General features: G+C 47.9%; 2 protein-coding genes across 2 annotated transcripts; both read left to right on the top strand.

Annotated features, from left to right (window-relative positions):
• Nucleotides 1-30719: 30719 nt before the first annotated feature.
• Nucleotides 30720-35768, top strand: LOC132085161 (uncharacterized). Its single transcript, XM_059490534.1, has 5 exons — nt 30720-30890; nt 31318-31570; nt 33310-33376; nt 34061-34109; nt 35651-35768. The coding sequence occupies exons 1-5, from the start codon at nt 30726-30728 to the stop codon at nt 35738-35740; spliced, it is 624 nt and encodes a 207-aa protein (XP_059346517.1). The 5' UTR covers nt 30720-30725; the 3' UTR covers nt 35741-35768.
• Nucleotides 35769-36425: 657 nt separating this feature from the next.
• LOC132085166 (serine/threonine-protein kinase PAK 1-like) lies at nt 36426-40419 on the top strand. The gene is made up of 4 exons (XM_059490539.1): nt 36426-36569; nt 36970-37166; nt 38499-38636; nt 40008-40419. Exons 2-4 carry the CDS (start codon nt 37044-37046, stop codon nt 40098-40100), a joined length of 354 nt encoding a protein of 117 aa, XP_059346522.1. The 5' UTR covers nt 36426-36569; nt 36970-37043; the 3' UTR covers nt 40101-40419.
• The last annotated feature ends 30043 nt before the right edge of the window (nt 40420-70462 follow it).

Consider the following 70462-nt stretch of genomic DNA (forward strand, 5'->3'; position numbering starts at 1 on the left):
CTAAATCAACTAGGGTTAATTGCAAACAAAAGATAGGTTCACAGGCCTTTTTCCGTGCTTTATTTTCCTCAGTTATTATTAGAATTCACAGCTCTCCCATTGTCGGGGTCCACACATTTCACATTCACAAATACACACATCGCCTGTTTGTGCCTGACACGAAACACAGCTTTGCATCTCACAGCCAAGAAAATGCACTCCTTGCTCTTCTGACACAGCTCTCTCTGTTCATGATGTGGGACAGCGAGTGCTGATGATGTGCAGGAGCTGATGCAAGGGAGAGAGACGAGGATGCAGCAGGCACAGTGCCAAGCTAAGAGAGGGATGATCTCTGGCAGTGGCACTGAAGGAGAAGAGTTTAAATGCAGCACAGAAAATGGCTCTTTGTTTCACCTCTTCTTTCAGTGCTGCTAAGAACGTAGCCTGGAGCAAGCTGGGAACACCAGAGCCTGGAGCCCTTTTCAGGCAGGGCTGCATCAGACACAAACCAGCAGGGGACTGAGGAGTCCCTGGGGTGGCAGTGAGCAACCTCAGGCTATGCTCACTGCTGCTGGCATTTTCTATTGAACCATCTCCAAGGACTTCTGTTGTGCTCTGTATTTCTAAGGGTTTCCTCCTTTGGTTTTTTTTGGTTGTCTCCAGCACCTTTTTTTCTCCAAATTTTCCTACCCTGTCAGCAGCAGCCCCTGTCCAGAACTGGCTCTAAAATATCAGCAAAGCAGGTAGGAACAACAATGGGTAGAATCCTGCAGCTCAGGAATTCCTATGCCAGAGCCCTGCCTGTGCCTTTTGTCAGGACCTCCTTCTCTGTGCAAAAACTAGGGACTAGTGGAGTTTTTTACCAAAGAGCTCCTGAGAAGCAAATGTTGTGCTAGGTTTCTCATGAGTATATCCGTTAAGTTCATTGCTGGCAAACAGAAAGTAAGGCCAGGGTAGCAGAGCAGCTGGGAGCTGGTCACTCCCTGCAAAGGGCTGGTGTAGGATGTGAGAACACCACGCTCCAGGAGGGGCGAGCAGGGTCAATGTGCTCAAGGTGCTGCCAATGAGGTTTGGGTTCACTTAGAGAGTAGTCAGGAGTGGTGAGCACTGCAAGATCCAGCTGCAATCCCCATCCATGTCCCTTTCAGTGCTGGCTTTAGGGTGTCTGCAGCCTGGATCCAGAGTGTCCTGGGAGGCTCCTGAGGCTGCCTTTGCACTCAGGGTGTGAGGATGCCCAGGAGCCCCTGAGGCCGCAGTGGGGACCAGGGCTGGGGCTTGTGGCCTGGCAGGTGTGGCTCTGGGGGCTGTGACATGCCAGGGCATGGGTCACTGTCACTGCCCTCCGCAGCCCTGGCTAGCTCTGTGATGCTCCAGGGACAATGGCAAGAGTGGGAACTGGCTAGGTTAGGGTTTTGCCTGAGCCAGAACCTCTAGGCCAAATGCCCAGCAGGAGAAACCCCTGGAGGACTGAGTGAAGCAAGTAGGGGAGGCTCTTCTGCGGTGTAAAGGGCAGCAAATTCATCAGGAGAGACGTGGGAAGGTTCTGTGCGGAAAAATTCCCAAAAGGAACAGATGTTGAAAGAGCCCCCAGCACCCCTGTGCACGGGTTTTTAAAACCTTTCAAAACAGGGGGTGGACACCATATAGTAACCAATAAGTGACTCTTGGGGTGTGGTTTTGAGGGCTGCAACAAATCAGAACAAGGGGAGGAGAGAGCGTTGGGATAGGGATTGGATCTTAGGGTGACGGACAGGGAACTTTCTGGAACAAAGGGTAGGGTTTGGGCTGATGGATGGGGCAAAGGGGCCGGGTTGTCTTGACAGGCAGGGAAAAATCTGGTGAGGAGGGAAGGGATTCCTTGAGGGACACTTGGGTAAGAGGGCATAACACAGGGGAGAAGCTCCCTGTAATAACTCGGGTAACACTTGAACCTACCACTATATAACAGAACATTTGACTCAATAAACTAACACACTGCAACACAGAAATTCAGGCTTTCGGCAGCTGAGAGGTGGCAGTGTTAGAACCCGCAGCAGCTGGTGAAAGCCATCTCTGTCCTTCAGGTTCTTGCTGTGTGGGAAGGTGCTGAGAGTTGTGGTGGCTGCACTCCCCCTTTGCTGGGAGGCTGATCTGTACGGGGGCAGAGCAGAAAGCTGCCATGGTGAGCAGAACATGCTCAGAGCATTGCAGTTCAGAGAATGGCACTGCCCCTGAAGGGCAAAAAGCTCGAAAGCATAGAATTCTGTGCAGAACCGTTGCACAAATTTTCTCTTCTAGAACCTGCCCATTTTTGTATACTGTAGATGAATACTCTGGGTTTTAGTGAATACATGGGGTTTTTTTTCTTAAGGGTTTTGAGGAGAACTCTCAAGTTTATTTCTGTTTGTATTTTACATCCAGATTTACATGCATACAGGGTTTTATAATATTATTGTTTTTCTTTAGTAAATACTTAGAGAAAAAATACCTAAGGATTTTTTAATCCTTGGGGATGTTGTGATTAATATTCTAAGAAAGAAAACCTTGTTGAACAAGTGTGAAAACACAGAGAGAGGGAAAATAGCATAAAAGTCTTTTAGAACAGGGTGTGTAATAAGGACTGCAGAACTGAGTAATTCCTCCAAGGGCAGAATTAGCAAGATATATCACCAAGAATACCTGCCAAGATACTTGCTTAAATCAAGGGAAATGTGACCTGCAGCCATACGAGGTACAGCCAAAGCTAATGAAAACCTTTGGAAAAGAGCTAATGAACCTTTGGAAAAGCTAATGAAAACCTTTGGAAAAGAGGGAATTTTGCCAGTGACATCAGTCTCTCTGGATAACTGAGGGATGCCCATCAATATTGCACTACATTCCTCAATATTTGCAATGTCTTTTCTCCCAATTTTGTGCTTATTCATTTTGTGAAATGAATAAGCTGCAGTTGTTTACCATTAACTTAAGCTCTTATGGGAATTACCAAGCACCATGTATGTTTTTCTGTAGCTGAGCAGGACTTGAGTTTCCCAAATCTTCTACAAATCAGAAGGGAATCACACAGTTACTTGTGCTAATGTTAATGAAGGGTTTCATGAAAGCAGGTGAATGAGAGCATTGCATTGTAAAACTTCCACATGCAAGAAAACAGGAGTCCACTTAGACTAAAACATATAAGACTAGCATAACATCAGAACAGGATAAAATGAAATTGCTAGACAGGAACTGATGCATCAGAAATTAGATGTATAATTTCTGATACATCTGCATGCATTTGCAAGCTAAAACAGAAAAGGAAGGGCAGAGATAATAAGGAACGAAGATTTTAAAATTGCGCTGTGCAGAAGAGACACACGAACCACCAATGGGAACACAGCTGGGAGATTCAGCTTGGAGATGGATTAGAGTGGAATCCATTCACTGAAGGTCTCTGGTGCACATGAGTGCAAAGACTGAGGCAAAAAGGAGAAAAGTTTAATTTCTGAAAGCTATTTAGATTCCTGGAAGCATTGTCTAGAGATCTAAAAATCTAAAGCCTCAGAGAATCTGTACCTAAACCATCCCCAAATGGATTGATCAGGTATGATGGGCACATCTCTGCTGTTTTCAGAGTCAGTGAAATTGACAATGAGTGGCTGGAAATTAGGAATGCCCACCCAGATTTTATCTCCATTACTTTAAGAATGCCTTAATAAGGCACTTCAGGAACTGAACACTGACATTCTCACCCTGCTCTATTTACTTTAGATTTAAATACAGGCTGGTAAAAGAAGAAATTGGGCTTTAATTTCTCCCCAAATGACCTGTTGCACTTTGAGGTTAGGAGTAAATGTAAAATTCAGCTAATCACTCTCTCTATCCATGGATATTCCACTAGTGAACTGACCTACAGAACATCCTTTTTGTCCTTTGTACCTGCCTAAATGGTGCCCAATGAACAGGACACTTGCATAAATCTCACAGAAAATCACCAAAATTGCTGAAATTAACACTCAATGAAATTAACACTCAATTCCATGATAAAAGCTTCTGAGAAATGGCTTGACAGGATCACTGAACAATCTGAAACTTGGAAGAGAAACACGAATTTTAGAACTGATCAAGGGGAAAGAAAAAGAAATGCTGTATCAATTCCAAGTGGAAGGTAAGGAGAAACACAGGAAGCACAGAAAGAACAAGGCCCTGTCAGATGACCTGTGCAAGGTAACTTTGTGCCCCAGCACTGTTAGAGGACATTCTCTGTCATTGGAGCAAGCAGCTGGAGACATAAATGCTGATTGATTTGGGGGCCACAGTCTTGGTAAGTGCAGAGGGGGTTCAATAACCTGACATGAGGGAGTTCCCTCAGAGCAACTGGGATGCCAGAAAGAAGTGAGCAGCTCACCACAGCCTGGCCCGCTCGGCTGCTTTTCCTTCTGACCCTCCTGGGGAGGCTCTGACGTTTCCTCTTCCCTGATGGAAGCGCAGCTGCGGCCGAGGGAAACGTCCCCACACTCACTCAGTGTTCCCTGTGCTTGCCAGATGTCCCATCTGCTGTCCCTGTCCAGGAGAGCTGCTCTGCTCGGGAGGAGGAGACCGAGCGAGAGCCTGGGAACATCGGCGGCTGCAACCCCTCCTGATCTGGCGCTGTTTATGGATGTGTAGTTAGATTTGGATAGTTACAAGTATAGGGATATTTACATACACTGACTGATATTTGTATAGGGATATTATGTAGGTATATTGTTATATTGATGCGTGTATATTCATCTGATTACATACTTGTACAGCTCTGTAGCTGTGCATTTCTATTGCTGGGGTTGTATGGATTTTTTTATTGGTCCATTGATATTTGTGTACTTATAGACAGGTTTGTTATATTTGTATTATATTGTCATGTTATATGTCATGAAATATGTAATGCATGTTTACATCTCTATATTGTTATGCCTATATATGTATTTACTTCTATTTATTATGTATGGAGTTGTATAGTTCTAAAATTCTATTTATTTAGTTCTGGATCTGAGATTCTTTAGAGAGGGATATTGATGTTTCTGTATTTGTATATGGGCTGTATGGTTGTAGTAATATGTAATAAATTTAATTGTTAAACTTCAATTCAGTAACTTCAATATTTGTGTACAGTGAGTTGTTGCAGAGGGTTGCAATAAAGTAATTTTTTTTTCACTGAAGTTGATATTTGTATATATTTACATAGCACAATTCTCAGAATAAATTAGATTTTAATCATAAATAGATATTTCTGTGTTTCTATATTGGTAGCACAGGTGTTGTAATTTAAAATAAATTTAATTTGTAAACATAAGTTAATGTTTGTGTATTTGTACATTAGTAGTGTGGGTGTAACTATCTGCAATAAATGCAGTTTTTCAACTGATGTAAGTGTAGATTTGTGCTACCAAAAGCCATGAGCAGGTGTAAATGCTGGAGGATTCTGGCCATGCCAATCTCCGGCCATGCCCAGCACCTGCCCCACCTGCACTCGGGCTGGGCAGGGGAAGCGCAGATTTGGGCTGGCAGCAGAGCCCCACGTTGGCTCAGAACTCGCTGCAGAGGCTGCTGAGAAAACTCTGGGGCTCCATGAGCACAGAATCCAAGCAGGAGCCACCCGGGGAGGACAAATCCCTCATCCCACAGGCAGCTCTTTAGGAAAGGGCTCCAAGTGTCCCCCTGAAGCTCATCCCAGTGAGCAGAAGCCAGCAGGGATCCTGAGCCAGCTCTGCTGCCTTTGGCAGCACTTTGGCAAATGAGCTGCAGCAAGGGGGAGGCAGCAGTGACTGTGACTGCTGCAGGCTGGGGATGAAGGAAGGGCCATGGACACAAGTGCTGAGATGATCCAAAATCCAGGGGGAGGCTGGAGAGCTGGGAACCAACTTGGCATTTCATTGCCAAGCTCTCACAGGCACTGAAATGATGGAATCCCTTTGTGTGAAGTTACCTGGAGGAACTGACAGGGAGTTGCTGCTAGGATCAGCAGTAGCAGAAAGGAAAAATGTACAAACATTAGGAGATCATCTAATATCCACCACAAGCAATGGCTTCAAAAGTGATCACATATATTAATAATTTATATTATATTATATTATATATGATATTATATTATATATCATATAATATAATATCATATCATATATCATATCATATCATATCATGTGCATGAAATTTAATGCACATGTATTTTTGGACAATTTTAATTTTTGGTATATATTTTCATTTAAGATATATATTTTAGTCTTTCAGCTCGAGAGAGTGAAGATTTACAACAGTGCAAAACCATCTGCCCACACAGCAGTCAGCCCCTGGGTGTGTGCATGCACGCTCACTCACTGTGCCTGCTCTTCTCAGCATCTCGGGGCTGCTGTTTGCACAGAATTGGGATGAATTTAACTCAACAGAGCCATGAGTGGGGTGTCCAGCTTGTCATGAACACTCATGTGGCAATGAACAACACAGAGCACTCAAATCCCATTATCACAGGTCATTTCATTCCTGCTGGGTACTGCAGAACTCTTAAAAGACACAGAAAAGGGGTGGAAAACATTGGCATCATGCTACTGCTGGTGTCCTCCTGGAAAATCTGTTGGGTTTCTTAAGGTGGTAGCTTTCCAAAACCTAGGAAAACTGCTCAGCACTTGGTCGCAGACATCTTTTCATAAAAATCCTTTCTTTAGGATTTTCCCTTCTGGGAAGCTGAGGCCCCAGAAAAAGAACGTAAACAATGGTTATCTACTGCTGTGGAATGCAACAGGTGCACCTGTGATTGGCCCATGTTGGATGTGTGTAATTAATGGATAATCAAGGACCGAGCTCTCTCTGGGACAGAGTTGGAGAGAGCTCCTTTGTTATTCATTCTTTTCTATTCTTAGCTTAGCTAGCCTTCTGAGAACTTTTCCTTCTATTTCTTTTAGTATTGTCATAATGTAATATATATATCATAAAATAATAAATCAAGCTTTCTGATCATGGAATCAACATTCTCGTCTCTCTCTTCACCTGCAAACCCTTATGACCATGGTTAAAGCACTGGTAGCCCTATTGTGAATGGTTTTCTTGACTTGGCAAATATGGGGTATTAACAATGGACTCCATCCTTGGTTCAAATCACCTGCCCTCACCTGCACACAAAAGCACCACCACCACCAGCAGCTATATCAGTCAATTTTCTCAAAAAGCTGTGTTAAATTTGGGAGAGGAAAGGAAAACACATCAGACACTGTGGATTAATGACAAGACTCTGAGGAACAGTTCCAAAGCAAAGGGCAGCAGCTTCTCTATGGGCCACTCCTTGTGCTCCAAGGCAGCCGGGCTGCCCTGGCTGCCCAGGACCCTGCGCCCCGCAGGCTCTGCAGAGCTGCACAGCGGGGAGGCAGCTTCGGGCACCTCAGCCCCTGGGCAGGAGGGGCTGCTTGCTCTGCAGGGCTGCCTGTGGGCAAAGCAGGGTGCTGGCCTTCTGCTCTTGGCCCCAGCCTGGCCTTGCAGGGCTGATGCTGTTCCTGTCTTAAATGTGCTAAGGACAGACTTGTTTGTTTCCAGCTCTGCACAGGTGTGATTTGCACCACAAAATACTGAAGGACTAAGGCCTGAACAACAGACCCTGACTGAAGCCTCAACAACAGGACCTGAGCCAAAGCTGCCCTCTAGATCACCTTCCCAACCCAATGTTCCATGTATCTGCTCCTTAACCAAGTGTTATTATCAAAACGATTGTTGCATCCATTCACTGGTGAAACACATCTTCACCTTTCTGCATGAGGAAAATGGACAAGGCCACACCTGGCCTTGGTTCCTCCTTGAGCCCTGGGCAGGCTCGGGCAGAAAACCAAGAGGAGAATGACACCAGCTGTGCCCCCAGCAGAAGCTCTGGCACATTGCTCGTCCAGCACGATCAGAGCCGGGCTACTCTCACAGCGCACTCGGGAGCCTCGTGTCCACCAAAGGAGGAGGCACCGCAGGATTTCCCGGTTCCCGGCCGTGGCTCTGCAGGGCTTGGCTGGGACAGCTTCCCCCAGCTGATGTGCAGCTCTGGATGAAGAGGAAACCATTGGGGTACCTGGTGATGGATCTTCCTTAATCACCAGAGGCACCCTTTTGTAATAATGCTGAGGTGCATTGCTTAGCTTATCCTTTCCTGACTCTTTTTTGCACTTCTGCATTACAGTAAATCACACTGTTCCTTCAGCTGGTGTCTGTCTCTGCATCTCTGACCCTCTCCACCATCAAAACAAACACACAGCCAGTTTAGCATGAGACCTGCCTCTCTGCCAGCCCATCTCTTGGCAAACACCCCTGATGGCCATCTCCACAAATGAAATTCCCACTTTGCAACTTCCTTTTCTGCAGGCAGGTGAGAAAAGGAGCCACTCCCAGTTCTGGACACCTCCAGAAACCAGCTGCTTTTCAGCAGTCACAACCCTGAAGTATCAACCTCCTTCCTTGACCTGCCACAGGGAGCTCACACGAAGAGGCCTTTTGTCCAATGATACCCACAGAAGAGCTGGAGAAGGGAGCAGTTTGAAACACAGCTGCTTCAGAGTTTAAACCTGCCTTTACCAAATAAGCACACACAACCTGTCCCAGAGGGAAAAGCAGGCAGGAAAGAGAAGCTCCTCTCCCACAACAGCAAACTCTGTGCTTCCTTCTGTTCCAGCTGGAGAGTGGAGGCGATGGGCTGCACCTCACTTTGGGAAGGAGCCCTGGAAATTAGGCTGATCTGGGAGGGCAGCAAAAGGAATTCCCCAAAAAGTAGGAAAAGATTGTCTGGAAGGAATAGATGATGACAGTATTTCTGCAGAAAAGTAAAAAAAGAATAATTGTGACAAACAAACATTCCCAGACCTGAGATGGAGATCTTCGGGGCATCTTCAATTCCCCCACTGCCGGTGTGCCTTGGTGATTTTGGGGAAAAGAAGCGTTTGGCCCATTCAGCCTTTGTACTGGCAGCAGGGTGCAGGCCTGTGGCAAGGCCGAGCCTGCCTCGTGGGTTGGGCCTGGGCTGTTGGGCTCGGGTCCCTTGGCCAGGGCCATCTCCCGGCCTCCTGATGGGGTTGGGGGTTTTGCTTCCCCCTTCTGATCCTGGGCCACCGCTTTGTGGGCCAGATCTGGGGTTCCTTGTCCGTCCACATGGGCCAGGGTCCCCCAAGGCCTCTCTGGCTGCTCTGCTGCTGCTGCTCTTTCAGACAAAGACAAAAAGACAAAAAAAAAAAAAAAAAAAAAAAAAAAAAGAAAAGGTTTGAAAGAGCTGGCAGCAGCTCAAAAGCATTTTGTTTGATGACTGCCAATGGACTTTTGATAACTATTGATGGATTTTTCTGTAGCAAGCCTGTTTCAGGACCAAAAGGGACTTTCAGAGATGGCAAAGAGGAATATCTTCAGTCCATGGACTTTTCCTGAAACTCAGCTCCTTGAACTTGAATTTTCTTTGCATTGTTTTTGCTTTATCTTATATTGTAAAATTGTTTTAGTGATATGATAGAATTTTATGTTCTACAGGTGAAGAAATTCCCTGTTCATTCCACAGGAGCACTTGAGTGATGTTTGATTGGCAACAGATAACCTGTCAAGTGTTGGCCCTTTTCTCTGCATGAGCCCAGCAGAGAAAATGACAAGCATTTTTCTTTTTAATTTAACTAAATAAAAAAAGGTGACATGTTGCAGACATCTTTTATGAAAAATCCTTTCTTAGGATTTTTCCTTCTGAGAAGCTGCAGTTTCAGCAACAAAATGTAAACAATTATTATCTGCTGCTGTGGAATGCAACAGGTCCACCTGTGATTGGCCCATCTTGGATCTTTATAATGAATGGCCAATCAAGGACCGAGCTATCTTGGACAAAGCCCAAGAGAGCTGCCTTTTGTTATCATTCTTTTCTATTCTTAGCTTAGCTTATGAGAGGAAACCTTACCTTCTTTTCCATTTTAGTATAGTTATAATGTAATATATATATCATAAAATAATAAATCAAGCCTTCTGAACATGGAGTCAACATTCTCATCTCTCCCTTCACCTGAAAACCCCTGTGACCATGGTCACAGGAGGGTCTCTCTTGCCTTGGTGAGCCCTCAGCCCTCTGGGATACACCTCACCTCAATGCACACTTCAGGTGCTTTGTTGTTTTCTTTTCCTTCCTCCAAAACACCAAGAGATCAAAATTCTTGGTAAAAACAGGACTTCTACTTTCAGTAAAAGTCACAAAGAAGCTCTGCAAGGCTTCTTCCTAGATACAGATAAAATACTCTGGTGATCTTATCACACCCTGTTCTCAAACTTTTGGCTCCAGCTTCTACTCTGGAACACCATGACTTCCTTGTAATCTGAAAGAGGGAACAAATCAAACCTCAAGAACAGGTCCTACCTTTAAAACCAGTGTCCCTCGCACCAGAAACTTCTTTTCCTGTTGTGATAGATGAGTCATGTGATGATTGACTCTCACAATTATTAGACAAATATAATGTATGTGAAAAGAGCACATTATATGGCTCTATGCAGATATTTACCATATGTATTTTGATGTATTGATTAGTAGTGCTGTATTAACATTTTAATAATATGATAAATGTAGTCTTGTAATTGAAAGGTAGCTTTTGTAATTAAAATAAGAACTATGTCAGTGGGATTTTTTTAAGAAAGGAATGAGGCACTCGCACCTGATAGCAGCCACAGGAAACCTAAATCTTTCAGAGAAAAGAATTTATTGCCCTCTTATCAGAAGAAACTAACTTCTTCTGCCTCGAAAGCACTGTTAGGATTAGAAGGAAGAAGTTGATGATGACCAGACAGAATCCTGTATTTGAATGGAATTTATGCATCATGTATGAAGTGTATGAATATGCAACGGGCCATTCCTTTTAAGGGTTAATCCTTTGTTAGTGTGTGTCCTTTTTCGGGCTCCTGCTGCCCAGAAAAAGGTACCCGGACATCCATAACTCTTTGTCTCTATTGTCTCATATTGTCCTAATTCAGCTTGTCCAAATTATTCTAATTGCATTACTATTTTTAGAACAATTTTATTACTAATGAACTTTTAAAAATTTTAAAAACAATTGATGGGCATTTTTCACAATGTATACAGGTTAAGAAAAGTTTATAGATTTATAGTTGTGCTGTACCCCTCACGTGGTTATCAAGGGAAAACTGGGGTTGGGACATCTGCGAGGGCTGGCGTGTCGCTATGGCCACACCTGACCCCCAGTCAGGATTTGAGGAAGAGATCTCCACCAGTGGACAGCGAAGAAGGTGTTGATAGACAGACCTTCAGGAGAGGTTAAAGGGTTAAAAAGGGAAAACCTCCATTGTGAGGGGCCTGAGAACATGGTGGGGAAAATCTTTTGCTCCAGGTGCTGTAACCTTTTTTCTTCATTCAATCTTCTGTTGTATTTTTGATAAGGTTTAATAAACCTTCCTAAACTATGAAAAGTGAGTAGCTATTTCTCACACTGTGGTCTGCAACTCTCACTCTTTATTAAAATAGAATGCTTCTTTTTATTAGGTTTACATCAGTTCCATATGCTTTTATGAGCTTTTATGCCTTTTTATCTATATATGTTTATTACCACTATCTGCTTTTTGCAACATTCCAGGAATCGCTTTTGACTCTTCTCTCCATATTCCTGCAGAAGGTCAGATCACTGTGGATTTTACACCAAAAAAAATCCAGGTTGATCAGATCCTAGGTGTGACAGGCAGACTGTTGAAGTGAGGGGAGAACGACCAATCCTTTGATGCATCGAACTCCAATTTATTGATTGATCAGTCACTTTAAATAACAGTGTTAATTAACTTCATGCATATTCCAAAATCCAGGTTTATGATAGGCTAACAGAGAAAACTCTAACCACTCCTTTTGTTTTACAATACCGATAATTGTTTACACAAAACAAAACCAGTGTTCCCACTGTGATATGAGAGGTTCCCAAAACTTCCACATCTGTTCCCAGGGTGCCATCTTTTCCCAGAGAGGGTGTTTTGCTTATTATGGGAAGACTGTCTGAGAACCTTATTGTTTATAAAGTGATGCCTGAGAAAGTCTAATTGTTTATAGTAATCAGGCTGGGAACTGCTTTTGGAACTGCTTCACAACTACCTTTTACTTTTCTCTCAATTGCATGGCTTCATGGCCTTTTTACTTTAAGCCATGCTTGAACTAACTCCCGACATTTCCCCCGTCTTTTTCTTTTTGAGAAAGGAGGTTAGTTTGCCACATTTTCTCTATCATCCTACTAACCATCTTTTGGATACAGCTACAGAAACAAGGTAAGATAAGTAAAAGCAATAAGAGTACACCTAATATCCCTATAGCATATGTTATAAGGTTTCTTAGCCATGGTCCCAATCCAAAACTTTTAAGCCACTCATCAATACCCAATCCTTCTTCTTCCTTAAGCTTATTAAGCCCTAGCCGTAGGTCTTTCAACTTAGCATGAATAGATACAGAATGATCAGACAGGTTCATGCAACACATCCCTTTAAACTCCTCACATCCATGGCCTTGAGCCAATAACAAGAAATCTATAGCAGCTCTATTTTGTAAAACGGTGTGGTTAACACTTTGTACATCTGAAGATAACATATCTAATATCTGTGAAGTTCTATTTAATTCACCCTTAGCCCAACACCCTATTTGTTTTGCTAAAGTCAATGCTTTGCTTGCAGCACCCCATGGTAGGAAAGCTGAAACCATCACTTGTTTAAATTTACTCCAGAACCATGGATCTCCTATTTGACTACAGTCTAAATTATGTAAGCTACGCTTTTGCCTGCTTATCTGATGACTTAATTGCATTAACACAGATATATTAGGGTGGAATAGTGATAACTTGCCTAAATAACAAGGTTCACCCTGAGGTTGGGCAGGTATACCAATCCAGGCTCTATCTCCACAAATTAGAAATATTCCTGTAGGTAATTTCTTAGGTGTCATGATACTAGAGCCTTTACAATGGTTGTAGAGTTGTTTAGACACTATGTCTGGCCTTAGAGATGAATCCAGAGTAGCCCATGTTTGTTTATGCTGACTCATCTTTTGAGGATTAGATTAATCAAAGCTGAACCATCCACCGTTGGAAGTGCTGGTCATGCTAGCATTTGCACTTCCAAAAAGCTCCAACTTCTCAGGTGGAGAATGCAAAGGAGTATTAAGTGATTGAATTAACAGACATTGGCGGTAGCCGTCACTCTGACTGGCAGTATACCCTTTCTGTGCAGGCAATTTAATATTTACCATATTGTGCATACATAAGGCACGATTATTAATAAGACTGCAGAATTCTTGAGGAGACCATACTGGCAATGCTGAGACAAAGCGACGACTAATTAATCTGTCTAGCAAGTGTTATTCATACATTATCTCTAGGTTGATTAAACTGTATTACCCTTAATTCTTCAGCTATTACTACACCTAGCAATATAACAAAAGTAAACCTCATTTTTCTGTTTTTACTTTGACCTTCTTTTTCTTATCAGTTTTTAACCTTACTGTTCCCGAGACCTGAAGACCACACCTTTGTAACCTTCTAATGCAATTGTCTAATGCCTGATTGGGATCTCCTTTTATAGGCCCTACAACAGAATGTTGTGTTAAAGGCACCAGTTTTCTACACCTTACAGAGGTTATATATGATGCACTTTGAACTTTAACCCTTTTCAAAATACACTGTACCTCCCACCGATAATAAACCAAGATTTTCTGCTCATGTGATTCATAAAGATCTAAAGCTGAGGCAGTGTTTAGTCCTGTTTCATTCCATAATGCCCACTCCCAATTATGTTCCAAAGTATGTCTATAATTACAGGTATTACACCATAAATGAAAAAGTGACAACTGATCCACCCAAAAGGTCCTGTCACAACCCCCACAACACAGCGCAACCCAAGCAGCACAATTTGGGCTGTGACATTCAAGACAGCTCTCTTTTGCCGGTCCTTTTATATGGAAAGATGATAATGATTCAGTAATGTCAATCAGTTCCCTGGTCATCCGGCAACGGCGTTTTATCCCAAAGGGTTAAAACCACCCCCAGCTGAGCCACAATGTCCGGCCTTATCAGGCATTGCACGGTAGGTGGTAATTGGACTAAGAAAAGAAAGCTGTTAGCTGCTTTCATTCATGCGAACCTGGAGAGAAGGTGAATGGCAAGTCTGAAAACGATCCTTTCTGTCCTTGAGATTTTCACATCCACCCCTTCCCTGGGCCTCCCAGAAAAGTTCAAAATCAGTTTTACAGTCTGTAATCCCTTAGTCATTTGGCCGAAATGGCATCAGCTGGGTGATTCTCAGTCCTTTGTTGATTTGGAGTGGTGAGAAAGTAGTATGCACTTGAAGCACTTAAAATACTTAACTTAGCAGACTTATTTTCAAATTAACAGAACTTAACTGGCTTCAAAATTCTATGGGCTAACTGTGCTACACTCTTTGCAACATAAGAATAGGCAATTCTAATAACTAAATAGTATTTTCAGCTAGCAAGGTTTCTCTGATGTTCACAACAACACTTTGAACACAAGTCATAAAACAAACGCCTATCGTAAAAGCATAAATCTATCTAACATCACTTAAACTTAATAGCACTTATACTTAAAATACTTAAACTTAAAATATTTAAACTTAATAGAACTTAACATTACTTAAACTTATCTTTACTTAAACTTAATAGAATTTTAAATCAACAGAACTTACATGTAAAATCTCTTAATTCTAACAAAACTATAACAAAACTTAACTGATTTTAAATAACAGCCTTATTTGTAAATAATGTAAGATCAAACTTAACAGAATCTAACTTATCTTAAACCTAATATGATTTAACCTTAACAGACCTCAAACTTAACAGAAAATAAACTTAACAAACTTAACCTTAATAGTATTTAGCTTTTAATTTACTTAAACTACTTAATAACAGATAAAACTTACTATAGACATAAAATATAGCATTTACTATAACTTACTTACAGGCCTGATTCTAAAATATTAAGCTAAAATAACTTTGTTCACGTGTTTGCTATAGCATTTCTATATCAAAAAGCACACTCACAACATCTCACTCATACAATCAGTCTAACATATCTTAACATTTTTAAACTTTTCAAAATATAATTCTAGAGTCTGATGTTCCACTGACTGAGCCATCTGGGCTTCTGATGTTAAAGTCTATGTCAATACAGGTGATTTCAAGACAGCACAACCAATGCCGAGCCAAACCGGCCGAAATTTGACCCATGCATACAGTACGCTGATTCCTGTTTCAGTCTCTGCCAGGAAGAACAAAAGTGCCTTTAACTTTCCTTGTTTACCATCACTTGTTTCTTAATTTCAACAGGGAACTTTTCCTTTTGTTGACAAAAGTTACATCCATTAGGCTGTTAGGTCCTAAACTGAAGCTTTTGCCGGCTGTGGGGGGAGGGAGAAACACTCCTGCTGCAAAAAGTGCTCCAGTCCCGTGGCGCCTGTGTCGGAGCGGGCAAAAACCCTCTCCCGCGCTGGATTCTTTGTTTACTCGCCGGCAGGCTGACTCCGCTGCAGGCACCGCTGCACCCGTGGCGGCTCCCCCCGCGGCGGCTTCACTCTCTCCCAGGGCGGCGCGGCTCAGCTTCCGCGGCGGCGGCTCCGCTCTCCCCGCCGCTGCCTCCGCTCCCGCCACTACAGCGCAGCATTTCAGGCGGTCGCTCGCCGCGGCTGCTCGCCATGGCGGAGCGCCTGTGCCGAGTTCGGAGTAGCACAGCGCTGCAGGCTCCACGAGCTGCGGCCACTGTCTTGCACTCAGATAGTAAAACAGTGCATCATACATCACTTGCCATGGCTTGCTTAGCTTCTTGGCAGTTTTACCACTCTCTAAAACAGCCTCTGACAATAAATCACCAAATTCACGCAATTCCGTTAACTCGTAAACTGTGTGGGGATTCACAAAGATTCCCCGTTCCAAACCATAAGCCAAAAGACCTTGCAATTCCTTCCGTAAGTCTATACCCTTAATTTGCCTTTTTTGCAAAAACGTAATAAAAAGTTCATATGCGGCTTGCCTTTCCATACCTCTTTTAAGTGCGCACTTTCACCTAGCAGCGTTTTCCAGGCTTCGGCCACACGTATCGCTGGTCCCATCTATATGGGTGCCAGGGCACGGCTCGTATTGGCGGCTTTTTTCCTCCGCTTTGGTTTCGCGCTTATTTGCCGCTCCGGCTGCTTCGGAGCCTGAACCAGTCCTCACTTCTCGTGGTGTTCGCAATCCCCATGGTGTTCACAATCGTCGTGGTGTCCGCTATCACGTCCGGGTGTCACCATTTGTTGAAGTGAGGGGAGAACGACCATTCTATAATGCATCGAACTCAAGTTTATTGATCGATCAGCCAGTTTAAATAATACTGTTAACGAACTTCATGCATATTCCAAAATTCAGGTTTATGATAGGCTAACAGAGAAAACTCTAACCACTCCTTTTGTTTTACAATACCGTTGATTGTTTACACAAAATAAAACCAGTGTTCCCACTGTCATATGAAAGGTTCCCAAAACTTCCATATCTGTTCCTAGGGTGCCATCTTTTCCCAGAGAGGGCATTTTGCTTGTTATGGGAAGACTGCCTGAGAACCTTATTGTTTATAAAGTGATGCCTGAGAAAGTCTAATTGTTTATAGTAATCAGGCTGGGAACTGCTTTTGGAACTGCTTCACAACTACCTTTTACTTTTCTCTCAATTGCATGGCTTCATGGCCTTTTTCTTTAAGCCATGCTTGAACTAAACTCCTGACAATCAGACAAAGAACTGAATGTTAAAACTTACTTTATAAGTTTTTTTTTAAGACCATTAAATTTTTTTTATAAGACCAATCGCACAAAGCAAAAGCATATTGACAGTAGTTCTATCCAATCACTATAAGCACAGGTACTTTTGGTTAAAACAGTGCTGGTTTATTTCGAAGACAATACCTACTAGTAAGCCTTAAAACACAATGCACTGAGCTCCATTATTAAGCTTCAACCTTCCCAATATCTTGCTAGATAAACTTTTCTGTAGCTTGGAGATTTATTCTAGACCAGCGTTAATACACAGACCATTGTTCTATTTGTCCTTGTTTTTCTGCAGTTTAAATAATTTTTCTGCTGACCTATCTCACGGCTGCTGCTTGGCTCTAATCACAGTTCTGCTGTATCTGAGACCTGCCTTTTGCAGCTTTCCCAAAACTCTCTAATTTTGTGGATTCCCTCAGAGGACTCAGTGTTAGAGCCTCTGGAGAAGCGTGGAGGGCAGGGCTCAGGCAGGTTGTGCCAATGCAGGATTTGAACTCAAGGCACCAGGAAGCACCAAGGTTGCAGACAGGAACTCAACCCTTCTCATCTCCCTCGCTGCCAGAGGCAGGCTCAGAGCAGCCATCTGACACCTGTCTAAACCAGTGGGGGCTCTGTCCTTACCAGGCCCCTCGGGCTCCTGGGGATTGTTCCCACAGCTCTCAGTGCCAGGCAAAGCTCCCTCTGCTGCAGCTCTGTCTACAGGCTCCCCTCCTGAGGACTCAGGGGCAACATTAATATTCCCCTTGAAAGAGAAACAGAAAGGAAGAAACCCTTCTCACCACTTACACAAAACATCTGGTCCAACAACTCCATGGCTCACACGCTTAATCCCTTGTTACTGACAAGAACTCTGGGCCCCAACGCCCTTCAACAGTCAGAAAAAATTGACTTCTCAAACACAGTCCAAAAGCTGTCAAAGCTGACAGTGACAGTGTTGAACATGGGGGTGACACTGAACACATGGAATGGCTGCTAAGGAAATCAGTTGCTGCTCTGTTCTGTAAGGTTGCATGTCTGACAGCACTAACATCAGTCCTCATGTCACTAATTGCAATGGAAGTAGCACTGTCTTCTTTCTTCAGCCAACACCCCAATCGGTGTAATGGTTTCAATGCCTTACCCAAAGCAAGTTGATGTAGAAATAAATTCAATGTACCTCATTTTGCAGGGCCCTAGGGTCTGAAATTGCTGTTACAGTTTTCTTTATAATGATGGGCAAATATTTTTTCTCTGTGTTTTCTCTTGATGGCTTTTTTAACGATAGGTGCTATCACAGTGAGTTGTCTGATGCTACATGGGCCACCTTTAATTTTTGAGGGAATGTCCTGCCAGGCTCTATCTCCACAAATGAGCCAATATTCTGTTGCTAATTGGCTTGAGGACTCATCTAGGTCATCTACCCGTCAGCAGTTTCACCCTTAGGGGGCCCTGGGGTAGTACAATTGCACCACAAACTGGAGTATCTGTCCTCAGGATGATGGGGAGTAACATTCAACTGTGGATCTCCCTGGTACTGAAACTCAGCACAAAATTCCATCACCAATGAACCAAGATTCCAATTCTTGAGGTTCAGAAGGTGCTTTAAGAAGATCAGGGGCCCAGTGATGTCAGCTGGTTATGGGATTGGTCTCGTTGGCAGCCTCACACCAATATTTGTCACGACTGGGTATTGGCTGCTCCTTGGCTGGCACAGACACACCGACCAGACGGGTTGCAAAGGATTTGTCTGGGCTGAAATGGGTCAAACACATGGTGTCTGAGCCTGCTGACTTGGCTAAAGCAAGGCAAGGTTGATCTACAGGCACGTATGCATGCCAAAGCAAGCAAGCAAAACCAACAAGTGCCAGTATATCATTTGATCAAGCTCCATGTTCCTGTTCAGCTGTTTTTTGGCAAAAGCTTCCCCATCTATTTCAGTTCTCAAGCAAATCTTTTAGCGCTTGTTCAGGGACTGGCTAACTACAGGGCACTAAACTGTCCCTCTAACCTTCAATTTTTACAAATTTGGATATCTTAGAATTCTTTGGAACACAATGGACACCACGCTTTTGCTGAAAGAGCTCTATGATACAAACCATTTTCCCAGTCCAAAAATCAACATCAAACTCCAGAATTGTAGCTTTCACAGGTTGAACGGGGAACGTCTGGCATGCACTGTAGCTTCTCCGTGCGGCTCATGTCTGTGTGCTCATTTCCCTGCTGGTGGAATTGTCGGTGTGCTCTTGTGTATGAGACAGTTTCACATCCTTCACCAGGATCCACTTAGGTCCAGCCTCTGTGCAAATACAAGCATACCCTTTGCCCCAAGTGATTAGTGAAAATGGTCCTTCAGTTTGTCCTAACTCAAGGTTTCTGATCAAAACTGAAGGATTTTCTTTCAATTTTTCCTGTGTGCTGTTTGAAAAGTGCCTAATAATTGGAGGATTAGTTCCTGCAAATGAGCTATTAAAAACATAAAGACATATAAAGCTTTGCTCAACCTCATCTGGGGTGTTGCTTGGGCCACTCCCCGTTTTCTTGATGTAGAATGGTTTTAGAGTGTGGTGCGTCCTTTCAACAATTGCCTGACCTGTGTGGGAATAGGGAATTCCAAAATGTGGCGAACACCCCAGTCCGTCAAAAATGTGGCCAATTTTTGAGCTGTGTATATGGGACCATTTGTCAGTTTTCATCTTGTGGGGGATCAGTTTGGCGAGCTCTGGGCCCAGTGACACTGACAAGGACAAAAGCAAAAGACGAGAGGCGCTCTCTCTTCCCGGGACCAAAGTCCCACAGCTTTAATGGAGAACAGCGCCAGGAGAGAAAGGGAGTGTCCAGGAAAGGAAAGAGGATGTCCAGGGGAGGCAAGAGAGTGTCCTCCTCGTGGCAGGAGACTGTAAATGCTCAGAGAGGGGGGCAGTAGAAAGGAACTGCCATAGTTCAGCATAATAAATCACCACACTGTAGTTTTCTGCATAAATTGCTGCACTTGTTGCAAACAAAATCCTGAAATCTCCCCAAACACAACCATGCAGTCCCAAATGACCACAATGTGGGAGAAAAACCACTCAACCCCCCTGTATACCCAAGCACCAGGTGTCACAGGGAGCACCAACCCCTGCAACTAGAAAGTCCACACACACAGGCTCACCGGGAAGGGAATATCTCTTTATGAGGGGACAGAGAGCTCACTCTTCTCAACACAACACACACCATACACCACATCGGCATCCACCCACATCATTTTCCTCAAACATTCACACACTGAAAATACAACCACAATTACAACCCACAGGAAAAACAGCAGCAACAAAACAGGCTTTGCTCAATTCACCCCCAGAATTCCTAGCAGGTCCTTATTGACACAGCAAATCCTTTCTGCCATCAGCCAGACCCAAGCCCAAACTGCACAGGCGTACGTTGTGCACAGGACATCTCTGTGTGACTTGTGAACAGCCCTTCCCCTGCATACGCCTTACGGGTTACTTTATACAGAGTTAAACGTTCCTTTCTCCACAGTGCCAGCAGTCTTGTCTGTCCCCCACGAGGAGCAGCCGAGAGCGGAGGTGCCTCCAGGAAAGGAATGTCCTGGCAGCGCCCAGAGACGTCCAGAGCCCAGAGACGTCGAGAGCCCGGATGTTCTCACTGGAGTGTCGCAGACATTTCTTCACAGAAATCCTTTCTTTCAGATTTCTGCGTCTTCGGGAGCCAGAGGCCCCCAAAGAGAAGGTAAACAATTATTATCAGCTGCTGTGGAATGCAATAGGATTCACCTTGATTGGCTCATTTTCTATGTTTATAATTAAGAGCCAATCATCAGTTCAAGCCAGGGCACTGAGTCCTTGGCCACAACTTTGTTGTGGGTTCTTTTCTATCTATTCTTAGCTTAGCTAGCAGCTCTGCAAACCTCTCTCTATATTCTTTTTAGTATAACTATAATGTATTATATCATATATTAATAAATCAAGCCTTCTGATTCAAGAAACAAGATTCACCGTCTCTCTCTCACCACCAGCGACCCACTCAGGTCGCTGTAATACTGGAGCAGGGAAGCGTTCCTGCTGCGGTCACCAAATGAGGTGTGGAATAGAACTCCCCACAGTTAAAGGTAGGAGGTGGTGTGTTTATTACAGCCAGGCACACGAGGAGTTGTCTCCTAAAGACATGTGTGAAGAATCACTGGCTCTCTCTCTCATCTCTACTTATCTAAAATATCTTACACATTCATATAAATCTCAAAAAACCTAACACATATTCATTAGATAACACTGCCTACCCTCCTTTGAATTAAAATGTATTATAATTGAGTCCAAAGTTCCTTCACATTTCTGCAGTCTTTCACTTCAAATGGGTTGGTGGGTTTTAAAGTGGGGAATGGTCTCCTTCTGATGAAGGCCAAGATGTCTTCCTCAATTTGACCTCTTTCCTTATGATCTGTAGGCAGGCTTTCACACCCCTTGGCTATAGTTGTAGTTTCGGGGCCCAGGTGCAGGCTACAGTCCTCTTCTTTGTCCCAAAGAAATCCGCATCCCATCCCGCTTCTTTAAACATAGTAAAGACAGGCAAGTGATATATTACCCTAGCCTTAACTACCTTATCTGATAAAAATTAATTATCCCTTATTATTTCTACTCTTCTTGCTATACTCTTTCCCCCTAACTAAATCTTGCTAAAATTTTAACTCTTCCAGTTCTTTTAAATCCCGGATTCATGGCCTCATCTCACACACCAGCCATGTTTGAGCTGATGCTGTAACTGGGAAATTCCACTCCTGAGCAGGAGATCCCAGGCCTGGTTCTGAGCTGGCAGGGTGAGAAGGATGAGATGCACGTGATTTTGCTCTGGGGGATGTCCTGAAAGTGCACTGCCTACCTGCCCCTGCTGCCGAGCACCATGCTCCACCTCCTTCTCCTGCTCAGCAGATTTTTAGGAATCCAGGGCTTGGTATGTATTATTTGCTACTGCAACAAATAGAATGAATTTGCTTTGCAAGCCCAGTTTTGTCCTGGGTTATTTTCTGCATGGGTCTCCTCCTGAACCTGGGACAATGACCAGTAGGGACCTACAGGACACTCCTATTCTCTTGTCAGTAAATTCGGAGAAGTGATTTAAGTATCAAGAAGTCAATAGGTATCAATCAGTAAATCAAATAATTTGGGGGAATATTTAGCCTGTGAGTTTCAGCAAAGTATTGAATATGTCTTAGATCCATGGATACAAACTAGTAAGTGAGATTGCTGGGTGTGCACGTGTTAGGGAAGTGATTCCCCACACACCCAATGCTGAGATCAAGGATTGCCTCTCTTCTAACCCTGAGCTGGCAGCAGGGATTGGGCCCTGCTTGGTAACGTTCATTTTGAAGACTTCTGTTGAGCAGGTAAGAATGGTGAAAATGAAATCTTTTCCAGCTGTTTCCCTTTTGTTTACCAGTTTGAGGGTTAAAATTGTGTGCTGCAGGTGTCCTGGGTGTGTGCAGAGCAGTGCAGCCCCAGAAACCCCTTGGCTTGCCCACAGGTTGTCATGCCTTGTTGCCAGGTGTGCCCAGCTGTGGCAGGAGAAGGAGCCCGCAGCGCAGTGGGCACCGTGCCCTGCCCAGCCGGGGCTCTCTGGCACAGAGCAGCAGCAGCGCCAGCGCCGTTCAACCCGCTCCTGCCTTGGCTTCCCCTGGCACACAGAAGCCTCTGGAAATCAGCACCGCCAGTGGCGTTCCCAGCTGGGAGCAGCTGCTGCTGGCGGGCAGATGCTGCCAGTTCGACTGCTGCCAAAGGGGAAGAGAGGCAGAGATGTACACGCACCGGAGCCCTGGGCATGTCCAATAAAGGTGCAAATATGTGGGGAGATTTGTTAGGAAACATTTCAGCTGTGATGCCAACAGTGGCTTCTCTCCTGGTTTTGTGTGTTCTGGACGAGTAAGGCAATGGTTGGGTCTGACAATTAAGAAGCAGATGTTATGTGGATGTTCAAATGAGTAGTGATTATATTGTAATATATCCTCCCATAGTCCTCTTTCCCGTCCCCTTGTAACAGCCTTGGTAATCAGGGCATTTGGGGAGGGCTGGCTTGTGACCAGCAGGCAGGGTGTAACAACACCTGACCTCCAGTCGGGATGCAGGAAAGTAATCTCCACCAATGGACAGCAGAGAAAGAGTTGACTGACAAAACTTTTGGAGGGGCTGAGGGTATAAAAGGCAGAGCATCCTTTTTGTAGATGAGCACGTGGCTGCTAGTCACAGAGACTCCCAATGCTGCAACTTGTCCTTATTCAGTCCTTTGTTAAGGTTTACTAAACCTTTAAAATTTTAAAAGTGAAAGTCATTTCTCACACGTGCAATGCTGTGGGCCATTTTCTTGGTCTGGTTTCCTTTGCTTGTATCCCATGTGAGTGCTCAGTTGGGGTACAGGCTGTAGGTTCTTGGGGCACTCCTGGAGTTCCTCTTGGATCCCCTGAACAACAGGGTTTGGCCCATGAGGGGAATTTTTGCTGCTTTTTGACAGATGAGAATTTCCCAGGCTCTTTTGTATTTTCTGTAGGGAAGGTTGGTTATTGCTTTGCATAAACTCACAGACCAACACAGAGCTGTCCCTTTGTGATGTCAGGGCATGGTTGCCCCGTTGTCATAGTGGCATCAGAAGGTTGCCTTGGTGCACGGAAGGCCTGAGTGTCAGAGCAGCCCTAGGCCTTGCTCAGATCAGGAGAACCTTCCTGGTCAAAGCATCTGTCAGTAGGCAGCTGCCCACTGACAAAAGGCTTGTATTTTTAGCTTTTAGAATTATTGCAGAAATGCCAATAATTAACCATCTGGCCACTGCAGCTTTTGCTGCATATAGCATTACTTATTCCATTTATTATTTCACGAATTTCGCACGTAAGTAGAGGCTTCCCTTCTGCTTAGGGTAGGGTGTATCCTAACCTGGCTTTTGTATGTCTTCCTGCTCTTTCTTGGGGGCTGAGTTTCTGATTTTGAAAGAGAAAGAGCATTAGGATGCCTCTGCTTTGGTAAAGCTCCTGTCAAGAGGTTCAGCCAAAAGGGGGTGTCTGTAGCCACAGGGGCAGCATTTGCAGGGGAACCTGCAGGGCTTCCGTTCCCTGCACGGGAGAGTCTGTGGCAGCAGAGTCTGTCATTTCCTCAGGTTGCTGGGAGAAGCAAGACACCTTTGAAAATGTAGACTGGCAGACCTTCTTTAAGGCCTTCCAAAAACTCTGCAGTTGTTCCCAGAATTCAGAGAAAGCTTCTTTCTTTTTCAATTTTGTCATGAAAGGATTTGACTAACTTGACCTTTTACTGAGTGCTAAAATAGTTGTTCCCTTTGAAAGGAAGTGCTGCTGTGTTTTTCCACAATAGAACTGGGGGGATTTTGGGGAAGCTTTTCTGGGCAACGGTTTCCTGCAAGTTAATCAGAATTAGTGCATGACACTGAGTGAAAAAAAAAGAGTACCTGAAGGAGAAGATTTCAGAAGCTGTTTTATGTGTTTGGTAGAACAGGAGCATTGAGTGTTAAAAACACTTTGCATTTGCTTGATCATATTTGTATTCATTTCCTGGCTAAACAGGCCAAAGTGTAGGCACAACCAAGAATATTGTCCTGATCTCTTGCTGGCTGTGTGAATGAGATGTGTCTCTTGGAGGGATGTTGTGAAATGGGAAATCATCTCTGGGATGACTTGTTCTGTGGGATTCAGCAGCCCAGGCAGTTTTCTCACAGCGTCTGGTTCATTTTCCCTTCCCACTACAGGTCACCTGAAGCGTGTATTCAGCAGTGCTGAAGATCCTGAGGTGAGTGAGAAAGGAACATTTCATGTTCCTGGTGTTTAAGAATTGTAGAGGAAGATGTGAGCTTGGCCAGTAGCAATAGACTGTAGAGGGCCGCCGAAAGAAATACCATATTCATGCCTGTAACAAAAATAATAACGGCAGAGATAGATATTTTTAAATTTCCTTCTCAGAGTTTGAAGAACTAAAAACCTAGTTTTGAAAAGAGAACAATGCTTGCAGACAGCAGATAGGGAAAATTTAATTAAGAGAAATTTCCTGTACAGTTGAATTGGATCATTGTAATTTAAAGAGAGGGACTTAGAATCCTATTCCTATCAAACTTTATGATATCTACTTGGAACATGAGGTGGTAGAACAGGAAGGCCATCTTGCAATGGTGCCTGCTGTATCTGAAGTGCAATGGGCACCTTTGTGGCTGGGGAGCTGCGTGGGCCCAAAGGACGCAGGGCTGGCGGCCGTGAGCAGCTGGAGATGAGGCAGCGTGGGGCCAGGGGGCCAAGAAGGCCAAGGGCACGGTGGCTGTGCCAGCAGCAGTGGGGCAGCAGGAGCAGGGCAGGGAGCGTGGCCCTGTGCTGGGCAGCGCTGCAGCCACAGCTGGAGTGCTGTGTGCAGCTGTGGGCCCTGGGAAGCCGAAAGTCATGGAGGGGCTGCAGCGTGGGCACAGAGGGACAGGGGAGCTGGGCAAGGGGTGCAGCACAAGGCCAGGGAGGAGGTGCTGAGGGAGCTTCAGCCTGGACAATGGGGGCTCATGAGGGACCTTCAGGCAGACTTCCATAGATCCCTGCCTTGGATCCATAGAGCCAATGCTCAGCACGAGGGCTGTTTCCCTGCCAAACATCCCTTCACTGCATCCAAGTGCTTTAGACAATGGTGTGGATAACACTTTCATATTTTGTTTATTTGTTTGTTTGTTTGTTTGCTAGAAGGAGAAGCCTTGTGTAATTTCTCCTTCTCCAGGGAGCTTTTTCTCAATCTTTCCTGGCCTTTTTCCAGCACTGGCAGAAACTTTCAGGTTAACGTCTCCCATGTCTTTTGGCTGCCCAGGGAATCAGTGTGTGTTGTGTTTGGGAACTGAGTAGGAAATCAATGCCCTTGCATTCCAGCTGGTGCTCAGAGATTAGAGGAGCTGGGAGGGGCTGGGCTGCATTTCTGATTCCAGCCACTTCAGCACCATGAGTGTGGGCGAGTCCAAGCAAAGAACTTGCCCGAGCACAGATGCACAAAGAGAGCCGTTCCCAGTGCAATGCTCTGGGTCTGATTGCATTCCATAAGGACCTACATGCTCCAGATTCCCCAAGAGTGTGGGTTACTGAAGCAACAGGAGAGCAAGTTCAGGATGGCTGCTAATTGGGGCACTGCTGCCGAGTGCTGATGTGTGTAGCGACAGAAAGGACAGTAAAGGGAGATTTCAGTACTAAGATCTGTCTATCTATCTATCTATCTATCTATCTATCTATCTAGCTAGCTAGCTAACTAACTAACTAACTACCTAACTAACTAACTAACTAACTGACTAACTAACTAACCAACTATGTAGCATTTACATAATTGAATCTTCCTGGCTCTGGTCCAAGGCAATTGGAGGTGCAAAGGTGACCTAAACCATCCCTTTCTGGAGAGGATTACAGACATGATCCCTTGACCGATTCTGAGTAGGCAGAGATGTTTCCCCCTCCAGAGATGGTGATTTTTTCCTTCAGTGCGGTTTTCCTCATCCAGCCTCTTGTGCCCTGGAGTCTCCAGTTAATTCTTTAAACTTCTGCCTCTCCTAGAGAGGTGGAACAATTCCATGTTTAGGTGGTCTTTGGTGACTCTGGTCATACATGCCATGCCATACATGACACATGGTTTCCTTCACTGGCATCCCCAGGGCTGTGTAAGTGCATTCGTTAATGGGGTCTTATGAGAAACTCTGTTACTGCTGGTCAGAATTCTCCGCTGACAAAAGAGGGAGAAGAAACACCTTGGTCCTCCTCCATATACTGAGATGGCCATAGAGGTTCTCTGACTTCCATCAGAGATCTTTGCATGCATCCTTATCTCCTGAATGACCCGGTTTTCTAACAAGAGTGTGGATGTCAGGAAGGAGGAATGCTGGTGCAGGCCTGAAGAGAACATGAACTCCAGAAGTGTCTCTCACAAGGAGTGAGCTCACCCAGGAAGCCCCTGCAGAGCCAGGATGGAGCTGTGGGACAGGGCGGGGTGTCAGTCACTACTGAAAGACAAACAGGACACGACAGAAGCAGAGGGAGGCCCTCACCAGACCCTTGAGAAATGCCACCCCTTCCCTGTCAGCTGCCTGAGAGGCTGCTGGAGCTTCAGTCCCAGATGGCCCCTGATTGTAGGGCCAGGGTCACTTTGGAATCTGTGCCTCCCCTCGGGCAGAGAACGACCCAGGAGAGCAGCAGCACAGTGCTTTGGGAACATGTGAGCCAGGCAGTCTGTGAGTCTGGGCCCACAAAGGGCGTATGGGAAGTTGAAACCCATCTTCTCTTGCTTTCTGTGCAGGTGCTTCTAGAGAAAGAGCAGGAGCACACTGCCTCATCTGAGCTGCCATGCCAGACTCAGGGAGAGCTGTTCCCTGCCCGAGGGCAGGAAGAGCAGCTCAGGCAGCAGGTGGAAGAGCCACAGGAGAATGGCCAGGTAAGCCTGACTGGCCAGGGCACAGAGGGAAGGGCAGGAAGAGGGGCATAAACCAGAGCTCTTGGGACTGAGGAGGCCAGGAGTGCCACAGGCAATGGAAGCACAGATGTCGCAGACATTTCTCCACAGAAATCCTTTATTTCACATTTCTGTGTCTTCGGGAGCCAGAGGCCCCCGAAGAGAAGGTAAACAATTATTATCAGCTGCTGTGGAATGCAATAGGATTCACCTTGATTGGCTCATTTTCTATGTTTATAATTAAGAGCCAATCATCAGTTCAAGCCAGGGGACTGAGTCCTTGGCCACAACTTTGTTGTGGGTTTCTTTTCTATCTCTTCTTAGCTTAGCTAGCAGCTCTGCAAACCTCTCTTTATATTCTTTTTAGTATAACTATAATGTATTATATCGTATATTAATAAATTCAGCCTTCTGATTCAAGATACAAGATTCACCGTCTCTCTCTCACCAACTGCGACCCACGCAGGTCGCAGTAATATCTGGTGACCCCTCGTGTCAGAGCAAAAATTAATCTGATAAGACCAGAGGAGCAAAATTGCTGCACTGGGTAAAAATCCTGTATGTGTAGCATTTGATGGTTGCTCTGAAGTGATCAGGAAGTGGATTCAAGCCAGGAGCCAAAGAACTGAAGATTTGGACAGAGTTCACAGCCAAGGCTGACCACAACAGAATCTTCTTCTGGAAAACCATCAGGAAAGATGATGGAAAAGAGCAGCAGACCTGTGGAGCTGGCCAGAGCAAGCTGGACTCTTTCAGAAGGTACTGTTCACTTTTCTATCCCTGATGAACCAGCCCTTCGTAGCTTGTGGCTGTTCGTATGGCAAACATATGCCTTGCCAGAAGAGATTCAATTCTCCCCTTCAGAGGAAAATCTCATAGCCCTCTGGAAATAGTGGTGCAGAGAAGATGGTTGCTTTTTGTCAAAAACAGATATCTATGGGTTCTTTAGATGGGCAAAGCTTTTTGGGTTCTTTGCTGATATTCTGTATGCTTTGGATGTTTTTGTCTGGGAGTGCATGGACTCGATTATCCAGTGCGTCTACCTGGAGGGACGTGTCTTGCCTTCCATCTACCCAGCATTTATAAAGCTTTTCCCAGTCCTGAAGCGCAGAGCAGCTTGTTTTCAATGGATTTCTAACTGTTATGGCCAGGCTCCGTTTCCACCGCCTTTGGCAGAAGACCCGGTGGGTGACGACTTTGGGTTTTTTTCCCCCCCCTGCTTCGCGGCGGGGGGGGCCGAAACTTCGCGGCGCGAAGAAGTTTTTTTTACTCTTGCTCCGGAGCATGCTCAGATGGAGTGTTCTCCTTCCCCCCGTTCTCTCTCTCCGGGGGGATGGGAGCGGCCGCTCAAGCCAGCGCCGGCCTCTCAGACTCCGCCTTCAGACATAGGGGCGGCATCGGTCTCCGAGGTCTCCTCCATGGCCCTGCTAGAGCCGTCACTCCAGGAGATCCCGTCTCCGCCTCTCCAGGAGGTCCCGCCCGCGGTTGCACCGGCCTCCCTGCCCCCGCCAGAGCCTGTGTCGGAGAAGGCCGAAGAGACAGCGCCTTCAGCAATTGACCTGTTGCTAAGCAACAGCGACGCTCCAGCGCTCCTCCCAGCTCCGCTGGTGCCCGTGCCGTGCCTGCCGCTGCTTTCAGAGCCCAGGGACGCAGCAACAGCGTGTTCCCGCGTGTCCCCGCCGCCTCCGCAGCGGACCCCAGAGTCAGCAGCAGAAAACGGAGTTGAGCCCGCGGGACTCTCGGAGCAGCCCGCAGCTGATCCCACGATCAGCGCAGTTCCCTCCCCGGTTCCGGCTCCGTCCCCGCTGCTTCCACCGGATGTCCCAGCAGCCGCCCTGGAGGCTGGTCTCTCCTTCAGTGGAGCAGGGGCTGCCCGCCAGCTCACTCTTGTGGCAGTCCGGCTGCCGGCTTTCAAGCTCGGTGGTTTGGGGGGTGGTTTTTCGGGGATTGTCCCATGGAGGCCGCCGCCTCTCTTGTGCCCTAGCGGCGAGGGGGAGGGGGCTCCCGAAGGTTTTGCCTTTGGTCCCCAGCCCAGTGGGGGTGGTGCCGTGATGCTGTGGGAAACAAACATTCCCAGACCCGAGATGAAGATTCTCGGGGCAGCTTCTATTTCCCTGCTGCTGGCATGCCTCAGTGGTTTAGGGGAAAGGAAGCGTCTCACTACCCGTGCTGCCATTGTGCTAGCAGCAAGGTTCAGGCCCGCGGGAATGCAGAACCTGCCTTATGGGTTTGGCCTGGGATGCTGGGCTCAGGAGGTTCCTGGGCCAGGGCCATCATTTGGCCTCCTTGTGTTTCTAGGGGTTCTGGTTTGTCCTACCGGTCCGGGTCCCCCTGTGTGAGCCAGTTTTGGGGTTCCTGGTCCAGTATGGGCCAGGGCCCCCAGGGCCTTTCCTTCTCTGGCATTGCTCTGCTCGGATGCTGCTCTTTTGCTTTTTGATCAAAAAAAAAAAAAAAAAAAAAAAAAAAAAATTAAATAAAAAAGATTGAAAATAGGTGGGCAGAAGCTCTGAAGTGCTGAAGCACTGAAGGGCCAGAAAAGGACATTCTAAAAATTGTTCAAATTGTTTCAAATTGTTTAAAATTGTGTTATGCTGTTTCAGGACAAAAAGGACTCTAAGGACTCTCAGATGTCCAAAAGAAACAATTTCAGCTGATGGACTGTTCCTGAAACTCAGCTGCATGGACTTGAATTCTCTTTGCATTGTTTCTTGCAATTTTCTTATATTGTAGGATTGTTTTAGTGAATTGTTAGTATTCTGTATTTTATAGGTGAAGGAATTTCCTGTTCATTCCACATCAGCATTTTTCTTTTATTTTTATACAATTTAGAAAGGTGAGATGTCGCAGACATTTCTCCACAGAAATCCTTTATTTCACATTTCTGTGTCTTCGGGAGCCAGAGGCCCCCGAAGAGAAGGTAAACAATTATTATCAGCTGCTGTGGAATGCAATAGGATTCACCTTGATTGGCTCATTTTCTATGTTTATAATTAAGAGCCAATCATCAGTTCAAGCCAGGGGACTGAGTCCTTGGCCACAACTTTGTTGTGGGTTTCTTTTCTATCTCTTCTAAGCTTAGCTAGCAGCTCTGCAAACCTCTCTTTATATTCTTTTTAGTATAACTATAATGTATTATATCATATCTTAATAAATTCAGCCTTCTGATTCAAGATACAAGATTCACCGTCTCTCTCTCACCAACTGCGACCCACGCAGGTCGCAGTAATACACAGAGCCTTGCAATCTGCAGAGATCAGCCCTGGGACAGGATGTTTGCAATGGAGGCAGATGTGGGGAGGGAAGCAGAATGAAGGGGCTGAAAAAATGTGATTTTGAGACTGCAAGAGGAAAAAAGCTGAGCCTGATGGCAGCTCTCAGTCCCTTGCTCTGCTTTTGTGTGTACAGAACATCAAGGCAGAGCCACAAGCAGAGCTGCCCGAAGCTCAGAGTGACGTCATGGCAGTGAAGAGAAAGAACAAGGAAGACATGGGAAGAATTCAAGAGGAGAATCTCCATCAGCAGAGGGGCGATCAACAAAACCAGGTGAATGAAAGAGTGGCAGCCACTCCACTCATGAAATGTCCTCTCTTTTGTTTGTTAGAGAACATGAAGGAACAGCTGGATGCAGAGCTTCAGACAGCTCACAGTATGATCAAGGCAAGGCATAAGCGGCTGGAGGAAGAAATGAAAATCATCAGAGAGAAACTTAATCGCTTCCGTCAGTCTCTGCAAAACCAAGTGAGTGAAAGAGGGATGCAGCCACTGCAGTCACCAATCTGGTGGTTTCTGCCCTTCTTGCCTTTCCAGTGCAGAGCAGCAGGGAGTGGGGCCATGCCTCTGAGTGCCATGCTGCTGTAGTGTGTGTATCACAGTCCCTCTGAAGGACATTTCCTGGTGTGCTGAATCTCAACATCTGCCCTGGACAGTGAAACTTGTCCTTTGGCCTTTTGGCCAGCAGTCATCCAAATTGATTCCTGCTGGCCTGTTCCTGCTCTCCTTTTTTCTTGAGGTGTTTTTACAGTGGAACTTGGTGACCCAGATGGAGGATTGAAACAAGCTGTTGTATCCCCTGTCAATCTGTTCTTTGCCTTTCCTCACAGTCGATGACTCCTGGCTGACAGGGACAAGCTGTAGTGTCTGACTGCTTTGTTCTGTTTGACTTGAGGTGCAAGTGTTGACATCTCACCGGGCAGCCTGTGAAGACTTGCAGGGAATGTGTGGCAATGAAGGACCCCAAGTTAGGAGTGAGGCACAGGAGCAGTGCCCACCAGAAATGCTCCAGGTCCAGCACATCATGGGCTCTGAACCTGCTGCCGCAGCAGCATCACCTCGAGGAAGCCCTTCTGTGAAACCTGGGAACTCAGGCTCGGGCACATCCCGGGAACAGGAGATTGAGGAGGAGTACCTGGAGCTGCTGGGTTCGTCTGGGGTGTTTCTTATCTGAGGGACAGTGTGTTGTGTGCAGGTGTCAGCAGAGCTGTACCAAATGCTCCTCCTGAGCTCGGTGTCACAGGGCCATTTAGGACTCCCCAGAGGCAGTGCTGTGCTCCGAGGCAGCGAGAGAGCTCTGGGTGTTCCTGCTGCCTCTGAGGGCACCTGGGACTTGCTTGGGTTTGCCTGAGCTTCCCTCTCTGCTAAAGGCTGAAGCAGGGATTGTTCTTGGATCAGCAGAAGGCTGTGACCTAGCGAATGATCTAGGCAAGTCCTGTGTGCTAGTGGCCAAACTGAAGAGAATTTTAGCTTCCTAAATTCTCCTTAGACTCCTGACTTCCAACCAGTCATCACAGCAAAAAAACTTCACAGAAATGGACTGACATTGGAGTTTTGTCTTTTTGGTTGAGGATTTTTTTTGGGGGGGGTGGGGTGGGATTGCTTTTGTGTTGTTCATTTTTGCTGGGGGTTTTTTGTTGTGTTTTTCTCCATCCTGAAGGAGCCCTTCTACCCCACGTTTTACTGATGTCATTTTTATGACTGTTCCTCTTACCACTACTACATCTGCAGTTTATTTTCATGAGAATGCTATCTTTTTGTCAAGAAGAGAATGCTATCTTTTTGTCAATAAGAACTACTTTGAAAGAACATCAGGTTACAGGACAAATAGAGAGCACAAGGTATTTTCCATGTGCCCCCAAAGAAAAAACAGAGACTTTGATAACAAACTTTATTTAATCTTCTAGTTTTATGCTTATCAAGATGTGTCCAGGAGACACATCCAAGTGGCGTGGTCAGATAAAACTGTACTGCAGGCATTTCTCAGGACAGAGCCTCCAGCCCAGCCATGGTATATCCCTCAGATCCATGGCACTTTTCCATACCTGATTCCCACTCTTTCCCATGACTGTTAGAATCCTACCCATTGGCCCAGGCCCTGCTCAGATCAGTCTCTAGGAAAACACATCAAGCCCTTTGTGATTCTGCAGCACAACCCAATGAATCTGCTTCTTGCCCGTAACAGCTGCCAGTGCTGTGCTCTCAGATAAGAGACCTGGTGGGGCTGAGACCAGAGCCCAGTGGATTCTGTGTCTGCCATCACCTGTTGGGACAAAAAGGGCACTGATCTGTGCCTCAGTGTGGCTGATCTCAAAGCCCATCCTGTTGTGTCCTGAATGGGGGCAACAGCTTGTCTGGGGCTCAGGCTCACTCTGGCTTCTTCCCATCAGTGCCTGTCAGTGCTCATGCTGGGGCTTTGCCAGCCTTGTTGTGGTCGCTGCCCTGTCCCTGAGGGCTGGAGGGACTGCAGAGGCTGGAGCCTTCCTTAGCTGGGAGAGAGGCATCTTTGAGCTCAGCCTGCTCATAAACAGGTCAAGGTCCTGATGCTGAAAGCCCCGTCAGGATCAGTTACAGCTTGAGCTGCTCTGGTTTACAAATGGGAAGGCATTCCTTTGGCAAACTGCTGGAAGCTGGGGAAGATGTCCTCCTCTCCTGGGATTGTATGTCCCTGTGCTTTGTTTCCTGTCAAGAGAACTCTTCAAGGGACTGTACAAATCAGTCTCTGTGCTGGCCACCTGTGCTGCAGGGCTGTCTGCCTGGTTGTGGTTGTTGTTACCCAGCCGACCACAAAGGGCTCAGAGCTCCAGGCGCTGGGGCTGCCTTTTATATCTCCTGGAAGCTGGGATCTATGCCTTAAAGTCAGCATCTTGCATTTTGTTTCCCTCAGGGAGAATGGTGAACACCACTGAAAATCCCCTGATGAAATACACGCATCTGAATTATATTGGCAGCGGGTGAGTCCAACAGCAGTTACTCCTGCACAACCGTGGGCCAGGTGTTTTTGGGGTGGAATGTCTATCCAGCGTGAAGTCAGGCCAGCTGCAAAGATGATCACACACTGGGGATAGGTTGTCCCATCTCTCAATGCTGCTCAGAATTTGTGAGTGGGCTCAGAAGGCATTGTCAGAGATGCCTTGCTACCGAGGTCTTGCCTGCATCAAGGAACAGGACCTGGAAGGTCTCCTTGTCTCTCAAGTGTGGGACAGTTCTGTGTTAATTTCTTTAGCATTTTTTGTATGTCTCAAAATCATACTGGCACACTAATGAAAAGAGAAGAAACTTGCTTGCCTGAAAGAGCAACCTATGCCCTATCAAAGCTGTGCGATAACAGTTCCCAGGAACAATTCTTTCCCCTGGTTTGAAGAGGGAAACACTCTGTGGTCAGGATAGGAACCACACTGTTTAGACAGTCAAACCCAAGAGGAAAGACTAAACTGCCTTTAGAAATTGAACCCCAGTGCTTCAGGAACAGGCCCAGTGCCCATGCACTTGAGAGGAAAATGCATCATCTCCCTTCTGTCAGAGCCCTCCTGCATCCCGCAGGTTTTGACACTTCCAGCAGAGATCTCCTGTGTGGGCTGGCTTTCACTGCAAGATCTAAACAGTTTCTCCTTTCTCTGCTTCTGTTTTTTTTCTAGGACTTTTGGAGATGTTTACAGAGCACTTGACAGTGCCACAGGAGGAGAGGTAAATGTCAACAGCCCCTGCAGGCTCTGCTGCACTCGAGGGCTTTCCCCTCTGGTGTGAGCTGTGGCTGGAGCTTTGGGCAGAGCTGTGCTGAAAAGGCACAAGAAGCACAGACTGGTGCCAGCCCACAGAACACATTTGGGACTTTGTCCTCCTCAGCTGCCAGAAGGAAGGCATGGAGGGCAGCGGTTCCTTTCAGAGAAGGACGCACTCACTCGCTCTCCACTGCTAAAACAAAGGTGGTGCCTGCGAGCACCTCACTGCTCTTTGGGGCTGCAGCTTCAGAGTCCTGAATTCTCATTTCTGGCTGCCAGCAAATCCATCTGGAAGTTACTGGTAGTTCCTTAGCCACCTGCAGTGCTGCACTAGGGAACTGAACATAGGGAGAGATCTGCAAGGCGTCCCTGAAAGCCCTAAGCCCTGCCCATATCACAAGATGTATCCACAGAGTATTAAGGCATGGATTCCTTCTTCTGAGTCCCAAACAAAGCAGCAGAGAGTGCGGTCAGAGGTTTGTGGGTGATAACTGAGACACCGCTGTTACCAAGTGGTCAAGGCCAAATGTCAGTGCCCCCACGTGCCCTGTAACTGGCTCCCAAGGGAGCAGAGAAATGGGCTGTTGGAATGTCAGTTCCTGATTACTGCAGTGCCTAATCACAAGGCAGTTTGGCACAGCTCAGCTGTGTCATTGCAAAATCATCCGCTCCACGTGCCTTGTGGTCTCGTGCCACCAACCTCTCAAGTTACTGATTTTCAATGTCATTTTAGGTGGCAATAAAAAAAATAAATCTTCAAGGAGTGAGGAGGAAGGAGCTAACCTTTAATGAAATAATGACCATGAAGAGGTATAGGAGTCCCAATGTTGTGAATTATTTAGACAGGTGAGAGGTCACGGTCTTATCCCATGGATGTGTGTTTACATAAAGCAAACTTGAGAGGTTCAAAACCCACTTTAGTCAGTGGCAGCAAGTAAAGTTGTTAATTTTTATTTATTCATATTTCTCTACTCATCTCCAATGGATGAGAAGAGAGTGCATCTTGTCTGCATGAGTCTTCCCTGGCACACCTAGTTTGATAATTACTCCAAATTCAAAACCTGGATCAGCTGTATCTTCCTAACTCAATAGCCTCAAAGTTCACTGCCTCCACATTTATTTGGGATTGATTTTTTAAAGTTTCTTAAGTGCAGATGAACCATCCTAAATGGATTTCCCTTGGATTGTTGCCCCTCTTTGCCATTGCTCTGCATGCCAGGAAGACTAGGTGCTTATTTCCAGAAACACCATGCCTGACATGTTTTTTATCTGGGCTGTTTCTAAACCACACTTTTCATTTGCTGCCCATCAAAGACATCTCCTTTTTCACAGATGTGTCTTTCTCTATGAGACTGCACAGATTGCAAATAATGCACAGCCAAGAGGGAATGTCTATTCCTTTGATTCTGTCCTTGTCACAAAGGCAGCTGGAAATAAGAAACCTGGAAGCAAAAAATCAACATAGCCATGCATGTTCATCTCTACCTGCTTGTTTCCTTCTTTCAGCTACCTTCTGGGCGAGGAACTCTTGCTGGTTATAGAGTACATGGATGGAGGTGTCCTGAGCGACATCGTCAGCCAGACCTGCCTGTCTGAAGATGAGATGGCAGCCATCAGTCGGGAGGTCAGCAATCCCAGCTGTGTTTCCAAGGGCTTGGGCAGGATTGTCTGAGAAACAGGGGCTCAGAACAGGAGAGGTTTCCTGTGCCAAGCTTTGTTTCTGTGTTGCTGGTATGCTATGGGCAAGTAAAAGCATCTCAAGTGAAAGGCCTGCCAGTGCCCCTGCACTCCCTGTACTCAGTGCCAGTACTCTTATCTCCTGCTGTTGTATTCTCGCTCTGTCTCTTGTATTTGTAGTTGCTGTTCTCCACCTTGCCTCTCTAAATGTTTGCCTGGAGTCTGTCTTCACTGCATTCCTTGCCTGTAAAAGCAAAGGTGCTGGTGGCAGGATTTGAAACAAACAGCAAAGAAAGAAGAGAGAGACTCGTTTCTCTCAGTGCTCAGCTAAAAAGGATAGGAGTGCAGCCAGAATGCTCTTTGCTTCTGAGCACATGTGCTGCAGCAGGAGTCATCCTGGCTGGTTGGCAGGGGACAGCCTACAACAGCAGGTGCTGTTGCTCTTTTAAAAGCTGACGTGCCTTTCCTCAGAAAGGTCCTGCTCTGCAAGTGTTGGAGCAGCAAGCTCTTCCTCTCAGTGGCCATTACTGTTCTGCCATTACTCCCCATTCCCCTGGAGAGGGAATCTTTTAGATTCTTTGTTTCCTTTCTTGTGTGATGAAATCAAATCACTCATTTTTGCCCTTCTGTTTCTGTTTTCTTGCTCAGTGCCTGCAAGGACTGGATTTTCTTCATGCAAACGATGTGATCCATCGAGACGTGAAGAGTGACAACATCCTTCTCAGAACCGACGGTTCTGTCAAACTGGGTCAGTATATTCTTGGTCAGGTGCAGCGTTCCAGGGATGTGGGTGTGGGGCTGCTTGGCATGACTGCCAGCTCCCCAAAATGGTGCTGGTGGCAGTGCAGGGACCCCTGCTGCGAGCTGAGGGCACAGTTGCAACGTGCACAGAGGTAGAAGGAGCCACAAGCAGTCAAGAGTGGCCTTGCTCTGTGTGGGTCCCTTCCAGAATGAGGGAGTTACAAGTCTAAAGTTTCCCAAGAACAAAAGCCACTGCTAGAGGCAGTGTAAAACATGGGGGGATTTTTAAAATCGCCAATGCCAGGAGATTCAACAGAGCAATTTCAAACTTCTGGTGGGGAATTCTTTTGCTTGCTTTCCTAATTGCACAGAATTCAGATAAAACCAGTATTTTGTTTTCTCCTCAGCTGATTTTGGCCTCGCTACTCAGCTCACCCCTGAGCAGAGCAGACAGTGCTCGGTAACCGGGACTCCTTGGTGGATGGCGCCTGAAGTGGTGACAGGTCAACCATATGGCCCCAAAGTGGACATATGGTCTTTTGGAATTGTGGGAATTGAAATGATAGAACAAGAACCTCCTTACTTGAGCGAAAGTTCTGGCACGGTAAGGAGCAAATACTCACTGATCCCACTGTCTTTCTCACCTGTCCCATGTCCTGTGTGCCACTGGACAAAATCCCATTGCCATCTGCTGGAACTACTTCCACCAAGGTCCCCTCCTACAAATGTCCCTGCAACACATCAGCATCTGCTGGACTTTTGGTTGCATCAGTGGGGGAACTCAAGCCTTACCACATGCAAACAAACGCCAAACAAACTCCATTCTCACTCAAGACTTTCCTTTGGGTTAGTGGTTCCAGTTCTTTTGTCTGTGTAGATGGCCTTAATAACAGGAAAAAAGCATCTTAAAAGTGTTGTTATCTTTCCAGAAATGAAGGAAGGAAACACAAACCCAACAAAGTTTCTAAAACCGTGGTCTTTAGAGAGAAACCTAACCCCATGTGCAGTTTCTTCTCACTGGAAAACATGGGCATGAGGGTGTAATGCACAGAGTCTCTTCTGCTTCTTGTGCAGTGCTGCTGAAACACTCAGTGACCGTGTTTCTCTCCTAGCCCAAGCAACATTCTGCACATCACAAGCCAGAGCCTGGTGATGTGGAGAGCCTGCCAAAACCTCCTGTTTGTTTCCTGGCACTTTCTGGCATGGGCCTACCATTAATGCATTGACTTGAGCAGCCAAATGACTGGAGGGTGTCCATAGGGATGGAACCTCTCCTTCTTCTGACCTAGACATTTTTTCTTTTGCTGCAAAAATGGGAAGCTGAAATTTTCAGACTGCTGAGACACAGAGCTGCAAGTGGCTCCTGTGTGCCCAAGCAGGCATTTTCATCCCAATACATTTGTGCAGGCATCTTAATGTGTCTGTGTTGAAGAAGAGATTGTAAATGTTTGTTTCCCTACCTGGGTATTAACTGATGGATTTCCTTTCTTTTCTTCCAATTCCCATTGTTTTCAAGAACAGCACAAAAAGCTTGATGAGTTTTGTTCTAGGGCACGTGCGCTTAAAGGACCAACAAGCACTGCAGAGATGCCTTTCATGTACTAACCCTTGAAATCAGTTAGTATAGCAAAGTCCCTCTTCCAAAAACCATCTCAAGTTGGCATGAATCCTCAGAGAAGCAAATGTCCTTTTGCTGATGTAGTTCCCACTAACTAGGTCAGGCAATGAAATCAGCTGCCAAGGCAAGATCTGCAGGATGGTGGAAAAGCTGTGGCTGCATCGGGGTTTGGGTTTTTGGTTGGTAAAGCAAAGTAATCTCTGGGTCTGTGCCAGGGCAGAAACTGCCACTGAAGAACAGAGGTTAAACAAAGGGAGCTGGGAGAGCCTTAGAGATGTGAAAGCAGGAGGTAGAACCTGGTGTCTCCTTTTTCTCCAGGCTACATACCTGATAGCCACAGTAGGGACTCCACAACTGCGGCAGCCCAAGCTCCTCTCGGCTTTGCTGCGTGACTTCCTGAGCTGCTGCCTGCAGACAGACGAGGAGCAGCGCTGGTCTGCCAAGGAGCTCCTGCAGGTAAAATGTGAAGGGGCTGCAGGTGAAACAGGCTCTGAGGGATGGGCTCCTCCTCCACTCAAGCCCAAGGCAGCAGATGAGCCCCCTTCCTCCTCACCTCCACTCTTGCTGCTCTTCAAATGAAAATGGTGAGGAATCCTAGACTGGGCTGGGCTGGCAGGGCCCTGTAAATGTCCTGTGGTGCAAGTGTCCTGCAATGAGCAGGGACATCTTTAAAGAGATCGGGTTGCTCAGAGCCCTTTGCCACCGGAGCCGGAATGGTTGCAGGGATGGGGCACCTACAAGCTCTTGGGGCAAGCTGTGCCAGGGTGGCACCATGCTCCGAGTAAACAAGTTCTTCCTTAGACCTACTCTGATTAGATGCCCTTAGTGTTTAAAAATATTTGTGCATATCCTATTGTAACTGGTCCTGTTAAAACAGATGTCCTGCACTTTCTTCAAAGCCACTGTGAAGTCTTGGAAAGTGGCAATAAAGTCTCCCCGGGGCCTGTCCTTCACAAAACTGAATAACTCCAGCTCCCTCTGCATTTCCTGTGAGGAGAGGTGCTCTGTCCTCTGACTGTGTCTGTGTCCCTCTTTTGTGATTTGGTGGAGTGTTCAGTTTTATCTAATGGCAAAAGAATTGAAGTAGAGCAATGCAGGGTACAGAGACATGAAATGGTGGTGGAGGAACCCAAGGAAGCCAGTCCCAGCCTAGGGGTCAGAGATTTGGCTGTGGGCAGGAGGGGTTGTGGGGGGCTCACTGTGAGCCTCTGAGGGGCCCTGGTTTGTGCCCCCCAGCCCACCCTCAGAGGTTTCTGCCATGCAAACTGGGACAGCTGGGAGGGACTTGTCCCAGCCCCATCTGCTGCCTGGCACGCTCAAGCAGACGGGAACTGTGCCAGGGTTACTGCCAGGTTGTGTGGCAGAGAGGGAACTGCAGGGCCCAGTGCCACTGGGCTGGCCCTGCTGGGAAGGAAGGTGCCATCCAGCACACGAGGGGCAGGGCATGGAAAGGCAGACACTGCTTTCTGTCCCTGTGGGAATCAGCACAGTGCCTGTCTTTCAAAGGCAGGGACCTATGTGTCATTGGAGTTTCCTGAAAGGAAGAAAACCCAGGGACAGAAAGCACCATTTCTAGAGCACTGGCAGGGCAAAAATCCCAGCATGATGAAGACATCACAATAAACAGATGAGTGGGATTCTGGGCCAGGTTTGCCTGTGATGGCAAGATCTTGAACACTGGGGATGACTGGGGAGCAGATGGTCCCATTGCTCCTCTTTCTGGGTCTTTCCAGGAACTTGATGTATCCTGATTGAGTCCCTGAAGCAATGAGCTTGGAAAGTAATGGTTCACTGTTCTTTGTTGTATTTTTTTTTTCCGGTGGACAGCATCCATTTGTAACTTCAGCCAAGCCACCATTCATCCTGGCACAAGTCATCAACTCAGTGAAGAAGACGAATAACCCTAACCCTAAACTCTAAACCTAAAACCTAACCCTAACCTTAAATGCTAACCCAAACCCTAACCCTATCCCTATCTCTATCCCTTACCCTTTCCCTAACCCCAACCCTAAGCCTAAGCCAAAGCCTAAACCTAAACCCAAACCTGAACCTAAATCTAAGCCTAAGCCTAAACCTAAACCCAAACCTGAACCTAAATCTAAGCCTAAGCCTAAGCCTAAACCTAAACATAAGACTAAGCCTAAACCTAAGCCTAAGTCTAAGCCTAACCCTAACCCTAACCCTGGGAGACGAGAACATAGCAATCATGTCAAGATGTTATCTCTGTTACCAATTTAGAGTAGGATTGTAGAGTAGGGTTGCTAAAGAGATTTGAAGCATAGAATTATAGATTAGAGTTGTAATTAATAAAGTTTCTGAAACATCAACTCACTTGGAAGATTCTCCTCCTTCTGACCCCTTCAGAAAATTCAACATTTCCTTCTGAATTACCAATTGTTTTTTATTGGTGTTAAGTCACACATATGACTTCTTTTGTATGGTTTCATAAGTGAGGAGGGCTCTTCTTCATTCATCCTCTCCAGACAGCACCGCCTTTGGAATATGACCCACTGGCTGGTTATGGCGCAGCTGTGGTATTTCTAGTTGAGGCAGAAAGGGCAATGGCATTTGAAGGCAAAACCAAAGGAAGAATGAGGCAGCCCAAACACCCTGTGCAGGTTCAGGCCTTCAGCTGTGACTGGAGAGCAATGGGGTTCCTGCCACTTGGATTTGTATCCCTAAATGCAATAATCTCTTTGTCTGGAGGAGAGCCTTGCTCAAGTGAGAAAGCAGAAAGATCAGAGAGGGTGCTCGGGAAGGTCTCCTGTGGCACAGAGCTGTCAGCGCCTGTGAGGTGAGAGCGGGCCCGGCCTTGCCCGGGCTGGAGCCCCAGCAGAGCCCCGGCAGAGGCTGGAGCAGCCTGAGCCCCGGCAGAGGCAGGCTGGAAGGAGGCCCTTGGAGCTGCAAGAGGCAGCAGCTGGGCCCTGGGTGCCTCTTGCTGGGAGCGGGCAAATCCTCCGCTCTCAAAGCCCAGGTGGCAGCTGGCTGCTGCCGAGGGGAAGCGCAGCCGTGCTGGGCACAGCCCGGCCTGGAGGCCATGGCCGTCTGGAGTGTGCCCAGGAGCAGGGAAAGGCCAAGGGCAGCCGCGGGCTGCTGGGCTGCCTGAGGATTCCTCCTCTTCTGCCGGCTGCCCTGCACCTCCTGGCAAAGGCCAGCAGTGTGTGCAGCACTCTGGGCACCGGGGCAGGGAGCCGGGCTGCTCGGCAGGCTGGAGCACAGGGCAGCTCCTTCAGGCCCGGCACTTGTGCCAGGGGAAGCGAGGCCAGCGTGAGGCAGGGACAGCTTGGCAGGGCCCATCTGCAGGAGCCAGCGCCTCACGCAGCTCTGGGAGGAAGCACCTGCAACCCTGCAGTTCTGCACTGAGCCAGAGCAAAGGTGTGAGATGCAGAGTGTTTGGCAGAAATATTCAGGCCCACTAGGCAGTCTGCTTTGTGCTCTGTGGTGCACAGCAAGCACTGTGCAATGCAGCTCTGAGCTACTGGGAGAGAGGCAGTCGGGGATGTGCCTGAGGTGAGTCAAGGGGTTTGCTGAAAATTTATTGAGGATAATTGAAAAGTGAGGATGAGTCGAGGGTCCAGCTGGAAATAGAATTGGGATAGTAGAAGACTGCATATTTTAGTTAAGATTTTAAAATGAGGTAAGAAGCTAATTTAGTAATACAGCTAGCAGAAATCATGTGCCTTAGTTAAAGAGTACCAAATATATTAGGAACATAAAGCTAGGAGTGACAGGGATGGAGGAAGCAATTGTGAAGAAGCTGAGACCATAGAAAGACCTTGCCTTAAGAATAACTGAACAGTTAGGAGAGGCTTGGACCATGAGCAGCAGGTCAAAAGGTCTTGCCAACTGGCCATGAGAGAAGAGTTCACCATGAGGAAGACTGCTTTCTTCCTCCCATACAACCACTCCCTCATTTCAAAATCCCACCAATCCAGTTAAGGGAATACAATTGCGCAGCTGTAATAGATATTCAGCTGATAAAAATGCGAAGCAGGCAGGTAATAATTATGTATTATGGGTCCTTAGAAACCTAATGTAAAACCTTTTCTGTAGAAATAGAGAGCAGGAGTCTACAACTCCTTGCACATGTCTTTGGAAACTAGTTCACATGTGACCAGGGCTGCAATAAATACCCTTCTTTTCAACTATAATTAGTTGAAGAGTCATCTGTCCATGCTTCAAGGGTTATGCTGGAGTAGTGAACTGATTTGCAAAGGAGCAGAAGAGTTTCAGCAGGCAATTTTTGGAAGAGATGGAAGCCTCTTGTGACTGAAGGGAAAGCCATTTGGAATGGAGAAATGATCCCAAAGTCCATCCAATTGTATCTTTGTGTCTGAATCTAAATCAGAATGATTATAGATAGCTTCATGCAATTTGTCTACAAATTTATCAAAGTCTTCATTCTTTCTTTGACAAATCTGTGTAAAAGACATAGTGTGTAACTTATCTGGAAGTGCAAGAAATGCTTTACATGCTAGTTGTTGGCTCATCTGTAAGACTTGATCAATGCTCCTAGCCTGGGCAGTGGCAGTAGCCCAGGGCCCTTTGCCAAGTAACTGTTGTGCTGTTAAACCATACAGAGGATCACCCTGCACTCTAGGTCTTAACAGCTTCTTGAGCACACTTTTCCTCCCAGCTTTTATGAAACATCACCTGCTGATAGGGTGGCATTCTAAGTCTTATTAGGGTATGCACATCAGCTGGAATTAATGCGTTAGATGGAAAAATATACTGCAGAAGTGACTGTGCAAGTTTGCATTTTCAACCAAATTGTGAAAATGCAGCTCTCATCTTTTCTAAAATCTTCCAGTCGAAAGGTTCTCAAACTCTACTTGCAGCATTAGTTACTACAAGAAAAGCTTCTACATCATTGGAGAGAAAAGTCCCTTCTACAATAGCTTCTGGACTAACTTTTTTCTACTTTAGGTGCTTAGCTGCTTCTATTTCAGGGTCACATTCCAACTCTAATTCCACATTCTTTACAGCGTGAGAGGGAGGATTTTGTTTAACCGGCTCAAATGCTGGCTCAGAGACAGAATGGAGGAGTTTTTGCAAGAGAGTGGCCATATTCAGACAATGCACAATCCAGCCTGCTTGTAATAATGGACAATGAACACGTTCACAAAGAATGAATTATGGACATATTCAGAATTGGGCTCGGTATGTCCTCGAAAAAGACACAAGAAGAAGAGTCATCGGGACTCAGCACGTTTGTCAGCAAGCTTGGGAAAGTGAGCCATGGGTAGGCCAGACAACCCCAGCAAGATGCGTAAAAAATTAGATGATCCAATCAGCATTCTATTTTAGATGCGTGAACACCTAGGATTAACCAATCATGTATTAGGTAGAGACGCGTGGACAGCAGAGATTTATTTTAAATATACTCTTTTAAAGGATAATAAATTTGGCTTCACTAGATCATATTGGTTATGGTGTGAGGTACCAGAACCTCCGCACTCCACAGCCTGTTCCCGCAGGAGGCTCTGGTGAGCCCCTTGCAGGACGCTGTGCCGTGCTCGCAGCCCTTCTCCTGCCCGCCCAGAACGCTCCTGGGACAGCAGAGCACAAGCTGGCCGGCTCTGGGCTAAGCACAGCCCAAACAGGGGAAGGAAGATGCAGCAGCTGTTTTGCAGCCCTGCCCAAGAGAGGTGGGAAGGGTCTCCTCCCTCTGGTCTCACTTGGTTGCATTTCTGACTGGGCCTGAGGCAGGGGCTGCCATTCCTCATTGTGGGGAGACCAGAGATGCCAGAACCACACCGAGCCTGCAGGCACTGACTGACAGCGCTGCAGCCACTGGGAAGGTCGCGCCTCCCAGTCTCAGCCACTCTCTGCTGCTGCTGCTGCTGCTGCTGCTGCTCCATTTGCTTTTAGGCACACCCAGAGCTCACTGTTAGGCCATGACGGTCTCTGCTTCTGCCCTCTTCCTGTCCCTGTGTAGGGATGGAGCACTGCTGTTCTTTCAGGAATCTCTTTGTGAAACCTTCCGGCATTGCAAGCTCCTTTGCCCTCAGTGGATGCTTGCCATGGAATCCCGCACAGCTGGGTTCACAGCATACTTGAGCTGGCTCTTCTAAAACCCAGGGTCCTTGCTCCCTTCAGCGTGCTCAGCACGACCTTTAACTCCATGGTGCTGTGCAGCTGGAGCAGCAGGACAGGCACCTTTGCAGCCTGAGCTGCCCTTGTTCCTCTCTGTCCGTGCATGGAACACAGCGTGGAGGAGAATGGCAGCAGGGCCCTGCGTGTCCCCGGGCTCAGGTTTTACGCTGCTTCAGCTCCACAGAGACGTGGGTAAAGTGAAAAACCCAAACAGTTTATTAAGGGAAAACGAAGCAAAGGGGTGAGCTGGGAGGCAGAAAAGGGGATGGGCAGGGCCTGAGGGCTGCAGGGAGAGAGCTGCCAACAGGGAGAGAGATGGCAGGAGCTCCTGGAGCTTCGCACAGGCTCAGCTGTGAGCAGCCAGAGCTGTGCCTGGAGCTCCAGCTGGTCCATCCTGCTTTGCAGGCGGTCCCATCCTCAATGGGCACTGGAAATCGCTGATGGACACTGGTACATCTGATCCATCAGACAAAGTCCTGAAGATCTTCTTTCAAAGGTCATCTGAAGAAGTTTGCTCATGCACGATGGACTTTCCTCTTCTTTCAGGGCTTGAAGAGCTGGAAGAGAGAGGAACAGAGCCAAGGTCAGAGGCCAGATTGAGGGAATCCAAGGAAAGCCTCCTGCCGGGGCCATCCCAGCCGGCTGCAGTGGCCCGGACGCAGCTCTCACTGTAGCCGGGGCAGCAGCCGGGCCAGGGGCAGGGAGGGGCGCGGAACTGCTGGCTCACCCATGAACCTGACGGCCGCCTCTCGCAGGGGCCTCTGTGGGCTCTGCAGGTGCGGCAGGGCCCAGCGCAGGTGCTCAGCCGCTCGGCTCTCGTCCTGCAGCAGCTGTGGGGAGCACCGACACAGAAGGCTCGGCGCGGGCTCTGCCCCTCGGCCGGGCGCTCCCTGCGCCCAGCACCGGCCGGGCCGGCCCGCACGGCCCAGGGCAGGGAGTAGCGTGGGGGGCGCAGGCTGGTGGGCTCGGCTGCGGCGCTGGGCAGGGCGACAGCTGCCAGGCCCCCGCACCGAGCTCCGGGGGCAGGGCTCGGGCTCCCGGGCTGTCCTTACCAGGCTCTCAGCGAACTTAATCCGCCACGCCTTCGTCAACAGCTCTTCAAGGTCCCTCCTCCTCAGGAAGCATGCCGCACAAAGCAGGGCTTGGAAAGAGGCCTGGAGAGCGGCAGAGAGCTGCAGGTGGTACCAGAGCCCAGGGCACAGGACCTGTGTCCCTGCGCCACGGCCAGGGGAGGCTGGAGTCCGGCAGGTGCCAGGGCAGGAGGCGGCTGAGCCCCCTGCCAGGGATGCGGCAGCATCGCACAAAACCTCACCTCAGCCACATGCAGGTTCTCATCGTGTCAGCGCAAGAATAGAGGGAGCAGACTCTGGTTCACGATTGTTGTGAGAAGCTCTTCCCCCTCTTCCACTACCAGCTCCATCACCTTGCAGAAGAGCTGAATGGAGAGCAGCTGCACATGGCTGTTGTCCTGGAAGGAAAGGAAAAGTCCTAAGCACCAACTACTCTGGGCCCACTGCAGCAAAGGCTCAGAACTGCACAGAGCACAAAGCTTCCAGGCAATGTCCAGTGCCCTTGGCTGGGGGCACAGAGCCTTACAGAGCACAGTTCTCAAAGTGTGGCAGGAGGGACTCAGCCAGCTTCAGGGCGGTGACGCTGGGTAGCAGGAGGTCTTTGTCCTGGAGCATACGTGTGAGCACACAGAGGCTCATCTGGACCACCTCTGTATCTGGATCAGCCAGCTGCTGCACCAGGTGTTGATACAGGCCGCGTATTCCTCCTCCCTGTGTGTAAGACCAGGCTGTGCTGTGAAGCTGTGAACGGCCGCAGCACTAACAGCTGCTTGGGGCACTGGGATAGCTGAAGCAGGAGGCAGGAGAGCTGGGAGCAGCTGCCTCTGCTGCCAAAGCCCAGCCAAGCCCAGAGGTCTGCGTTGCCCAGCCCCACACTGCCAGCGTGCCTTCAGCCCCTGTCCCCTTCTCACCAGCGAGGGCTCCTTGCTGAGCACCACGAGGCCTCTGAGTGCCAGGCGCAGCCTGTGCCTGCACTGGCTGGGCAGGTGGCAGGATACCACCAGCAGGGCACTGGGACCATGTTTGCTCAGGTCCAGACACTCCAGGAGGTGAGTGTCAGGCACAGGAGGGCAGTGCCAGAGGAGTCAGCTGGCAGGAGCCCGGAGCCACACAGGGTTGGGCACAGGCAGCAGCACAGGGCGCGGGCACCATCCCAGGCGGCTGCAGCTACGAGAGGCCAGAGAGCTGGGAGGCAGCTCAGGCAGGCAGCCCTGGCCATCAGGCTCATTGCCACAAAGAAGGCCAGGGCAGGCAGATGCCAGCGGGGCTGCTTCCCGACGAGCAGGCTGAGCAGGTGTGAGGCCATGTTGGCAAACAAGGGGCTCAAGCCACAGCGCATCTCCCTGCCAGGGGAAAAAGGCACCAAGGCCCTGAGCCGGGTGGGCAGACCTCTCCCAGGCAGGGTCTCACAGAGGTCTGATCTTTCCCCAGCACTCTGCAAGGACACATGGGCCCCTTGGGAGGCGGCTGCTGCTGGGCATCCTCCTCTCCCAGCCTTTCCCAGTCTGCTCGGCCCTCCCTCGGTGACAAGGCCCTCTCGCTTATAGCCCCAGGGACTGTGTGGGGCACTCTGGGCAGGGGGCACAAATGCTGGAGGTGGTGGCAGGAGTAGGGGATCCCCCCTGGCCAGCAGACCTGCTGCATAGTGCTGGGTGTCCGCACAGAGCAGGATGCCCCAGAGATGCTCCAGAGCCAGCAGATTCTTGCCAAAGCCCAGTCAGGAGAGCAGAGTCCTCATGGTCTGCGCTGAAAACCTGCGTGCCGAGCAAAGGCCAGGTCACTCTGGGAGCGCTGGCCCTGGCCACGAGGGCGTGGGAAGGACAGGGCGACTGGCACCTGTGGGGGTGGCCGGGAAGGCCGTGCTCCTCCCGGCACGCTCTCCAGAATCTCCAGATTTCAATGTCCCCTGGCATCTGCTCTGTGGCAGTGACAATTTGCAAGAACAGAGACACAAACAGTTGGGGAGACTACAATGGATCTTGCCAGGTCTGGGATAGTTTCGAACATCCTGAGCAGCGCAGGAATGTTTTGATGGTAGAACAGGTGGCTGATCCTGTCTGTGTAAAAATGATCTAAGGCAAATTGCAGCGGTTCAGATGTTTGAAGTAGGCAATTGAGGTGCTCTTGAGTGTGAAGTAAGTAAATATTCACAAGGTCTATTCCTGCAAGGGAGCACAGACGCTCTCTAGGTTTCCTGCAATAGTTCTGCTATAACTTTCTGTTGGGTTGTTATCGTTTCAGTAGGTTGGTGTGCTCTGAAAACACATTTAATTATTATCAGGATCTCAGATAGTTGAGTCCCACTGAAAGAATAATGTATGGAATTTTGGACTTACACCAAGGATTGCCAGGGAGAAAGGAAAAGTAGTATGGTATCTGTGTGCCTGTTTAGTTTGAATCACCCAGGTGACCTTTTGTACAGCTGCTTCTGCCTCTGGTGTCAGTGATCACGGGAATCAAGTCCTTCTCTGCCTTTAAGGAGAAGGAGCAGGAGCAGTGGCATGAGATCTTCTGTGGTGATTGCCAGGAGTGAACGTACCCAACTGATTGTTCCACAGAGCATTTGGAGTTCTTGCAGAGTGTTTGGGTTGTCCTTGATGTGCAGTGTTTAGCCTGTGATGGTTCTCTCTGTGCTCTTTAGCCCAAGGTACTTCCAGAGGGCTGTCTTTTGGACTTTATCTGCAGCAATCTCAAAACCTTTCTCCTGTACCGCCGTGATGAGCTCTTGTACTACAACGTCCAATATGACTTGAGCATCTGCACAAATGACTGTATCGTCCATGTAATGAAAAATGATAGCATTAGGACGTCTTTTCCACCTGGGTGAGAGAATTTGTGCTCAAAGCCATTGCCAAATAGTTGAGCTACTCTTCTTTGTTGGAGGCAATGCAGTCCACTGGTACCTCTGTAAAGGTGTTTGGTGGTTCAGGTGCGGACAAGGCAAACCACGGGATGTCATTTGGAATGGTGGGGACATCAAAAAAGTAGTCATAAAGATCTATAACAACCCTCTGCCAATAACTGTGAAATAAAATTACAATTGGGCGAAACCTCCCTGAACTAGCCTTCCGTCACATCTCAACCCGTGCAATCTTCAAAGCAATGCTCTTCCTATGCTCAGGCTCCACCAATCACAGCCTAAATGTCGAACAAGATATCCAAAACATTGGAGGACTCCAAAAGATGCTACCCACAACTACGGCATGGTGCACCATCGGCAATCTCGAGGTCACATGGAGGCTGAGGGCAGGCCGGACAAAAGGGCATCCATGTCCTCAATGACCTCGTTGATTTTCCTGAGGTCCTGCAGGAGCCGCCTCTTGTCTTTGCCAGGCTTTCATATGATAATGACAGGCACATTGCAGGGGCTAGTAGATGGTACAATGTGGCCCACAGGCAGCTGCTCCTGCATGTGGGACTGCAGGGCCTTTAACTTTCTGCCTGGGAGGGGCCACTGATCCACCCATATGGGGTCGTTGGTCTTCCAGGTTGACTGAAGTGTGGCGCGCTGCTCTGTGGCCCCGTCTAGAAATCCTGAGGTGTTGATAGGATCTCTAGCCTTGTCCCACTTTGGGACAAGAGACCTTTTCCTCAAATTGTTATTGGTGCCCGGGCGACGAATGATCTTACTGTAGCAACTGTGCCCTCAGGACCTTCCATGCAGATGATACTGTGACTCCAGAAGCTGGTAGTGGCTCCCCTGGTAGCTAAAAATTACCCCAGCAGCTGGAACCAGGGGCCGTTTTTTAGCCAATCAGAGCAGGAAATTACGGGGACATCAGCTCTTGTATCTAATACTCGTGAAAGACATCTCTTTCTCCCTTTACATGACAAAGCACGCTTTGGAATGGGTCTATTTCTGCCTGTTGTCTGTGCCCACATCACCATGGGATCAGCTGGTGTGGTGATCATGTCAAGTAGGAGGATGGCTCTGGCTATAACTGTTCCTTTTGGAATGAAAAGGGACTAAGCATAGAGCCTGGACAGTTATCTCCTGTGTCAAGGCGAGTACCTCAGGTAGTAGAGTGAGTGTCTGCACCCCTTTCCCGGTTATGGTTTAAATCAAAATGTCTTTGGGCCGTCCTTAGGCCTGTATTTGCCTGTGGGAATATGGTGAACATAAATATCGTGGATGGGAATTGAAAAGGCGCTTACCAGCTGCCTTTAGGTTCCAGGGCAGAGCTGTCTTCTGTCGAGTTTTGTGCAGCGATCGAGCTGTCCCGCTGGATCTGAGAAGGTCGCTGTGCTGGTTCTCCACGATGTTGGGGAGAGTAGGGCGGAACAGCTTCGCATTTGGTGTCATTGCACGGGGCCTTTCTGTGTCTGTGTGGGGTTTCCCGCAGGCCAGCGGTTTTGCTGGTGTTGGAAAGCATGTGGACGAGGGGGGCAGTGAGGACAGTGGCTGTGACACCTAGAAGGTCCCTGCTAACAGCCTGTGTTTTTACAATTCTGTCAAAAATGCCTCATCTCCCCATTTGCCCAGATTTAAAGCCAGGTCCTTTTTCGTGTGTATTTCAGGGAATAACCTGGGAGGCTACTAGCACCTCTACTACACCAACTGGTAGCCTTATGTAGGCTGGAATCAGGGTGTAAGGATGCCCTAAGTGTGCATGCTTCGACCATTTGTGCAATGGTAGGCTTTGGGTTGAGTGGCAGAGAAGGTAAAATGTCTTTACAGGTGTTATTAGCATTTGTTTCAGCAGGTTTAGTAAGCAGTACCTTCCTGGCTTTTGGATGTTCAACTTGTTTCTCTTTTGCTTGTGGAAGGTGGTCAATAAATTTTAGAAAGGATTGCCTAGATCCTTGGAGAATGTCTGTGAAATCTAGAGTAGGTTTTTCTCCATTGGGTGTCTTCATGAGAGCTGTCTTTGCAGCACTTTTATCGCTTCTAACAGAGCTCAGGGAAGGTCTATTGAATGAGGTTTAGTGAAATCTTCCTCACTGGCTAGATGGACTAATGTTATGTGTGTCCACCTGTCTTCTCTAGCATAGCCTTTTATGGATGTTGTATTAGTTTTTTCCCTATTCCTTCCCACAGAAAAATTTCAGTGGGAGAAAGTTGGATGTGCATAAAATGGAGCAGATCGTGAGGCACCATAACATGTGCAGCAAAGACGCCATTTAAAAAAATATTAAAATACGGTGACCCCCTCCCATGGTGTTTTGCTGCTTTACAAAGATCTTTCATCTCCCGTGTGTGACAGCTTCCCATCAGGGGTTAGCCCCACTCTGGTACTGCACCGGTGCTGCTTGTATTTTAGCTACCAATTCCCAGTTGCCCTCTTCAGCCGCAAGCTACTCCATCCTCTGCCAAGAATCCTCAGGCTCATGCTGAAGGTGGGATGAACCTTCCCTCTCCTCTCCAGAAGAGGGAACTTGTTCTTTGGCAGAGGAGCGGGGCCTTGGGGTGACTGGCCAGGCCCGGTGTTGTGGGCCTCTGGTAGCCAAGATGGCGGCCTTCCGGTTACCGCCCCTCACACTTCCGGCTCCAACAGTGTGGGATCCGCAACGGGGCTGAGTTGGAGGGGGTAGGGCAGCGGGAGTAGGCAAGGAAGCGCTGGATCCCAATGCAGGGGTGGTTCCTGACGCAGAGCTGGGACCCAACATAGGGCCACGACCCGATAAAACAGCCGGGGGTGGGAGGGTGTTTGACGTTGCCAACCCCCTCCAGAGGAGGGACTCCTTTGTGAGCTATCTGAGGGGGATCCAGGGAGGAGAGGTACTGGAGAAGGGGTTAGTGTAGAATCCAGGCCTGTGTGATCCGTACAGACATGGGCAGGGGGTAGAGAAGGAGGGGAGATGTCAGACAGCAGGTGGCTTGTCTGTGCTTTACAGCAGTTTCCATCTCTCATCCTTATCTTGGTATCAGTGGGGTCAGGAATGCCAGAGGCAGAACAGAAAGTCTGTGTTGAATATTAGAACTTTGAACCCTTGAGAAAACTCTATAAATCATATGAAAAAGTGGGAAAAATTTTGCAACTCTTCTCACTCCCTGAGTTTTCTAAAAATAGCGACTTTCCCTAACTCAGTCCCAGAATGCCATAAGATGAACAGAATACACAAAAATGACTGGGAACTCTTTAAAGAGCCAATGAACAAACAACTTCCAACTTCCCTAAGCAAAAGTCTTCCCCTCTAAAAGGAGAACCTCCCTAACTCGAAATTATGTATCCCTCTCAGCTTTGGAAAATTTGTTACCCAGAGCTGCCCCTGATGTAAAGGGTGGCCCACCCAGAGGACTGGAAAATCACCCAAGGATCCTGCACTGCAGGCGGCTATCTTCCCATTGATTGCTCTGGTGGCGCTGGATGCAGAGGTGTCAAAATGTCCCCTGAGCTTCAGCAGCAGAGTCAGCCCTCCATCCCTCATACTGCTGGAGAGTGCCAACACAGCATTTAGCAAGCCTTGATACAACTGATAAAACATTGTATTTTGAGGGCTGCCTCACTGTTCTTTAATTTGTCATTTTTGTCCTGAGGTAGCATAGTTCCAGTAAATAGGCTCATGAGCCTGCACAACTATGCGTCCTCCTGAGATATAATTGATAGTAAGAAGCTCAACAGTGCTGAAAGCTGAGGCCTGTTCTTTGTGTTGCCATTGGGATGGCAGTGGAAGTGCCCTGAGTGCACATTCAGATGCACCTTCACGGCTTCTCATGCCACGACACCAAATCTAAGTGTGCAAGGTGGCTTCCTAGAATGACATTAAGTCCTTTGTAATATCTACAGGAAGTGGTCTGGAAATGCTTTCTGAGCCTGCTGGTTGGGATCAGCAGTGAGGGGCTGAGGGCTGGCGTGAGCCCGGTGCTGTGTCCCATTGGGAGCAGCCGCACAGGCTCACGTGCAGAGCAGGCACTGCCAGAGGCCCTGGAGATCTCACCTGCCCTGCAGCCACCATTGTCAAGGTGTTGTTAACCTCAGCTGGTGCTGACTTTCCCCTTGGACCCCTTGGTTTAGTCACTATGGGGAATTTCTTTCCTGAAGCCCATGGGATTTGCCCCTGGCAGGTGTGATGGGGATGCTTGGGGAGTGTGGGGGTTTGGGGGCAGCTGGCCCGGCAGGGCCTGAGCTCGGGGCCCTGTTGGGCCCATGGCCCCCAGCAGCAGCAGCAGCAGCAGCAGCCCCAGGGCCCACAGCCCCGTGCCCCCTGCCCAGCACAGGCTGCCCTGTCCCTGCAGCTGTCACCCGAGTGGGGCCCAGGGGCCAGTGGCCGCTGGCAGCAGCAGGAATGCAGGCAGGGTGAGGATGCCTTGGCCTGGCTTTTGTCTCTGGAACAATGCGGGCTCAGGGCAGTGCAGAGCAGGCCGGGAAGCAGAGCCCAGGGCCTGTGGAGGCTGCAAGGCTTAAAGATCAGGCCCTGCAGCAGCCCAGATGTAGCTGGCCCAGTTGCCAAGGCTGTGGTGGCCTTGAGAGCGTGCAGGTGGATTTTGCATGGCTGTGGCCTGCTGGCGGCTCTGGGCCCAGGAGTGCCTGTGGCTGCAGCAGGAAGGGTGGCTGAAGGTTTGCTGCCTGCTTTGGTGGCACGGGTGCAGAGGCCAGTGCTGTGAGAGCCCCCTGTGTGAGAGCTGGTGAGAGCTGAGCCCTTGGGGACAGCGCTGTGCCCCAGGCCAGGAAGAGCAGCAGTGCCCAGGGCCAGGAGTGGTGTCAGTGGGAGCCCCTGTGCACAGGGACCCCCAGCCCCAGGGTGGCCGTGCCAGCACCCCCAGGGACCTCCAGCCACGGGAAAACAGAACAAGTGGAACCCAAAAATGTGCAAAGGCTGCCTTTGCCCAAAGGAATGGACAAGAGAATTCAGGTTTTAAAAAGAAACAGGATTTATTTGCCAAAGATCGGCAAATCTAGGATTTACAGAACATTTTTTGCTATGACAATCGTTATAACTGTAACAATAACAATGTAGAGAACATATTTACATGAGATCCAAGGGGCTAACAATCTTCAAAACATATTTACAGAAAACTTCCAATGTAGTCACCATATTTAGAGAAATCTTCAAAACTTTCAAACGTATTTACAATCGCGTGGCATCTGTGCCATCATGTGAATGAGTCCTGTAAGAAAGGAAGCAGCAGAGCTGGAGTCAGCTGGCAGCACTGGGCCCAGCAGGGCTGGCACCTGGGCCCCAGGGGCTGGGCCGGGGCTGGCAGGGCTGGCGTGGCCCCAGGCAAGCGCAGGGCAGGCCGGGGCTGGTGCTTGTGGCAGCACAATCCAGGCCCCCTGCGGGCACCGTGACCCTGGGTGGGGCCATCCAGGCCAGCCCCAGCCTGGCGTCAGGGGACCCAGTGTGTGTGTGGGCAGGGTGTGGGAAGCATCTGCCTGTCTTACCTGTGGGGCACCATCTTCATCCAAGGACCATGGGCTCCTCCTCATCCTTCTCGTCAACGTCCATGTCCTTGGTGTCATCCTCCTCATCTACATCCATCTGCTCGGTGGTCTCCTCCTCGTCTACTTCCATGTCCTCCACAGTGGAGAACAGGGAAGTAGAGGAGGAGTCCACCTCCATCATTTCTTCATCATCCAGCCCCTGGTCCACTTCCATAGCCTCCACAGTGTCTCTGTCAGTCTGCAAGGGGCAGCACAATCTCCCAGAGGGCTTCCTGTCCCACACCATCCACTCCCACATGGCTGCAGCCTGCCCAAGCTGGGTGCCCCCTGCCTGGCATGGCACTGTACCTCCATTGGCACAGCAGAGCACATCCTGCTGGGATTGGCGCTCCAGAGCCGGTGGCAGGGAAAGCCCAGGCAGCAGCAGCAGCACCTCAGCACTGAGGGTCAGAGCGCAGAGTGAGCAGCAACTGACCCTTGGCAGCCGTTGCAGTGTCTGCTGTGCTCGTTTCCAGGTCCTGGACGTTCCACCTGGAACCCTCTGTGAGCTGTGATGTCACTGAAGTTTCAGGGGTGCTGTGCAGTGGGAGATGGGGATGGCAGAATTATCAAATCCTTGAATGGTTTGGCTTGGAAGGGAGCCTCAAGATGATCTGGTTCCACGCTGAGCAAGCTCCCAGCAGAGCAGGTTGCTGTGGCCCCTGTCCCACCTGGCCTTGGATGTTGCTGGAGATGGGGCATCCACAGCCTCTGTGCACTGGTCCCTGTGTCAGGGACAAGCACCCTGAGAGTAAAGAACTTCTTCCCATCATCAAATCTCCTCTACCTCTTGCAGTTTGATCCCATTCCCCCTTGTCCTGTCACTACAGTTCCTGACCAAGAGTCCTCTCCCACTTCCCTGGGTCAGGCTGTTCCTGCAGGGTCACACGTGTGGCTGGACCTGCAGACAGGACAGGGAAGCCAAGTTCCCAGTAAGAGAAAATGGGGAAAATGACAGGTGAGATGAGAGAAGGCGGAAAATGTAGAAAAATGCAAGGCATTGGTTGGGTTGGGCAACGGGATTCATGCCTTGTATTAGAGGCCAGGTTCCCTGGTGCACTCAGTTTCTGTGTTCCAGCCTGCCCACAGCCAGCCTCTGTGAGGGACCTGCACTCCCAGAGCTGGGAGTGCACTTGCTTAAACTGCTGGTGAACGAGGCGAGTGAGGGATCTTTGTGTGGAACTCCAAACACTGTGGATTGCCCTGAAGAGGGTCTAGGAAGGTGACAAATTGGGGCTGGGCACACAGATGGAAAATGGGAGAAAAATCAGGGTAGCATTGCAGTGAGCAAGGACCAAAACTGTAGAAGAGAGGGGAGAACCTTCCAGGGGGTGTACATATAAGGAAAACACAGCAGTTCAACTCGGTGATACGAAACAAACGAGCTGTATCATCCGGAGCCTGCAAATGCCCATGGGTGGCACCATTGCATTCAGAGCGGTGTCTCTCTTTTTCCTTGGTCACTTTGCCCTGAGGTATTACAGTCCCAATGGTAGGCCCCTGGGCCCTCACAACTCCCGCCTCTTTGTTGTCTATAAAGAGGGCTTCTGCCCTAGATTTTTCAGGAATTTAGTAAAATAGGATAAAATAACCAACACAATGAATACAATAAACAGTCTCCACAAAACAGTCTTAACTAAAGATGTAAACCGGCCTTTCATCCCGCTGTGTTTTAAAATTCCAGTGAACCAGTTGTTGTTGCCTTCCATCTGCATCTTGTTTCCTTGATCTTTCGCCAGCTGGATGCCCTGGTATACTGACTCCCTATGTGACAACAGGTAGTAAAAACACCTGCCTTCAAATGCCTGACTGCCATGGCCATGGACAAGAAATTGTGGCTTGTCTGTGGAAGCGCCCAGCTGAAGGCATGTGGCTCAGTGAGGAGCATCCAGATTCCTGCTGCAGCGGCAACCAACGGCAGCATCCTCTGACTTTAGCTAATTTATTATCTGGAGGCTTGGGTGTCCTAAAAGTAAACAGATAAAGAGATTAGAACATGAAACTTAAGTTTTGTTCCCACTAAACTTTCTCTTCTGTAAGGCAAGGGTGTGAACACAGCTTATTAGAAGAATCATGTAATAATGCTAAAATATAGCTTTTACAAATGTTAAGACATAGATCTCGGTTAGTGGTGTCTGAACTATCTTGGTCTTGGTGTGTGTGGTCAACGCTGCTTAGGAGATCTTCTTCTGTCCTTCTCCTTCTTCTTCTCCAGGCTGCTGCTCTCTCTCTTAGGCTTTCATTCTGTTCTTCTGGTGGTGGCTCTGGTGTTTGCCTCACCGTTCCCAGAAACAGTTTTAATGTATTTTGCTGGGATTGATCTTAGGAGTGTTGCTGTAGAGACAAGGGCATCTTTTCTTTCCCAAGTAATTAATGGAAAAGGGCCCATAATTTGTTTAGATTCAGGGTCTTTGGTCAACACAGGTGGCTGTTCTTTTAATTGGTCTGCAATTGAATTAGTAAAATGCCTGATGACTGGGAGAGTTGTCTCCATAAATGAATTGCTCAAAAAGTTGAGTACGTAAAAGGCCTTGGCCAGTCTGTGAATGGAAGATAATATCTGGATTACCCCTCTCAGTTGATCAAGGGTCCTTTTGATGGAACATTGGGCCCTCTCGGCTATGGACTGTCCTGTGGCGGAGTGTGGTATGCCTGTGACATGTTTTATACCCCAGTGGTCAGAGGCTTGTTGGAATCAGTGCAAGATATAAGCAAGAGCATTATCAAATTTAATTTCCTGTAGAACTGCTAAGGTGTAAAAAACGAAAAAGTAATGTTTTATAGCATCTTCTGATTTTTCACCAGCATGGGCAGAGGTGAAAACCGCACTGGAAAAAGCATCAAATGAGACCTGGATGTATTTTAGTCTGCCGAAAGGGGCTTAGTGTGTGATGTCTGATTGCCAGATGTGGAGACTCTCTAGTGCTCTTGGACTGACTCCTGCCCTGAGGGAAGCAAGGGCATGTTCCTGACAATTTGGGCAGCTGGCTACAAGTGATCTTGCTGGGTCTCGGGTAATTTTGAACATCCTAAGCAGCACAGGAATGGTTTGATGGTAGAATTGGTGGCTGATCCTAGCCTGTGTAAAAACAATCTAAGGCGTATTGCAGTGGTTCAGATGTTTCAAGTAGGCAATTGAAGGGCTCTTGAGTGAGAAGTAAGTATATATTCACAAGGTCTGTTCCTGCAAGGGAGCACAGATGCTCTCTAGGTTTCCTGCAATAGTTCTGCAATAACTTTCTGTTGGGTTGTTATCATTTTAGTAGGTTGGTGTGCTCTGAAAATGCATTCAATTTCTATGAGGGGATCTGAGATAGTTGAGTCCCCTGAAAGAATAATGCATGGAATATTGGACTTACACCAAGGATTGCCAGGGAGAAAGGAAAAGTAGTGTGGTATCTGTGTGCCTGTTTAGTTTGAATCACCCAGAATGCCTTTTGTACAGCTGCTTCTGCCTGTGGTGTCAGTGATCATGGGAATCGAGTCCTTCTCTGCCTTTAAGGAGCAGGAACAGTGGCATGAGATCTTCTGTGGTGATTCCCAGCAGTGAATGTACCCAACTGATGCTTCCACAGAGTTGGTGGAGTTCTGGCAGAGTCTTTGGGTTGTCCTTGATGTGCAGTGTTTGTGGTGTGATGGTTCTCTCTGCAGTTTTTAGGCCGAGACACTTCCAAGGGGCTGTCCTTTGAACTTTACCTGCTGCAATCTTAAAACCTTTCTCCTGTACCACAGTGATGACATCTTGTACTGCAACATCCAAAATGATTTGAGCTTCTGCACAAACGACTGTGTCGTCCATGTAGTGAAAAATGATAGCATTAGGATGTTCATTTAGTGGTCCATATAACGAAAAGCGATTAGCATTAGGGCAAGCGAATTTGGACATCAAGCCATTGACAAATATTTGGTCTCCTCTTCATTCGTTGAGGCAATACAGTCCACTGGTACCTCTGTAAAGGTGCTTGTCGATTTAGTGACGGAAAAGACAACCCAGGAGGGTGTCATTGGGTTGCATGGGGGTGTCAAAAAGTAGTCATTAATATCTATATCAACCATCTGCCAATAACAGTGTAATCATAGGTACAATTGGACTAAACCTCCCTGAAGTAGCCTTCCTTCACATCTCAACCCATGCAATCTTCAAAGCAATGCTCTTTCTATGCTCAGGCCCCATCAATCACAGCCTAAATGGCAAAGAAGATATCCGAAAAATAGGAGGACTCCAAAAACTGCTACCCTCAACTACGGCATGGTGCACCATCGGCAATCTCGAGGTAACGTGGAGGCTGAGCGCAGGCTGGACTGGAGGGAACCCCCTGTCCTTGATGACCTCATTGATTTTCCAGAGGTCCTGCAGGAGCCGCCTCTTATCCTTGCCAGGCTTTCATATGATAATGAAAGGTGCATTGCAGGGGCTAGTAGAGGGTACAATGTGGCCAACAGACAGCTGCTCCTGCATGTGGGACTGCAGGGCCTTTAACTTTCTGCCTGGGAGGGGCCACTGATCCACCCATATGGGGTCGTTGGTCTTCCAGGTTGACTGAAGTGTGGCGTGCTGCTCTGTGGCCCCGTCTAGAAATCCTGAGATGTTGATAGGATTTCTAGCCTTGTCCCACTTTTGGACGAGAGGTCTTTTCCTCAAATTGTTATTGGTGCCCGGGTGACAAAAGATCTTACTGCAGAAACTGCGCCCTCAGGACATTCCCTGTAGATGTTACTGTGACTCCAGAAGCTGGTAGTGGCTCCCTGGTTGCTAATAATTACCACAGCAGCTGGAACCAGGGGCCGTTTTTTAGCCAATCAGAGCAGGAAATTACGGGGACATCAGCTCTTGTATCTAATAGTTCTGAAAGACATCTCTTTCTCCCTTTACATGACAAGGCACACTTTGGAATGGGTCTATTTCTGCCTGTTGTCTGTGCCCACATCACCATTGGATCAGCTGGTGGGGTGATCATGTCCAGTAGGAGGTAGGCACTGGCTATAACTGTTCCTTTTGGAATGAAAAGGGGAGGGTCTAAGCATAGAGCCTGGACAGTTATCTCCTGCAAAGATGTCAAGGCGAGTACCTCGGGTAGTCGAGTGAGTGTCTCCATCCCTTCCCTGGTCTTGGTTAAAATCAAAATGTCTCTGGGCCGTTCTTCAGGCCTGTATTTGCCTGTGGGAATATGGTGAACATAAATATCGTGGATTGGCATTGAAAAGGCTCTTACCAGCTGCCTTTGGGTTCCAGGGCAGAGCTGTCTTCTGTCGAGTTTTCCGCAGTGATCGAGCTGTCCCGCTGGATCTGAGAAGGTCACTGTGCTGATTCTCCACGGTGTTGGGGAGAGTGGGACGGAACGGCCTCGCGTTTGGTGTCATCATGCGGGGCCTTTCTGTGTCTGTGTGGGGTTTCCTGCAGGCCACGGGTTTTGCTGGTGTTTGAAGGCGTGTGGACGAGGGGGGCAGTGAGGACAGTGGCTGTGACAGCTGGACGATCCCTGGTAATAGCCTTAATTTTTACAATTCTGTTGAAAATGCCCCATCTCTTTACACTTAAAGCCAGGTCCTTTTTCATGCGTATGTCAGGGAATAACTTGGGAGGCTACTAGCACCTCTACTACACCCTGACTGGTAGCCTTAGCTTGGCTGGCGTGACAGTGTAGGGATGCCCTAAGCGTGCATGCCTCGACCATTTGTGCAATGCTAGGCTTTCTGTTGAGGGGTAGAGAAGGTAAAATGTCTTTACAGTTGTTGTTAGCATTTATTTCAGCAAGTTTAGTAAGGAGTACCTTCCTGGCTTTTGGATGTTCAACTTGTTTCTCTATTGCTTGTGGAAGGTGGTCAATACATTTCAGAAAGGATTGCCCAGGTCCCTGTAGAATGTCTGTGAAATCTAGAGCAGGTGTTGTTCCATTTGGTGTCTGCTTGAGAGCTGTCTTTCAGCACTTTTATCTCTTCTAACACATCTCAGGAAGGTGTCTTGTGTGATTCGCAGGTTTAATGAAATCTTCCTCCCTGACTAGATGGACTAGTGTTAGGTGTGCCCGCCTGTCTTCCCTAGCATAGTCTTTTAATAGTTGTTGTATTAGATTTTTCCCCATTCCTTCTCACAGAACAAATTCAGTGGAGAGAGTAGGATGTGCATAAAATGGCACAGATCGTGAACCCCATTACATGTGCAGCAATGACTCCATTTAAGTAGTTATTAATATACAGTGAGCCCCGCCCATGGTCTTTTGCTGCTTTATAATGGTCTTTCATCTCCCCATGTGGGACAGCTTCCCTTTGGGGCTTAGCCCCACTCTGGTACTGAACCGGTGCTGCTTGTATTTTAGCTACCAATTCCCAGTCCCCCTCTTCAGCTGCCAGCTTCTCCGTCCTCTGCCAAAAATCCTCAGGCTCATGCTGAAGGTGGGATGAACCTTCCCTCTCCTCTCCAGAAGAAGAAACTTGGTCTTTGGCAGAGGAGCGGGGCCTTGGGGTGCCTGGCCAGGCCTGGTGTTGTGGGCCTTTGGTAGCCAAGATGGCGGCCTTCCAGTTACCGCCCCTCACACTTCCGGCTCCGACAGTGTGGGATCCGCAAGGGGCTGAGTTGGAGGGGGTAGGGCAGCGGGAGTAGGCAAGGAAGCGCTGGATCCCAATGCAGGGGTGGTTCCTGACGCAGAGCTGGGACCCAACACAGGGGAAGGACCCGATGAGAGAGCTGAGGGTGGGAGGGAGTTTGACGTTGACGACCCCCTCCAGAGGAGGGACTCCATTTTGTGAGCTATCTGAGGGGGATCAAGGGAGGAGAGGTACTGGAGAATGGGTTAGGGTAGAATCCAGGCCTGTGTGATCAGTACAGACCTGGGCAGGGGGTAGAGAAGGAGGGGAGATGTGGGACAACAGCTGGCTTGTCTGTGCTTTACAGCAGTTTCTGTCTCTCGTCCTAATGGTGTCAGTGGGTTCAGGAATGCGGGGGAAGAACTCAAAGACTGGATTGAATATAAGAACTTTGAACCCTTGAGAAAACTCCATAAATCATATGAAAAATTGGGAAAAAATTTGGCGACTCTTCTCACTCCCTGAGTTTTTTAAAAATAGAGACTTTCTCTGACTCAGTCTCAGAAGGCTATAAGACAAAAAGAATACACAGAAATATCTGGGAACTCTGTAAACAGCCAATGAAAAAATGACTTCCAACTTCCCTTAGTAAAAATCTTCCACTCTGAAAGGAGAACCTCCCTACCCTAACTCCAACATATATGTCCCTCTCAGCTTTGGATAATTTGTTACCCAGAGCTGCCCCTGATGTAAAGGGTGGCCCACCCACAGGAATAAAATATCACCCAAGGATCCTGCACTGCAGGTGGCTGTCCCCCCATTCACTGCTCTGGTGGTGCTGCATGCAGATGTTTCAAAATATCCCCTGGGCTTCACCAGCTGAACCAGCCCTGTTGCTCCAGCAGGGTACCAAAGCTGCATTCAGTAAACCCTGGTAAAACTGATAAAACATTGCATTCAAAGGGCTGCTATTACAGCGACCTGTGTGGGCCGCTGCTGATGAGAGAGAGACGGTGAATCTTGTATCTTGATCAGAAGGCTTATTTATTAAGATATTATATATAATACATTATAGTTATACTAAATAGAATGCAGAGAGAGGTTTGCAGAGCTGCTAGCTAAGCTAAGAAGAGATAGAAACGAATCCACAACAAAGCTGTGGCCAAGACTCAGTCCCCTGGCTTGAACTGATGATTGGCTCTTAATTATAAACATAGAAAATGAGCCAATCAAGGTGAATCCTATTGCATTCCACAGCAGCTGATAATAATTGTTTACCTTCTCTTCGGGGGCCTCTGGCCTCCCGAAGACGCAGAAATCTGAAAGGAAGGATTTCTGTGAAGAAATGTCTGCGACATCTCACCTTTCTAAATTGTATAAAATAAAAGAAAAATGCTGATGCGGAATGAACAGGAAATTCCTTCACCTGCAAAATATAGAATACTAACAATTCACTAAAACAATCCTACAATATAAGAAAATTGCAAGAAACAATGCAAAGAGAATTCAAGTCCATGCAGCTGAGTTTCAGGAACAGTCCATCAGCTGAAGTTGTTTCTTTTGGACATCTGAGAGTCCTTTTTGTTCCTGAAAACAACTTGCTGCAAAAGGAGTTCCATCAATAGTTATCAAAAACCATTGACAGTCTTAATACAATTTTAAACATTTTGTACAATTTTGAAATGTCCTTTCTGCTGGCCTTTCAGTGCTTCAGTGTTTCAGAGCTGCTGCCCAGTATTTTCAATCTTTTTTTTTTTTTTTTTTTTTTTTTTTTTTTTTTTTTTTGTGATCGGAAAGCAAAAGAGCAGCAGCCAGCTGAGCAGAGCAGTGCCAGAGAAGGAAAGGCCCTGGCCCATGCTGGACCAGGAACCCCAAAACTGGCCCACAACAGGGGGGGCCCGGACCAGTAGGACAAACCATTATCCCCAAAAACATCAAGAGGCCAAGTGATGGCCCTGGCCCAGGAACCTCCTGAGCCAACCGGCCCAGGCAAAACCCATGAAGAAGGCTGTGCATATCCACAGGCCTGAACCCTGCTGCCAGCACAGTGGCAGCACGGGTAGTGAGACGCTTCCTTTCCCCTAAACCACTGAGGCATGCCAGCAGCAGGGAAATAGAAGCTGCCCCGAGAATCTTCATCTCGGGTCTGGGAATGTTTGTTTCCCACAGCATCACGGCACCACCCCCACTGGGCTGGGGACCAAAGGCAAAACTTTCGGGAGCCCCCTCCCCGTCGCCGCTAGGGCACAAGAGGGGCGGCAGAGATGGCAGCCTCCATGGGACAGCAACCGAAACACCACCCCCCAAACCGCCGAGCTTGAAAGCCGGCAGCCGGACTGCCACAAGAGTCAGCTGGCGGGCAGCCCCCGCTCCACTGAAGGAGAGACCAGCCTCCGGGGCCGCTTCCTGGGGCGGGCCCGGGGCTGGCGGGCCGGCCATGGGGGGCGCCGGGCCGGGGTGGGGGCCCGCAGGGCTGTGGGTGACACTGGGGCTGGCCTGGAACGCGGCAGTGACTCTGGCCGCGGAGGAGCCGGCCGAGGAGGTAATCACGCTGATCGTGGGATCAGCCGCGGGCTGCTCCGAGAGTCCCGCAAGTTCAGCTCCATTTTCAGCCCCATCCTTAACAGGAATTGTCTCGGCTGGAGGAGGCGGGGACGCGCGGGAACACGCTGTTGCTGCGTCCCTTGGCTCTGAAAGCGGCGGCAGGCACGGCACGGGCAGCATCAGAGCTTGCAGAAGTGGCGGAGCGTCGCTGTTGCTTAGCAACAGGTCAATCGGCGGAAGTGCTGTCTCTTCTGCCTTCTCCGACGCTGAGCCGGAAGCTGGAGACGCATCCTCGTCGCCTAGCAACAGCTCAGGGACTGGAAGTGCTTCTTCAGTCACCGACACAGGCTCTTGCAGGGGCGTGGAGGAAGCCTCAGAGACTGGTGCCGCCCCGATGTGTGAAGGAGGCAGAGTCTGAGAGGCCGGCGCTGGCTTGAGCGGCCGCTCCCATCCCCCCGGAGAGAGAGAAGGGGGGGGAGGAGAAGGCTCCATCTGAGCATGCTCTGGAGAAAGAGTAAAAAAACTTCTTCGCGCCGCGAAGTTTCGCCCCCCCCCGCCGTGAAGCAGGGGGGGCTGGGAAGAAAAATGTCCTCCCCCACCGCGTCTTCTGCCAAAGGTGGTGGAAACGGAGCTTGGCCATAACAGTTAGAGATCCATTGAAAACAAGCTGCTCCGCGTTTCAGGACAGGGAAAAGCTTTATAAATGCTGGGTAGATAGAAGGCAACACGCGTCCCTCAACGTAGACGCGCTGGATAATAGAGTCCATGCACTCCCAGACAAAAACATCCAAAGCATACAGAATATCAGCAAAGAACCCAAAAAACTTTGCCCATCTAAAGAACTCATAGATATCTGTTTTTGACAAAAAACAACCATCTTCTCTGCACCACTATTTCCAGAGGGCTATGAGATTTTCCTCTGAAGGGGAGAATTGAATCTCTTCTGGCAAGGCATGTGTTTGCCATACGAACAGCCACAAGCTACGAAGGGCTGGTTCATCAGGGATAGAAAAGTGAACAGTACCTTCTGAAAGAGTCCAGCTTGCTCTGGCCAGCTCCACAGGTCTGCTGCTCTTTTCCATCATCTTTCCTGATGGTTTTCCAGAAGAAAGGTTCTCTTGTGGTCAGCCTTGGCTGTGAACTCTGTCCAAATCAGGATCTTCGGTTCTTCAGCTCCTGGCTTGAATCCACATTCTGAGGTCACTTCAAAGCAACCATCAAATGCTACACATACAGGATTTTTACCCAGTGCAGCAATTTTGCTCCTCTGGTCTATCAAATTAATTTTTGCTCTTACACGAGGGGTCACCAGATATTACAGCGACCTGAGGGGGCCGCTGGCTGGTGATAGAGAGACGGTGAATCTTGTATCTTGATCAGAAGGCTTGATTTATTAATATATGATATAATACATTATAGTTATACTAAAAAGAATATAGAGAGAGGTTTGCAGAGCAGCTAGCTAAGCTAAGAAGAGATAGAAAAGAACCCACAACAAAGTTGTGGCCAAGGACTCAGTCCCCTGGCTTGAACTGATGATTGGCTCTTAATTATAAACATAGAAAATGAGCCAATCAAGGTGAATCCTATTGCATTCCACAGCAGCTGATAAGAATTGTTTACCTTCTCTTTGGGGGCCTCTGGCCTCCCGAAGATGCAGAAATCTGAAAGGAAGGATTTCTGTGGAGAAATGTTTGCGACAGAGACTAGTAAATTAGTGCCTAGAGTTTTGCAATGGATGACAGAATGGAACTGGATCACTCGACCTTTGAGAGAAGAACGCCCCATAGAAGGAGCTATTACAGCTTTTACGGATGCAGGAAAGAAATCAAGGCGTGCTGCTGTTACCTGGCAAGAAAAGGGACAATGGAAGCATCAACTCCTCACAGCAGACCCTGCAGTTAGCTTACAAACTTTGGAATTGTTAGCAGTAGTATGGGCAGTGTCCAACTTACAGGAGCCTTTAAATGTGGTCACAGACTCTATGTATGTTGCAGGAGTAGCCAAATGAATAGAGGAAGCAGCAATTAAGGAAGTGAATAATAAATGATTGTATGAGTTACTGATACAGTTAAGGAAGGCTTTATGAGAAAGAAATGCAGCATATTCTGTGATTCATATTAGGAGTCATAAGTGGTCTGAAGGTTTAGGAGAAGGGAATGAACGTGCAGATAAATTGGTTACCCTACCCATTGATAATTCTTGTCCTATTGACAAGCTCACATTGGCCAGAGAAGCACATAGTAGATATCATCAAAATGCAAGAGGTTTAGCAAAACACTTTGAGCTGAGTTTGTCAGAAGCCAAGGCCATTGTCAGAGCATGACCAACATGTAGTTATCATAATGGTGGGATAGGTCTGGGCATCGGGGTTAATCCTCGAGGTTTAGAAATAAATGAGAAATGGCAAATGGATGTTACACACATAGCCAGATTTGGTAAAGTCAAGCATGTGCACATCACCATAGATACATATAGTCATTACCTATGGGCTACGGCTCAGGCAGGAGAGAAAGCTACACATGTCAAGACACCTGTTAAGTTGTTTCGCTGTTATGGGAGTTCCAAAGAGTATCAAAACCGATAATGGTCCAGCTTATGTAAGTGCTAGGGTTCGGAAATTTTTGAATCAGTGGTCTGTTAAGCACGTGACAGGTATTCCACACTCTCCTACTGGACAAGCAATAGTGGAAAGAGCAAACGGTACCCTTAAGCATTATATTGAAAAACATCAAGATTTGGCAGATCCACAAGCATGTTTGGCTAAGGTTTTATATGTGATTAACCATTTATGCAATTTTGGGGAAGATGATACCCCTCCTGCAATGAAACATCATCCGAGGTCAGGTCAGGAAAATACTAAGGAAACAGAGGTCTGGGTTAAGTATAAGAACCCGAGTACAGGATTATGGGAAAAACCTGCAAAAGTATTATATTGAGGTCAGGGGTATCTTTGTGTTTCCTCACCTACAGGACCTTTGTGGGTGCCTGCTAAGTGGACTAAACCTGTTTTTGATGCAGCCTCTGGTGGATCGCCTCACGGAGGAGGACAAGGAGCGACTGGGGAAGAAACTGCTTCTAGTCCTACAACCACTACTGTTACAATTGAAGGGGTACTCCGAAGCGGTGGACAGAGCACTGACACGTCACTACCGGACAGCCCAGGAGCTGATTGGTTTTATTGACTCATTATCAACTTTTCGCTTAACGAATCCAGCGAAACTACATTGCCTTGACTGTCACAATCCACATTGTGCTGCCTGGATAGCTCTACGTTGTGGGGGTTGTGAAAGAACTTTTTGGATAGAACAATCATTATTGTGGGATTTGTGGTGTCACACTTGTAAGCACGAGCACACGTGGGGTAAAAGTTGGCAAGATGAATTAAGGAGACAAACAGGGCAAAACGCATATATAGCTTTAAATCTTTATGAGTCTCCTGAACAGAAAATTCTTGCTTATTATCGATGGGAACTACAATGTATTGTGAATAGAATTAAGGTTCAAAGTAAATCACGTATAGTTTCTATAAGGTGTAGGAAATTAGTGCCTTTAACACAGCATTCAATTGTAGGACCCTTCAAAGGGGATCCTGATAGGGCATTAGATTGCTGCATTGACAAGTTGCAAAAATTGAGTTTGCAAGTGGCAGGACCAGTGAAATCAGGAGCAGCAAGATTAAAGACAGATAGGAAAAAGAAGGCAAAAAGGGAAGGGTCTCATTTGAATAAGGGTATCAGTGATTGCTAATTAATTTTCTATGATTAGAACACTTTTACAGTTGTGGGAGCCTCGGGAAGATATAGTTGTTGAGGAAGATAACGAACAAGAACTACAGTTACGAAATAAGATACGCCTTGTATTAAAGAAAGAGCTTGAACTATTAGCCTCATATAGTAAAAAAGCTGAAGAGGCTTTGTGATCACCACCATTGAATTGGTTGCTTTGGGTTGAAGAACAAAACTTTTATACTGGTCCCTACTTATATTCACTTCCTTGTTATGTTTGCAAAAAGGATAAAGATAAGCGCTATGCATGGGTAGCTTTGCATTGTGCAGATTGTAATCAGGTTTATTGGTATTCACAGAGGTCATTGGGATATTTATGGTGTGCACCTTGTTCTGGAAGGTGGATTCGAAATTTTTTCTGGGTTAGAGCTCTTGAACAAAGTACTGGCCTGCCAGGACGGACAGGATTACAGCTTTTTGAGAGTGCAGAACAAGTGGTTATAGCATATCTTAGGTGGAAGTTGCAGGAAAACCTTAGAATATTTGAAATTACTAAAGCCTCACGCATCATAGCAGCTCGCTGTAAAGCTGATTTGCCTTCAAACTTACTTCATGCTATACCTGTGAGCAAGGATGCTGATTTAGAATTAGATCAGTATATTCAAAAACTGACTCAGCCTTACAATAGACAATCTAGCAAACCAGGGAAAAGACAGCGAAGAAAAGAAAAACAAAGCAAGCAGAAGGAAGGAAAAGAGAAGCAAAGCAAGCAGAAAGAAAAATGAAGTTTGTTCTTGTTATACTGCTCAATGCTGTAGCAAGTGAAGCAGTAGGAATAACACACTTTAGTCAACCAAGGGAAAATTTATGGGTGACACTTGCTAATCAAACTAACCAATCATCACTTTGTCTTAGTCTTGGAGGAGTAACTAACCCATTTCGAACATGCCTGGTGGGACTTCCGGTGTGGTCTCCTGGAGAATTTTGCAGTTTGATAAACAACCAAACCTTATGTATGTCTAACATGTCAAACATCACATTGCCAGTGCAACAAGGGTATACTGCAGGTCAGAGTGATGGCTATCGTCAATGCTTACTAATTCAATCACTTAACACCTCTTTGCATTCTCCTCCTGAGGAACTGGATCTTTTTGGAAGTACAAATGCCAGCGTATCTAACACTACAGCTGGCGGATGGTTTAGCTTCAGACTTTCGGGTGCTCAGAATTTAAACCAACCTAAAGAAACATGGGCCACCCTAGATTCATCCCTGAATGTGAGTGAATTCTCTCCACAGCATTACAGTCAAGGTAACGGCACAAATATCACAGCACCAATCAAATTACCCACAGGAATATTTTTGATTTGTGGAGACAGGGCGTGGAATGGTATACCAGCTAAACCACAGGGTGGACCCTGTTTTTTGGGAAAATTGTCACTGTTTCACCCTAATGTGTCCTTGCTAATGCAGCTGAGTCAAAATTCAAACAGGAAAAAACGTAGCATACATGACTTAGACTGCAGCCAGATAGGAGATCCACGGTTTTGGGGCACATTCAAACAGGTGGTGGTTTCAACTATCATGCCAGGAGGATCTGCCAATAAAGCTATGAATTTAGCAAAATAATTAGGATGCTGGGCAAGGGATGAGCTGAACAAGACATCACAAATTCTAGATATGTTAACCGCAGATGTGCAAAGTGTTAACCATGCTGTTTTGCAAAATAGAGCTGCTGTAGATTTTTTGCTCTTAGCACAAGGGCATGGATGTGAAGAGTTTGAGGGAATGTGTTGCATGAATCTGTCTGATCATTCGGTGTCCATTGTTGTGGTGTGTTGGTATGTTCTGTTTCTTCCCCCCCTTTGTTACGATGGTTCTGTCCTCCCAGTTTTCCCCACCCTAGTTTCTGTCTATTATTTAGTTGCTATGGTTGCCCCCATGTCATGTAATTTCCCCACCCTGTATCTCCTAATATGTGTTATTTTCCCTCCTCCCTGGGCCCAGTCAATCACTCCCCACCACTCCCAGTCTTCCAGAATGTTCCTCTCAGTGGGAGTAGTGATTGGCTGAGGTCCCGGGGCCCCTCCTTTATAATGTATCGATTAGTTCTCCCTTACAGTCTATTATGTTAAGCACGTCCCCTGACTTCCCCTGATTGGTTTTTTGTAAATCCCACCTCCAGTTACCACCTCCCTTTATAATCCCATGCCCAACTTTTTTTTTCCCTCGTGGTCACTCCCTGCTGGTCGCCCCCCGGGACATTAAACTCGTTTGACCCCAGAGAGTGTCTGGCTCTTTTCTGCTCCGCCCTATTCAGCAGCTCTACCCCGAGACCTCGTCCTGCAGGCACAGCCCAAGGCTATTACCGCCGAGGGGTGCCTGAAGCTGCCAGTCCTGGGGCCTTGCCACCGGGGCTGACACCCCCTGCTGCAGTGGGACTGTTGGCCACCTTCTCAGCTAGCCAGGTCACAGGGTCTCTGGCCAGTCATCGCTGCAGATTGGCGCCCACCGCGTGGCCCTCGCTCGGACCCCGTGGACGAGGTCATCGGACCTCTGGACACTAATCTACCACCGGTCGCAGCAGGCTCCGTTGTAGGAGCAGCGCTCCCGGTGGACCCGGAGCTACAACTCCTCTCACCCAAGGAGAGCTTCGAGGGCGGAGTTCTGCCTCTACCGGATCTTCTTTTCGCCGTTCGTCTGATTGGTAAGCCCCTGCCTTGGGGGTCTTCCCTCCCACCTTTTTAATCTTCCCGGGACCTGAGCCCTGCTTTGGGGACAGCTCCCAACCCCTCTTTTCCTTCACTTTCCTGCTGTCTTGCTGTTGGGGGCTCATGCCTGCTCTGGGACCGGTCTTCTAGCCAAGCAGCAGCGTGGGAGCGGGCGGACGAGCAGTTCTTGTTTTAGTTGTTTTTTTTACTTCGGTTTAGGCGGTCAGTGTCATCAGAGGAGTGCTCTTTTCTTTACTTTCTCTGTCGTTTTCTTTTAATTTACGCGATGGGTGCGCGTCAGAGCTCCCCTCAAAAAAGAGCCTTTCACCAGGTTAGAAGTTTGTTGCTTGGGGGAGGTTTAGATCCCCCGAAGGTTGCTTTAAAGAGTTTAGTAAAGTGGATTTTTTCTCAGTTCCCCAACACTACCCCAGAGCAAATTAGAGACCCTCTCTATTGGAAAGCTGTTTTAGCAAAATTAGATCAAGAGGTCAGCTCTGGGGAGGCAAAGCTTTCCCCGGCCGCTTACTGGGCGGGTAAAGTTTTGCAATTGTTGTCTCAGCAGAGGGAACTGCAAAAAAATCCAGCAGTGTCGCGGTTGAATCCCAGTTCCCCCGGTTCTGTTGTCCCTACCCCGTCTACCTCACCCCGTGTCCCTCGGTCGGAGCCCTTGAGGGGGGTCCTCAAGGCCAACCCACAGCAGAGGCTCCATCTTCCCTCTGCCCCCTCTTGATCGGTCCGACCTGGCCCTCCAAAAGGAGGACTCCGAGGAGATCCTGGCCAGACTCCTCGGAGTAGGTTTTCCTACCCCTTTTCCCAACCTCCCCACTACCCGGTTGACATTCCCAAGAGTGTTCTGTTTAATGTCCCCCCAGTTAATGTCCCACCGCCTCCACAAGATGGCTCCTATGGAGCCCAAGATGGGGGCGGCCACGTGCATTTTCCCGCCGATTTTTCTTCTCCTTCCCATAATCCCTTCACCCCTCAGTCAAATCCTTTCCTATCCCAAGATCCACCCTTTCCTCCCCTGCCTCCACCCTCTGTTCCTCCCTGCGCTCCACCCCTCAATAGCCCCTCCTTCACCCTGCCTCCTGTCTCCGCCCCGCCTCCGGACTCCACCTTGGAGGCGGAGAAAACCCAGCTGCCACCTCCAGTTCCACCATGCCCATCAGCTGGCCCCTCCCAGATGCCAGGCCCTGCCTCTGCCTCCCTCCTTTCTGGTTCCCACGCCTTCCCTTCCGGTTCCCACG

This window comes from Ammospiza nelsoni, chromosome 29, assembly GCF_027579445.1.
Source record: "Ammospiza nelsoni isolate bAmmNel1 chromosome 29, bAmmNel1.pri, whole genome shotgun sequence".
NCBI classification, from domain to species: Eukaryota; Metazoa; Chordata; class Aves; order Passeriformes; family Passerellidae; genus Ammospiza; species Ammospiza nelsoni.

Excerpts from the sequence above, each read along its gene's own strand:
- LOC132085161 (XM_059490534.1), top strand. The coding sequence starts at position 30,726 with ATGAAATGTCCTCTCTTTTGTTTGTTAGAGAACATGAAGGAACAGCTG. Across the intron at positions 31,571-33,309 it reads GGAGTACCTGGAGCTGCTGG|GGAGAATGGTGAACACCACT; the intron begins GTTCGTCTGGGG and ends TGTTTCCCTCAG. Across the intron at positions 33,377-34,060 it reads CTGAATTATATTGGCAGCGG|GACTTTTGGAGATGTTTACA; the intron begins GTGAGTCCAACA and ends TTTTTTTTCTAG.
- LOC132085166 (XM_059490539.1), top strand. The coding sequence starts at position 37,044 with ATGGCGCCTGAAGTGGTGACAGGTCAACCATATGGCCCCAAAGTGGAC. Across the intron at positions 37,167-38,498 it reads TGAGCGAAAGTTCTGGCACG|GCTACATACCTGATAGCCAC; the intron begins GTAAGGAGCAAA and ends CTTTTTCTCCAG. Across the intron at positions 38,637-40,007 it reads CTGCCAAGGAGCTCCTGCAG|CATCCATTTGTAACTTCAGC; the intron begins GTAAAATGTGAA and ends TCCGGTGGACAG.